Consider the following 72089-nt stretch of genomic DNA (forward strand, 5'->3'; position numbering starts at 1 on the left):
CAAATCTAAAGGGGTGAATGAGAATATGTACATATAAATATATGGATGAGCGATGGCCGAGCGACATAGGCAAGATTTAGTAGATGGTATAAAATACAGTATTTACATGTGATATGAGTAATGTAAGATATGTAAAGTGGCATTATTAAAGTGACTAGTGATCCATTTATTAAAGTGTCCAGTGATTGGGACTCAGTGTAGGCAGCAGCCACTCAATGTTAGTGATTGCTGTTTAACAGTCTGATGGCCTTGAGATAAAAGCTGTTTTTCAGTCTCTCGGTTCCAGCTTTGATGCACCTGTACTGACCTCGCCTTCTGGATGGTAGCGGGGTGAACAGGCAGTGGCTCGGGTGGTTGCTGTCCTTGATGATCTTTTTGGCCTTCCTGTAACATCGGGTGGTGTAGGAGTCCTGGAGAGCAGGTAGTTTGCCCCCGGTGATGCGTTGTGCAGACCGCACCCTCACACACACACACACACACACACACACACACACACACACACACACACACACACACACACACACACACACACACACACACACACACACACACACACACACACACACACACACACACACACACACACACACACTCACAGCCAATGCTGCTGTCCCATGTTATAGACATTGAACCACTGGTCACTTCCCATTTCACGCTGTGTATTTAAATACTGTATTCCCGATATTGTATACACGCCGCATATTTATTGATATACTGGGTTCTTGACATAGCTTACTCTTAAATATCTAGTGCTGTACATATCATTCCTAGTAGATCTACTGCTGTACATATCATTCCTAGTAGATCTAGTGCTGTACGTATCATTCCTAGTAGATCTAGCGCTGTACATATCATTCCTAGTAGATCTAGTGCTGTACATATCATTCCTAGTAGATCTAGTGCTGTATATGTCATTCCTTGTAGATCTAGTGCTGTATTTATCATTCCTAGTAGATCTAGTGCTGTACGTATCATTCCTAGTAGATCTAGTGCTGTAGATATAATTCCTAGTATATCTAGTGCTGTACATATCATTCCTAGTAGATCTAGTGCTGTACGTATCATTCCTAGTAGATCTAGTGCTGTACGTATCATTCCTAGTAGATCTAGTGCTGTACATATCATTCCTAGTAGATCTAGTGCTGTACATATCATTCCTAGTAGATCTAGTGCTGTACGTATCATTCTTAGTAGATCTAGTGCTGTACGTATCATTCCTAGTAGATCTAGTGCTGTACATATCATTCCTAGTAGATCTAGTGCTGTACGTATCATTCCTAGTAGATCTAGTGCTGTACGTATCATTCCTAGTAGAACTAGTGCTGTACGTATCATTCCTAGTAGATCTAGTGCTGTACATATCATTCCTAGTAGATCTAGTGCTGTATTTATCATTCCTAGTAGATCTAGTGCTGTACGTATCATTCCTAGTAGATCTAGTGCTGTACATTTCATTCCTAGTAGATCTAGTGCTGTACGTATCATTCCTAGTAGATCTAGTGCTGTATTTATCATTCCTTGTAGATCTAGTGCTGTACATATCATTCCTAGTAGATCTAGTGCTGTACATATCATTCCTAGTAGATCTAGTGTAAATTCATCCAGTGTAGATATGTATAGATGGCATTTTCAGCCTGGTCACCCATGATACAAGTGAAGTCAGTATTCGATGTCCATCCATGTCTGAGTACATTGGGAAATGACCTGGAAACCGGCCACTGGAGTTAATACCTAACCTTAACCCTTACCTTAACCATACGGAGTTAATACCTAACCTTCACCCTTACTTTAACCATACGGAGTTAATACCTAACCTTAACCCTTACCTTAACCATACGGAGTTAATACCTAACCTTCACCCTTACTTTAACCATACGGAGTTAATACCTAACCTTAACCTTTACCTTAACCATACAGAGTTAATACCTAACCTTCACCCTTACCTTAACCTTATGGAGTTAATACCTAACCTTCACCCTTACCTTAACCTTACGGAGTTAATACCTAACCTTCACCCTTACCTTAACCATACGGAGTTAATACCTAACCTTCACCCTTACCTTAACCTTACGGAGTTAATGCCTAACCTTCACCCTTACCTTAACCATACAGAGTTAATACCTAACCTTCACCCTTACCTTAACCATACAGAGTTAATACCTAACCTTAAGATTTCAGATGCCTTAACTTAACCTTAAACACTTAGAAGTTGGACATTTGGAGCAGCGTTTGAGAAACATGGATGAACGTCTAATTCTGACATGAGACTGTGAGAGCTAGTTGGGGTTTTGATACTAATACAGTGCTGTTTGGGTTGTTAAATCTAGACGTTCCGCTAGCGGAACACCTGCTCCAATATCCAATGATGGGCGTGGCGCGAAATACAAACTCCTCGAAAATCCGAAAACTTCCATTTTTCAAACATATGACTATTTTACACCATTTTAAAGACAAGACTCTCCTTTATCACTGTCCGATTTCAAAAAGGCTTTACAACGAAAGCAAAACATTAGATTATGTCAGGAGAGTACCCAGCCAGAAATAATCAGACACCCATTTTTCAAGCTAGCATATAATGTCACAAACAACAAAAACACAGCTAAATGCAGCACTAACCTTTGATGATCTTCATCAGATGACAATCCTAGGACATTATGTTATACAATACATGCATGTTTTGTTCAATCAAGTTCATATTTATATCAAAAAACAGCTTTTTACATTAGCATGTGACGTTCAGAACTAGCATTCCCACCGAACACTTCCGGTGAATTTACTAAATTACTCACGATAAACGTTCACAAAAAACATAACAATTATTTTAAGAATTATAGATACAGAACTCCTTTATGCAATCGCTGTGTCCGATTTTAAAATAGCTTTTCGGTGAAAGCACATTTTGCAATATTCTGAGTAGATAGCCCGGCCATCATGACTAGCTATTTTGACACCCACCAAGTTTGGCACTCACCAAACTCAGATTTACTATAAGAAAAATTGGATTACCTTTGCTGTTCTTCGTCAGAATGCACTCCCAGGACTTCTACTTCATCACCCAATGTTGTTTTGGTTCCAAATAATCCATAGTTATATCCAAATAGCGGCATTTTGTTGTGCGTTCAAGACACTATCCGAAGGGTAACGAAGGGTGACGCGCCCGGCGCGTATCGTGACAAAAAATGTCAAAATATTCCATTACCGTACTTCGAAGCATGTCAAACGCTGTTTAAAATCAATTTTTATGCTTTTTTTCTCCTAAAATAGCGATAATATTCCGACCGGGAAACCCTGTTTTCGTTCAAAGACTGAAAATGTAAACATGGAGTCGTCTTGTGCACGCGCACGCCCGTCTCATTGTTCTCAGATTGACCACTATCCAAATGCGCTACTGTTTTTCAGCCAGAGACTGCAAAGTCATCATTCAATGTTCTGGCGCCTTCTGAGAGCCTATGGGAGCCTTATAAAGTGTCACGTTACAGCAGAGATCCCCTGTTTTGGATAGAGATGACAAAGAAGGCCAAGAAATGGTCAGACAGGGTACTTCCTGTACAGAATCTTCTCAGGTTTTGGCATGCCATTTGAGTTCTGTTATACTCACAGACACCATTCAAACAGTTTTAGAAACTTTGGAGTGTTTTCTATCCAAAGCTACTAATTATATGCATATTCTAGTTTCTGGGCAGGAGTAATAACCAGATTAAATCGGGTACGTTTTTTATCCGGCCATGAAAATACTGCCCCCTATCCATAACAAGTTAATTGTATTCGTCCCACAGTTTTTATAACACCTGTTAAACTGTGTATGTGACCAATAAACTTTAACTTGATTTGACACACAGAAACACATTTACACACACCACACACACCCAGCCAAGTTCCGATCGCCTATTAAAATAAGTGTAAATATTCATACAGTGCCATCAACTTCATCTCTCCTTTACTAAATTCTTCACATTCACTACATGTCTCAGTCTCACACTCCTTTCTGTTTACTGTATTTTCTCTCCCCATGACCATCACTTTCTATTTGCCCTCCCTCCCTCCCTCCCTCCCTCCCTCCCTCCCTCCCTCCCTCCCTCCCTCCCTCCCTCCCTCCCTCCCTCCCTCCCTCCCTCCTCCCTCCCTCCCTCCTCCCTCCCTCCCTCCCTATGATTATACTGTCACACTGTGCTGCCACTATGCTGATCCATGTGTTTGTGTGTATGCATGTGCTCACGTGTGTGCGTGCACGTTTGTGTGTTCAACTCGTGTGTGTGTGTGTGTGTGACTGCCCACCGCCCCCTAACCCTCTCTCCTCTCCTCTCCCAGGTGTGTGACTGCCAACCGCCCCCTAACCCTCTCCTCTCCTCTCCTCTCCTCTCCTCTCCTCTCCTCTCCTCTCCTCTCCTCTCCTCTCCTCTCCTCTCCTCTCCTCTCCTCTCCTCTCCTCTCCTCTCCTCTCCTCCTCCTCTCCTCTCCCAGGTATGTGACTGCCAGCAGCCGTTTGCCAGGCGGGAGGAGGGTGAGCAGATGCCCCTACCCTGCTTGGCCGGGCGCCGGGGGGCGGAGGTTACCCGCAGCCTGCTGGAGATGGAGGCCACCTTCGGACGCAGCCTGCAGATCCTCCAACACGTTCGCAAGGGCATCCTAAAGAGTACCTCCTGGCATGATGACTACAGCAGGTCCTGTCTGTCCTGTCTGTGCTGTCTGGGGCGGCAAGTAGCCTGGCTGGTAGGAGCGTTGCGCCAGTAACCGTCTGTCTGCCTGCCTGTCTCTTTGTTTAAACACCTCCTGGCATGATGGCTACAACAGGTACCGCTGTCTGTCTGTACTGTGATGTTCTGTCTGTCTGCCTGCCTGTCTCTCTCTATCTGTCTGTACTGTGATGTTCTGTCTGTCTGCCTGCCTGTCTCTCTCTCTCTATCTGTCTGATGTTCTGTCTGTCTGCCTGCCTGTCTCTGTCTGTACTGTCTGATGTTCTGTCTGTCTGCCTGTCTCTCTCTCTCTCTCTACCTGTCTGCACCGTCTGTCTGTTAGACCACCTCCTGGTACAACGGCTACAACAGGTCCGTCTGTTTGGATTGGGTAGACGTAATGCTGCTGCCATGTTTGTGCTAATACTGTAGTTTCTATCTATAGAAGCCTTTCTACTTCTGCCTACTGTTGTGTTCTTCCTAGTTGTGACTGTCTGTCAATGATAGTCTGTAGACATCCGGTGACATGTCTGGTCTCATTCTACTTTGCCGTCTGGTATAGGCCTATACTTAGTTGCGTCTGTCTGTAGTAAACAGATGTATTCACACCACTGCCACACCACACACTAATTCCAAGCTTAGCCTAATACTTACATTATGTCAGTGGCTTGATGGTGTAGGAGTTGGGATCAATGCTACTTTAGATGCTGGACTCTGTCCTCACCTCTCTGACACACAGCATTACAGTTTTTTCCAACTGCTTACACATGTTTTCAAAACTGTCTCCTTTTTTCTAAACTCTACACACAATTCCCAAAACTGCACACACAAAATGCAAAATGACTCACATCTCCTTCATAATGTAACACTGCATTCAAAATGCCATAAACACATGTCAGAATGAAGCATTTACATCAAATGGCAAACACTGCTTTCATAATAGTACATTTTTGGATATAGCATGTAAACACTGTTGTTCTAAATCTAAAGCTCTTTGGTCTTTCATAGGCTTATATCTACATTTCAATACAATGTTCTACAGTGAAAGTAATCTGCTGAGAGGGGTAACAAGTACACTGTAAACACCAATGCAATGTAGAAACAGAAAATATTTATTAGGCCAAACATTACTGTTGTATACAGTAGCATACAACAAAACCATAAACATATGTAAACCAAAAGTATATTCTTTAAAATACAGTAAAGAACACAATTGTGTGTGTGTGGGGTCCCAGGGGGGCAGTCCAGGAATTGGTAGGGGGGGGGCAGTCACCAGTGCTAAGCTACGCTTCATCTCTTCTCCGGGCTGGGTCTGGCCACAATACTTCGTCCACATCACAAGATACTTCCCTCGCTGTTTGGCAAGAGAAAACGTATCTCCTAGCATGGCTTATCCAACCTTGGACAGAGGCAACCTCTATGTCCCCACATGCGTCCTCCATTGCCTGGAGAAGCGGCATGCGGGCATAGGGTTGGCGATCATACACTTTCCAGCGCCAGGCTGAGAAGAATTCCTCTATGGGATTTAGAAAAGGTGAATATGGGGGTAGGTACAAAACTACAAATTGTGGATGGGTGGCAAACCAGTTTTGGACCAGAACAGCCCGGTGAAAACTAACATTGTCCCATAAAACCACAAATCTAGCAGGCTCCTGATCTGGATCAGGGACAAGCATTGTGTAAATTGCATCCAGAAAAGTGAGCATATGGCCGGGGTTGTACGGACCCAGTGTGGCATTGTGATGGAGGACCCCGTTTTGAGTGATGGCAGCACACAGGTATATTACCCCCACGCTGTCCAGGGACATTGGTAATTGCCCTCTGTCCTATTACATTTCTTCCGCGGCGCCTGGTTTTGGTGAGGTTGAAGCCAACCTTATCCACATAAATAAATTCATGGCGAATTACATGGGCATCCAGCTCCAATACTCTCTGTAACAGACAAAAGGATATACAGATGAGTAAATATGGTATGTCTGAAGTACTGGAAGTAGTGTTGCATACATATCTCTACAAAGTCATGTCGCATATTCTTGACTGTCAGAGTTTCTCTCAAATGGCACCTTGTAAAGTTGTTTCATCGTCACTCGGTGCCGTTGGAGGATGCGTTGTATGGTCGACAGGCTTACAGCATTGATGTTGTTAAATATGGTGTCATTATTCAAGATATGCTCTCTTATCTATCGAATCCTAATGGCATTGTTGGCCAAAACCATATTTATAATTGCAGTCTCTTGTACATCTGTAAACAAGCGTCCTCGTCCTCCATGATGTCTTTGCCTTTCCACTCTGTACAGCATTCAAACACAGTATGTGTTCAGCATAGGAACTGTAAACAATGTACAATTTTTTTTTAGTACAGCATGATAACCAACCTCATTCATTCAATGCAGTGCAGTAAATGGATGGCTAGAGTTACAAATGTTTATGCAATACTATGCAATCTTACATATTTTACAGTACATTACTGTGCTAAAATAGTCATTAGATAGTTGCATACCTGTTCTCATTTCTGAAGGTTCGAATTATGGACGCCACTGTAAATCGACTCAAGTTGGGCTGGACTCTCAGTCCAGCCTCTCTCATGGTCAAACCGTGGTTGATCACATGATCAACAAGTGTTGCCCTAATCTCATCAGAGATGGCTCTCCTTCCTTCTCTTCTTTGCCCTCGTCCTCTTCTTCCTCTTCCTCTTCCTCCTACTCCTCCTCCTCTTCCAACTCTTCGTCTTTGAATTTGTCCTCGTTGTTGTCCCCTGCCTCTCCCTCCTACTCCTCTTGCTCTCTGTCCATTGTTGGACAGAGATTACCTGTTCAAAACAGGTAATCTGACCTTTGACCTATTTATAGGCCTATACTACAGTAAAGCAGTGATTGGTTAGTGATCAGTTAAGCAATTAGTGTTTGCACATGTGAGGAGTGTGTGTGTAACCTGGTGAATAAGTGTAGCATTTTGATTGGTTGTGTTTGGAAAAGGAAAGCAAGTCACTTCCTGTTAGATTTTGGTGTTTTAGGTAGAGAATTGTGTGTAGCGTTTTGAAAAAAGTCAAAGGCTGAGAGTCAAAGGCTGAGAAATAGCTTATGGTTTTGGATATTTGGTGTGTAGTTTTGCACTTTGAGTGAGAGGTTTCAAAAATCGTGTGACATGAAAGATTTTGTGTGTAAGCAGTTGGAAAAAACTGTAATGCATTGTTGGTATGTCTTTTAGATGAATGACCCATGCTGCAGTGACTACTTCTATCCAAATTGCACCCTATTCTCTACATAGTGCACTAACTGGACCAAATATCATGTACTATGTAGGGAATAGGATGCCATTTGGGACATAACCTATCTATCAGTGAAGAGACCTCTCTAGGTCCCTATGGGCTAGCTAGAGCTATACAGGTTTATACAGCAACGCCCCTTATTGTCATTCAGAGTTACGGTGTGTGTGTGTTCCTGTGCATGCGTATGTACGTGGATGTGTGCGTGTGTGCGCGCGTGTGTGTGTGTGTGTGTGTGTGTGTGTGTGTGTGTGTGTGTGTGTGTGTGTGTGTGTGTGTGTGTGTGTGCATGCGTGACCTAGTCCTCAAGGGACTGTTTAGCCCCCCTGCCACCCCTCCCCAAACCTGCGCCAGGGTAGCGGGGTCTTGGGAACAGGGTCTGTGTGTGTGATGTGGTTGATGAATGGGGGTCACTGGAGGTCGTAGGATTGGGATGTTGTTGCCAAGACAAACAGCTGGGCTTGTTTCAGGGCCAGGTGTTTCATAGTCACTCAGGACATTACTATTAGTCCAATTAATACTAGCCTATACGCTGTGTGTGTGTGTGTGTGTGTGTGTGTGTGTGTGTGTGTGTGTGTGTGTGTGTGTGTGTGTGTGTGTGTGTGTGTGTGTGTGTGTGTGTGTGTGTGTGTGTGTGTGTGTGCGCACGCGCGCATGCATATGACAGAGTTTTCACTTACATGTGTGAGAATCTGTTTGATCCATGTTTTGTGTGGGCCACCGTTTCACCAAATCATCAATCATGTGTGTCTGTTTAGTACTAGAACCCCTGGGCCTCATCATTCTGACTGCTACATTCCAACAGGGTAATTAATACATTTCATATATGCTATCGCAAAAAATAATAATTTGGTTGTGTTTATAAAGGCCGTGGGTGTAACGAGTGCGCTGAGAGTCAGGAAGCAAGTTCAGGGAATGAGTGTTTTAACAAATAAAAGAAACAATGAACACAAAACACAAACAACGCACCGACATGAAAACAAAGTCAATAACACCTGAAGAAAGAACCAAGGGGAGTGACAGATATAGGGAAGATAATCAAGGAGATGATGGAGTCCAGGTGAGTGTCATGAGGCGCTGGTGCGCTTGACGATGGTGACAGGTGTGCGGGATAATCAGCAGCCTGATGACCTAGAGGCCGGAGAGGGAGCATACGTGACAGTACCCCCTCCCCGACACGTGGCTCCAGCCGCAGGACGCCGTCAAAGGGGACGAACCCGGGGACCAGGAGCGGACCGGTCACCCCTGCTGATGCGCGAGAACCTGTCATGCCAGCTGAGGCACGGGAACCTGTCGAGTCAGCTGGGGCGTGGGAACCTGACCAATCGGTTGAGGCAGGGGAGCCTGGCGATCCGGCGGAGGCATGAAAACCTGAAAGCCGGCTGAGGCAGGGGAGCCCGACGGGCCGGCGTCATACTCTGACACAAAAAATTCTATAAAAAAACACTATCTGATGCTATTCTGTAACGTGTGGGCTGAGAGTCAGGAAGCAAGTAGACATCCACCGTCTATGGTCCTCTTTATGGCCTGGAGAGGGAAGGGAGGGAAAGGAGATAGAGGAAAGATGGAGGGAGAGGGGAGAGAGAGGGAGAAAGAGAGAAAGAAACAGAGAGAGAGAGAAAGAGAGAGACAGACAAACACAGAGAAAGTAAAGCAGAGGGTACCACTCTTACAAAAAAAGGTGCTCTCTAGAACCTATAAGGGAGTGTTTTAATAAATAAACTAAACAATGAACATAGGACAGTGTTTTAACAGTTGACACAATTTTCGTAACTTTCACTTGCTTGACACACTTTGACCAACCTTTTTTATTTTTAGTGCGTAATAGTCTGCGATTCAGTTTCCAAAGGCAATTATCGGGGTGATTATCAGCTGGGCACTGCACTTTCAACTGTAGGAAGAAAGGGGGGCCTTAATTTTTCTCTAAAAGGAATCTGTGTTGAAGGGTCAACCACGCCCATTGCCACGCCCATGCCACACCCTCTGCCACGCCCATCACCAAAGCCCCTTTTTGATCCAGAAAACCCCTGATTTGGGTGTGGGTGTGTATGTGGGTGTGTGGGTGGGTTCCGTGCGGATGTGAAGGATCCGGAGGAGAACCTGATCAGCACAGCGTTTGAGACAGTCATCACTGTGGTGGAGGGCTTTCAGCTGCTAGATGTCTTCAAGCACCTGTCTGCCTGCAAGGTACAGCACACACACATACTGAAGCTCTCATGTACACACACACACACACACACACACAAGCACTCAAGCGCGCATGCACACACACACACAGGTGCACACACATGCGCGCACACACACACACACCTGCATTCAAATGCCCATTCACTTCTCCAGGCCTGTGACGATACCAGCATCACATTATTTTTTCCATGTCAAAAAGGAAAACACGAAGCAGACCTACCTTTTTGGTGCTTTAAAAACCTGCTGTATGTAAAATATTGTGTGCTAAAGCTTGGAAAATAAATACATGTGACTGGATGACAACATAATGATGCTTGTTTCCAACATTAGGGCTGTTTTCCTAAAGAAGGTAAATCCGCTTTGTGTGTTGTTTCCTTGTCACGATACTGGACCTACGGCTTTTATGAATCACGAAGTAAAGCCCTATATACTTTACATAGCCATACCTTTACTTTATAAAACCTACTGTCTTTGTGTTTCCTTACGGCTGGCCAGCACAGAAGCACATTTTTCCTAAGTGGACCATGCAGCATCTCCCGTTCTATCACTGTAATACTTGGGGAATATTATTTTTCAACAGTAGCAAACCTGTGTAGACTGCCCATCCTCTGGTGCTTTTTACAGCTTAGTGTATGTGGTAGCCTGCAGCATGTAGCTCACTGTAAAGGACTTTCTCATGCTCAAACATGTACTGTCTGGGAGTCATTTTATAACAGAGATAAACACTCCAGAGTAAATACACACTCTCTCTGACTCTGCCTCTTTCTGTCTCTCTGTTTATCACTCTCGCTTTCTCGCTCTCTCTACACTTAGAAAAAAGAGTTCCAAAAGGGTTCTTTGGCTGTCCCTAAAGGAGAACCCTTTTTGGTTCCAGGAGGAACGCTTTTTTGTTTCAGGTAGAACCCTTTTGGGTTCCATGTAGGGTTCTACCTGGAACCAAAAAGGGTTTATGGGCACAGACGAAGAACCATTTTAGGTTCTAGAGAGCACCTTTTTTTCTAAGAGTGGTACCCTCTGCTTTACTTTGTCTGTCTCTCTCTTTCTCTCTCTCTCTGTTTCTTTCTCTCTTTCTCCCTCTCTCTCCCCTATCTCCTTTCCCTCCCTTCCCTCTCCAGGCCATAAAGAGGACCATAGACGATGGATGTCTATGGTCTCTTCAATAGGGAAGTCAACCTGGTCAACAAGGAGCTGAGCAGAAAGGTACGTGTTCCACACGACCGGCCAACATCCCCTCCATGCTGGACAGGCCCACTGGACTAGAGTCCTGCGTCGATGCATAGAGAGACCTATTGAGGTGAGGTGAGAGGAGGGGCAGGGGCTATACATTCAAAAAACCTTTACCCATTTGGAGGTGAAAAGTGAGGTAACATGGGAAGGTAAACCCAGAGAGAAGAGGTTCTGTTTTTTCCAATCAAATCAAATGTTATTTGTCACATGCCCCGAATACAACAGGTGAAATGCTAACTTACAAGCCCATAACCAACCATGCAGTTTTAAGAAAGATAAAGAGTTGATCAAATATTTACTGAACAAACTTCACTAAAACAAAAAAGAGTAACAATAAAAATAACAATAACGAGGCTATATAGAGGGGGACCGGTACCGAGTCAATGTGCGGGGGTACAGGTTAGTCGTGGTAATTGAGGTAATATGTACATGTAGGTAGGGGTAAAGTGACTATGCATAGATAATAAACAGCCAGTAGCAGCACCATGAAAAGAGGGGGGTCAATGCAAATAGTCTGGGTAGCCATTTGATGAACTGTTCAGCAGTCTTATGGCTTGGGGGTAAATGCTGTTAATCATGTCTTTTGTCTTGATTAGAGGTCGACCGATTATGATTTTTCAACGCCGATACCGATTATTGGAGGACCAAAAAAGCGGATACCGATTAATCGGGCGATTTTTAGATATATATACATATATATATATATATATATATATATATATATATATATACATATATATATATATATATTTGTAATAATGACAATTACAACAATACTGAATGAACACTTTTATTTTAACTTAAGATAATACATAAATAAAATCGATTTAGTCTCAAATAAATAATGAAACATGTTCAATTTGGTTTAAATAATGCAAAAACACAGTGTTGGAGAAGAAAGTAAAAGTGGAATATGTGCTGTGTAAAAAAGCTAACGTTTAAGTTCCTTGCTAAGAACATGAGAACATATGAAAGTGTAACGGCTGTCTTCTGTGGAAATGGACCAAGGTGCAGCAGGTTGCGTGTTCATCATGATAATTTATTAAATAAACGTGAACACGGGAAAAACAATAAACAAAAGAGAACGACAGACCGACAGTTTTACAGGCTAAGTACTTACATACAGCAGTGCAAAATCAACTACCCACAAAACCAAGTGACAAACATACTCCTACATATATGACTCCCAATCAGGAACAACGATCCCCAGCTGTTCCTGATCAGGAGTCACAAGACCAACACAGAACACAAGACTGCCACGTCCTGACCCCAAAACTACAACAACAGCTCCATCTGCTGGTCAGGACGTGACAGTACCCCCCCCTCAAGGTGCAGACCCCGGAATGCACCTAACAACGAAAAAACACCAACAAACAAAATCCCCAACAAAACCCATAAACAATAACCCCTAAACAATAAGGGAGGGAAGGGAGGGTGGCTACACCCTCCCTCCCCAACCCACCTATCCTGGAGGTGGCTCTGGTGCAGGACGTGGACCCTGCTCCACCCTCGGCGTCGCCCACTTCGGTGGAGCCGATAGCTGCGCCAGGCAGACGGACCCCTCGAGCCGGGCCAGGGGACAGGAGGGCCCCTCGGGCTGGGCCGGGGGACAGGAGGGCCCCTCGGGCTGGGCCGGGGGGCAGGAGGGCCCCTCGGGCTGGGCCGGGGAGCAGGAGGGCCCCTCGGGCTGGGCCGGAAGGCATGCGGGCCCCTCGGGCTGGGCCGGAAGGCATGCGGGCCCCTCGGGCTGGGCCGGAAGGCATGCGGGCCACTCGGGCTGGGCCGGAAGGCATGCGGGCCACTCGGGCTGGGCCGGAAGGCATGCGGGCCACTCGGGCTGGGCCGGAAGGCATGCGGGCCACTCGGGCTGGACCGGAAGGCATGCGGGCCACTCGGGCTGGACCGGAAGGCATGCGGGCCACTCGGGCTGGACCGGAGGGCAGGAGGACCACTCGGGCTGGACCGGAGGGCAGGAGGACCACTCGGGCTGGACCGAAGGGCAGGAGGACCCCTCGGGCTGATCCTGACAGGCCGGGCACCCTGGCAGAACCGGGCAGTCCGGCCACTCTGGCAGAACAGGGCAGTCCGGCCACTCTGGCAGAACAGGGCAGTCCGGCCACTCTGGCAGAACAGGGCAGTCCGGCCACTCTGGCAGAACAGGGCAGTCCGGCCACTCTGGCAGAACAGGGCAGTCCGGCCACTCTGGCAGAACAGGGCAGTCCGGCCACTCTGGCAGAACAGGGCAGTCCGGCCACTCCGGCAGAACAGGGCAGTCCGGCCACTCCGGCAGAACAGGGCAGTCCGGCCACTCCGGCAGTTCAGGGCAGTCCGGCCACTCCGGCAGTTCAGGGCAGTCCGGCCACTCCGGCAGTTCAGGGCAGTCCGGCCACTCCGGCAGTTCAGGGCAGTCCGGCCACTCCGGCAGTTCAGGGCAGTCCGGCCACTCCGGCAGTTCAGGGCAGTCCGGCCACTCCGGCAGTTCAGGGCAGTCCGGCCACTCCGGCAGTTCAGCGCAGTCCGGCCACTCCGGCAGTTCAGCGCAGTCCGGCCACTCCGGCAGTTCAGCGCAGTCCGACCACTCCGGCAGTTCAGAGCAGTCCGGCCACTCCGGCGACTGTTGACTGGCGGGCAGCTCCGACGACTGTTGACTGGCGGGCAGCTCCGACGACTGTTGACTGGCGGGCAGCTCCGACGACTGTTGACTGGCGGGCAGTTCCGACGACTGTTGACTGGCGGGCAGCTCCGGCGACTGTTGACTGGCGGGCAGCTCTGGTGACTGTTGACTGGCGGGCTGGGTTGACACACTAGACTCCTGATGCGTGGGGCTGGTATAGGACGTGCCAGCCTGGAGACACGCACCTCCATGCTAGTGCGTCTGGCGGGAAACACCGGACCGAAAGGGCGCACTGGCGGTCTTGAGCGCAGGGTTGGCATCACCCCTTCCGGCTCGATGCTTACTTCGCCCTGGCACATGCGCGGCGCTGGTACCTTGCCTACCGGCCTGAAAATCCCAGGCCTCACCACAGCCCCAACCCCAAAGCACGGGACCTGTCCAGTCTGCCCTACAAGGGTACGGGGAGCTGGCCTGGGGCTGTAATCTCGCCCCGCCAAATAGCCCTTGTGCCCCCCCCTAAAAAATTATTGGGGCTGCCTCCAACATTCCTCCCTCACTTGCCTCTGTCCTCTTCTCCGCTGCTTGGTCCTTTGGTGGTGGGTAGTTCTGTAACGGCTGTCTTCTGTGGAAATGGACCAAGGTGCAGCAGGTTGCGTGTTCATCATGATAATTTATTAAATAAACGTGAACACGGGAAAAACAATAAACAAAAGAGAACGACAGACCGACAGTTTTACAGGCTAAGTACTTACATACAGCAGTGCAAAATCAACTACCCACAAAACCAAGTGACAAACATACTCCTACATATATGACTCCCAATCAGGAACAACGATCCCCAGCTGTTCCTGATCAGGAGTCACAAGACCAACACAGAACACAAGACTGCCACGTCCTGACCCCAAAACTACAACAACAGCTCCATCTGCTGGTCAGGACGTGACAGTACCCCCCCCTCAAGGTGCAGACCCCGGAATGCACCTAACAACGAAAAAACACCAACAAACAAAATCCCCAACAAAACCCATAAACAATAACCCCTAAACAATAAGGGAGGGAAGGGAGGGTGGCTACACCCTCCCTCCCCAACCCACCTATCCTGGAGGTGGCTCCGGTGCAGGACGTGGACCCTGCTCCACCCTCGGCGTCGCCCACTTCGGTGGAGCCGATAGCTGCGCCAGGCAGACGGACCCCTCGAGCCGGGCCGGGGGACAGGAGGGCCCCTCGGGCTGGGCCGGGGGACAGGAGGGCCCCTCGGGCTGGGCCGGGGGGCAGGAGGGCCCCTCGGGCTGGGCCGGGGAGCAGGAGGGCCCCTCGGGCTGGGCCGGAAGGCATGCGGGCCCCTCGGGCTGGGCCGGAAGGCATGCGGGCCCCTCGGGCTGGGCCGGAAGGCATGCGGGCCCCTCGGGCTGGGCCGGAAGGCATGCGGGCCACTCGGGCTGGGCCGGAAGGCATGCGGGCCACTCGGGCTGGGCCGGAAGGCATGCGGGCCACTCGGGCTGGACCGGAAGGCATGCGGGCCACTCGGGCTGGACCGGAAGGCATGCGGGCCACTCGGGCTGGACCGGAGGGCAGGAGGACCACTCGGGCTGGACCGGAGGGCAGGAGGACCACTCGGGCTGGACCGAAGGGCAGGAGGACCCCTCGGGCTGATCCTGACAGGCCGGGCACCCTGGCAGAACCGGGCAGTCCGGCCACTCTGGCAGAACAGGGCAGTCCGGCCACTCTGGCAGAACAGGGCAGTCCGGCCACTCTGGCAGAACAGGGCAGTCCGGCCACTCTGGCAGAACAGGGCAGTCCGGCCACTCTGGCAGAACAGGGCAGTCCGGCCACTCCGGCAGAACAGGGCAGTCCGGCCACTCCGGCAGAACAGGGCAGTCCGGCCACTCCGGCAGTTCAGGGCAGTCCGGCCACTCCGGCAGTTCAGGGCAGTCCGGCCACTCCGGCAGTTCAGGGCAGTCCGGCCACTCCGGCAGTTCAGGGCAGTCCGGCCACTCCGGCAGTTCAGGGCAGTCCGGCCACTCCGGCAGTTCAGGGCAGTCCGGCCACTCCGGCAGTTCAGGGCAGTCCGGCCACTCCGGCAGTTCAGCGCAGTCCGGCCACTCCGGCAGTTCAGCGCAGTCCGGCCACTCCGGCAGTTCAGCGCAGTCCGGCCACTCCGGCGACTGTTGACTGGCGGGCAGCTGCGACGACTGTTGACTGGCGGGCAGCTCCGACGACTGTTGACTGGCGGGCAGCTCCGACGACTGTTGACTGGCGGGCAGTTCCGACGACTGTTGACTGGCGGGCAGCTCCGGCGACTGTTGACTGGCGGGCAGCTCTGGTGACTGTTGACTGGCGAGGCTGGGTTGACACACTAGACTCCTGATGCGTGGGGCTGGTATAGGACGTGCCAGCCTGGAGACACGCACCTCCATGCTAGTGCGTCTGGCGGGAAACACCGGACCGAAAGGGCGCACTGGCGGTCTTGAGCGCAGGGTTGGCATCACCCCTTCCGGCTCGATGCTTTCTTCGCCCTGGCACATGCGGGGCGCTGGTACCTTGCCTACCGGCCTGAAAATCCCAGGCCTCACCACAGCCCCAACCCCAAAGCACGGGACCTGTCCAGTCTGCCCTACAAGGGTACGGGGAGCTGGCCTGGGGCTGTAATCTCGCCCCGCCAAATAGCCCTTGTGCCCCCCCCTAAAAAATTCTTGGGGCTGCCTCCAACATTCCTCCCTCACTTGCCTCTGTCCTCTTCTCCGCTGCTTGGTCCTTTGGTGGTGGGTAGTTCTGTAACGGCTGTCTTCTGTGGAAATGGACCAAGGTGCAGCAGGTTGCGTGTTCATCATGATAATTTATTAAATAAACGTGAACACGGGAAAAACAATAAACAAAAGAGAACGACAGACCGACAGTTTTACAGGCTAAGTACTTACATACAGCAGTGCAAAATCAACTACCCACAAAACCAAGTGACAAACATACTCCTACATATATGACTCCCAATCAGGAACAACGATCCCCAGCTGTTCCTGATCAGGAGTCACAAGACCAACACAGAACACAAGACTGCCACGTCCTGACCCCAAAACTACAACAACAGCTCCATCTGCTGGTCAGGACGTGACAGTAAGCTGGTGGTTCAATATTCCCAGTTAAGAAGTTTTAGGTTGTAGTTATTATAGGAATTATGACACGTTAACTATTTCTCTCTATAACATTTGTATTTCATATACCTTTGACTATTGGATGTTCTTATAGGCACTTTAGTATTGCCAGGCTAATCTCAGGAGTTGATAGGCGTGAAGTCATAAACAGCGCTGTGATTCAAGCATTGCTAAGCGCTGCTGGCAAAACGCAGTAAAGTGCTGTTTTAGAGAACGCTTACGAGCCTGTTGCTGCCTACCACCGCTCAGTCAGACTGCTCTATCAAATATCAAATCATAGACTTAATTATAATATAATAAACACAGAAATACAAGCCTTTGGTCATTAATATGGTCAAAATCAGAAACTATCATTTCGAACAAACAAAACGTTTATTTCAGTGAAATATGGAACCATTCCGTATTTTATTGAACGGGTGACAACCCTAAGTCTAAATATCGCTGTTACATTGTACAACCTTCAATGTTATGTCATAATTTTGTAAAATTCTGGCAAATTAATTACGGTCTTCACACAGTTCGCAATGAGCCAAATGGCCCAAACTGTTGCATATACCCTGACTCTGTTTGCACTGAACGCAAGAGAAGTGACACAATTTCCCTAGTTAATATTGCCTGCTAACATGAATTTCTTTTAACTAAATATGCAGGTTTAAAAAAATCTACTTCTGTGTATTGATTTTAAAAAAGGCATTGATGTTTATGGTTAGGTACATTTGTGAAACGATTGTGCTTTATTCACGAATGCGCTTTTGTAAAATCATCACCCGTTTGGGGAAGTTGAAGTAGGCTGTGATTCAATGATAAATTAACAGACACCGCATTGATTATATGCAACGCAGGACAAGCTTGTTAATCTAGAAATATCATCAAGCATGTGTAGTTAACTAGTGATTATGTGAAGATTGATTGTTTTTTATAAGATAAGTTTAATGCTAGCTAGCAACTTAGCTTGGCTCCTTGCATCCACAAGGTCCTTTTGACGCTGCACTCGCGTAACAGGTGGTTAGCCTGCCACGCAGTTTCCTCGTGGATTGCAATGTAATCGGCCATAATCGGCGTCCAAAAAGGCAGAAAACCGATTCTTATGAAAACTTGAAATTGGCCCTAATTAATCGGCCATGTTGATTTAATTGGTCGACCTCTAGTCTTGATCACTTTGAGGGAGAGGTTGTTGTCCTGGAACCACACTGCCAGGTCTCTGACCTCCTCCCTATAGGCTGTCTCATCGTTGTCGGTGATCAGGCCTACCACCATTGTGTCTTCGGCAAACTTAATGATGGTGTTTGAGTCGTGCTTGGCCACGCAGTCATGGGTGAACAAGGTGTACAGGAGGGGACTAAGCACGCACGCTTGAGGGGCCCCCGTTTTGAGGATTGGCATGGCAGATGTGTTGTTGCCTACCCTTACCACCTGGGGGCGGCCTGTCAGGAAGTCCAGGATCTAGTTGCAGAGGGAGGTGTTTGTCCCAGGGTCCTTAGCTTAGTGATGAGCTTTGAGGGCACTTTGGTGTTGTACGCTGAGCTGTAGTCAATGAATATCTTTCTCACATAGGTGTTCATTATGTCCAGGTGGCATAGGGCAATGTGGAGTGCATTAGAGATTGCGTCATCGGACGATCTGTTGGGGCGGTATGCAAATTGGAGTGGGTCTAGGGTTTGGAGTGGGTCTAGCCACTTCATGGCTACAGATGTGAGTGCTACAGGTCGGTAGTCATTTAGGCAGGTTACTTTGGTGTTCTTGGGCATAGGGACTATGGTGGTCTGTTTGAAACAGGTAGGTATTACACACATAGTCAGGGACAGGTTGAAAATGTCAGTGAAGACAAATGCCAGTTGATCAGCGCATGCTCTGAGTACACGTCCTGGTAATCCGTCTGGCCCTGCGGCCTTGTGAATGTTGACCTGTTTAAAGGTCTTACTCACATCGGATACAGAGAGCCTGATCAAACAGTCATCCGGAACAGCTGGTGCTCTCATGAATGCTTCAGTGTTGCTTGCCTCGAAGCGCGCATAGAAGTCATTTAGCTCATCTGGTAGGCTCGTGTCACTGGGCAGCTCGCAGCTGGGCTTCCGTTTGTAGTCCGTAATATATATTTTTTTTTTCAGGCCCTGCCACATCCAATGATCATTGGAGACGGTGTAGTAGGATTTAACCTCTATGGACTAGGTGGGACGCTTGCGAAATCGTCCCACCTACTCAACAGCCAGTGTAATCCCGTGGCGCGATATTCAAATACCTCAAAAATGCAAAAACTTCAATTTTTCAAACATATGACTATTTTACACCATTTTAAAGACAAGACTCTCCTTTATCACTGTCCGATTTCAAAAAGGCTTTACAACGAAAGCAAAACATTAGATTATGTCAGGAGAGTACCCAGCCAGAAATAATCAGACACCCATTTTTCAAGCTAGCATATAATGTCACAAACAACAAAAACACAGCTAAATGCAGCACTAACCTTTGATGATCTTCATCAGATGACAATCCTAGGACATTATGTTATACAATACATGCATGTTTTGTTCAATCAAGTTCATATTTATATCAAAAACCAGCTTTTTACATTAGCATGTGACTAGCATGTGACTAGCATTCCCACCGAACACTGCCGGTGAATTTACTAAATTACTCACGATAAACGTTCACAAAATACATAACAATTATTTTAAGAATTATAGATACAGAACTCCTCTATGCACTCGATATGTCCGATTTTAAAATAGCTTTTCGGTGAAAGCACATTTTGCAATATTCTCAGTAGATAGCCCGGCATCACAGGGCTAGCTATTTAGACACCCAGCAAGTTTAGCACTCACCAAAGTCAGATTTACTATAAGAAAAATGTTATTACCTTTGCTGTTCTTCGTCAGAATGCACTCCCAGGACTTCTACTTCAATAACAAATGTTGGTTTGGTCCCAAATAATCCATTGTTATATCCAAATAGCGGCGTTTTGTTCGTGCGTTCAAGACACTATCCGAAAGGGTAAATAAGGGTGACGAGCATGGCGCATTTCGTGACAAAAAAATTCTAAATATTCCATTACCGTACTTCGAAGCATGTCAACCGCTGTTTAAAATCAATTTTTATGCCATTTTTCTCGTAAAAAAGCGATAATATTCCGACCGGGAATCTGCATTTAGGTAAAAAGAGGAAAGAAAATAAAGCACGGGGTCAACTCGTGCACGCGCCTAAGCCCATTGTCCTCTGATCGGCCACTTGCCAAACGCGATAATGTGTTTCAGCCAGAGGCTGCCTCGATATCATTCAGCTTTTTCCCGGGCTCTGAGAGCCTATGGGAGCCGTAGGAAGTGTCACGTTACAGCAAAGATCCTCAGTCTTCAATAAAAAGAGCCAAGATGAACAACAACTTGTCAGACAGGCCACTTCCTGTAAGGAATCTTCTCAGGTTTTTGCCTGCCATATGAGTTCTGTTATACTCACAGACACCATTCAAACAGTTTTAGAAACTGTAGGGTGTTTTCTATCCAAAGCCAATAATTATATGCATATTCTAGTTACTGGGCAGGAGTAGTAACCAGATTAAATCGGGTACGTTTCTTATCCGGCCGTGTCAATACTGCCCCCTAGCCCTAAATCAAATCAAATCAAATGTATTTTTATATAGCCCTTCGTACATCAGCTGATATTCTCAAAGTGCTGTACAGAAACCCAGCCTAAAACCCCAAACAGCAAGCAAAGCATGTGAAAGAAGCACGGTGGCTAGGAAAAACTCCCTAGGAAAAACTCCCTAGAAAGGCCAAAAACCTAGGAAGAAACCTAGAGAGGAACCAGGCTATGAGGGGTGGCCAGTCCTCTTCTGGCTGTGCAGGGTGGATATTATAACAGAACATGGTCAAGATGTTAAAATGTTAAAATGTTCATAAATGACCAGCATGGTCAAATAATAATAATCATAGTAGTTGTCGAGGGTGCAACAAGCACGTCCGGTGAACAGGTCAGGGTTCCATAGCCGCAGGCAGAACAGTTGAAACTGGAGCAGCAGCACGGCCAGGTGGACTGGGGACAGCAAGGAGTCATCATACCAGGTAGTCCTGAGGCATGGTCCTAGGGCTCAGGTCCTCCGAGAGAAAGACAGAAAGAGAGAAAGAGAGAATTAGAGAGAGCATATTTAAATACACACAGGACACCGGATAAGACAAGAGAAATACTCCAGATGTAACAGACTGACCCTAGCCCCCCGACACATAAACTACTGCAGCATAAATACTGGAGGCTGAGACAGGAGGGATCAGAAGACACTGTGGCCCCATCCGATGATACCCCCGGACAGGGCCAAACAGGCAGGATATAACCCCACCCACTTTGCCAAAGCACAGCCCCCACACCACTAGAGGGATGTCTCCAACCACCAACTTACCGTCCTAAGACAAGGCCGAGTATAGCCCACAACGATCTCCGCCATGGCACAACCCAAGGGGGGGGCGCCAACCCAGACAGGAAGACCACGTCAGTGACTCAACCCACTCAAGTGACGCACCCCTCCCATGGACGGCATGGAAGAACACCAGTTGGCCAGTGACTCAGCCCCTGTAAAAGGGTTAGAGGCGGAGAATCTCAGTGGAAAGAGGGGAACCGGCAAGGCAGAGACAGCAAGGGCGGTTCATTGCTCCAGCCTTTCCGTTCACCTTCACACTCCTGGGCCAGACTATACTTAATCATAGGACCTACTGAAGAGATAAGTCTTCAGTAAAGACTTAAAGGTTGAGACTGAGTCTGCGTCTCTCACATTGGTAGGCAGACCATTCCATAAAAATGGAGCTCTATAGGAGAAAGCCCTACCTCCAGCCGTTTGCTTAGAAATTCTAGGGACAATTAGGAGGCCTGCGTCTTGTGACCGTAGCGTACGTGTAGGTATGTACGGCAGGACCAAATCGGAAAGATAGGTAGGAGCAAGCCCATGTAATGCTTTGTAGGTTATCAGTAAAACCTTGAAATCAGCCCTTGCCTTAACAGGAAGCCAGTGTAGGGAGGCTAGCACTGGAGTAATATGATCAAATTTTTTGGTTCTAGTCAGGATTCTAGCAGCCGTATTTGGCACTAACTGAAGTTTATTTAGTGCTTTAACAGGTTAATAACTGGGCAGTTCGCTGCTAGGTTTCCCTTTGTAATCTGTGATAGTATGAAAGCCCTGCCACATCCATCGAGAGTCAGAGCCAGCGTAATAGGATTTGATTTTAGTCCTTTATTGACACTGCCTGTTTGATGGTTCGTAGGAGGGCATAGCGGGATTTCTTATAAGCGTCCAGGTTAGAGTCCCGCTCCTTGAAGCGGCAGCTCTTCCCTTTAGTTCAGTGCGGGTGTTGCCTGTTGGCAACACCATGGCTTCTGGTTGGGGTATGTACGTACGTTCACTGTGGGGATGACGTCATCGATGCACTAATTGATGAAGCCGGTGACTGATATGGTATACTCCTCAATGCCGTCGGATGAATCTGTGCTACCAAAACAGTCCTGTAGCTTAGCATCTGCGTCACTTCCGTATTGAGCGACTCACTGGTACTTCCTGCTTTAGTTTTTGCTTGTAAGCAGGAATCAGGAGGATATAATTATGGTCAGATTTGCCAAATGGAGGGCGAGGGAGAGCTTTGTATGCGTTTCTATGAGTGGAGTAAAGGTGGTGTAGAGATTTTTTCCCTCTGTGACATGCTGGTACAAATGAGTTAAAACAGATTTAAGTTTCCCTGCATTAGAGCAGGACGCCCATTCAGAGACCTATCATGGCAGAGGGCCGATCCATCAAGTCCAGGGCCCAGATTCATAAAGCCATCTTACCATAGGAGTCATGCTGATCTAGGATCAGGTCCTCCCGCTGTCCATGTAATTATATTCATTATGATCCGAAAGGCCAAACTGATCCTAGATGACATGGATAGGGGCCCCGACGTGGCCTTGGTGTTTGTGTGTGTGTGTGTATTAAACACAGCTGTTCCTGAATACAGTCCGGTCTGTTTCTTTGCTTACACAAAGCATATGGCTGGAACAAACACCACTCTCTGTCGACTCTGTTTAAATGTATCTTTCCGGATAAATGAAGCACAACAATTAAGAACAGGAGAGAGATTTAATTCTACACAGATATGATTATAAAAAAATATCTCTGTTTTTATCCACGTTCTTTCCATCAAGTAAGGGGTATTGAGTGTTCAAGGATATAGAAGATACAGACTATTCCTTAGCAACAGCATCTGGTAAACATTGGAGAGCTTCACTGTCTGTCCTGTGCACAGTGTTTTGGTTCAATTAAGCCCGGTTGATACTGTATGCCTTTCTTTAAGGAAAATTCCATCTTTTGGTATTTGTTTCCATTGTTGATATAGTCCCAAACTGTTTTGCATTTCAGCAAGTTTTAAAGATATATAACTTTCAAAATACAGAACTACAGGCGGTATGATGCATTTTCGGACTATATCAACAATGAACTAATGAAACAAATACCCCAAAATTGTTTTGGGGTAGAATTTTCCTTGAACTGTATGTCATGTGTTGCAATGTTGCTTCTTTTTTAAACTCTTGCTGAATGACCTTGTATTTGGTTTCAGCAGCAACCAAATGAATTGCCCCTGGTGGGATCGTAGGCTCACTTGATTGGACGTGTCTTGACTTCTCCCTCTGTGTTAGCCTACGCATTGTTCTACTGTCTCGATTGAGAAATCCAAAGTTCCTCTGCAGTGTTTTTCCATGTCTTCCCCACTGTGTTGTGTTAGGTGATGTAGTGGTCTGTTTTATTGACACCGTTTCATATTGAAACCTCCATTCCCCCCATGTTACATGAACCCCTCTCTCCTCTCTCCCCCTCTTGGTGGTACACTACAGCATACCCACTTCATATGCCTCAGAGCGGCAGAGGAGAGGAGGTGCATCTGGCGGACAGACAGCTGGTCCAGAACCTGGATGAGATGGTCAGGAGTCAGTCTGGGCGGACAGACAGCTGGTCCAGAACCTGGATGAGATGGTCAGGAGTCAGTCTGGACAGACAGACAGCTGGTCCAGAACCTGGATGAGATGGTCAGGAGTCAGTTTGGACGGACAGACAGCTGGTCCAGAACCTGGATGAGATGGTCAGGAGTCAGTCTGGACGGACAGACAGCTGGTCCAGAACCTGGATGAGATGGTCAGGAGTCAGTCTGGACGGACAGACAGCTGGTCCAGAACCTGGATGAGATGGTCAGGAGTCAGTCTGGACGGACAGACAGCTGGTCCAGAACCTGGATGAGATGGTCAGGAGTCAGTCTGGACGGACAGACAGTTGGTCCAGACCCTGGATGAGATGGTCAGGAGTCAGTCTGGACGGACAGACAGCTGGTCCAGAACCTGGATGAGATGGTCAGGAGTCAGTCTGGACGGACAAACAGCTGGTCCAGAACCTGGATGAGATGGTCAGGAGTCAGTCTGGACGGACAGACAGCTGGTCCAGAACCTGGATGAGATGGTCAGGAGTCAGTCTGGACGGACAGACAGTTGGTCCAGACCCTGGATGAGATGGTCAGGAGTCAGTCTGGACGGACAGACAGCTGGTCCAGAACCTGGATGAGATGGTCAGGAGTCAGTTTGGACGGACAGACAGCTGGTCCAGACCCTGGATGAGATGGTCAGGAGTCAGTCTGGACGGACAGACAGCTGGTCCAGAACCTGGATGAGATGGTCAGGAGTCAGTTTGGACGGACAGACAGCTGGTCCAGACCCTGGATGAGATGGTCAGGAGTCAGTCTGGACGGACAGACAGCTGGTCCAGAACCTGGATCAGATGGTCAGGAGTCAGTTTGGACGGACAGACAGCTGGTCCAGAACCTGGATGAGATGGTCAGGAGTCAGTCTGGACGGACAGACAGCTGGTCCAGACCCTGGATGAGATGGTCAGGAGTCAGTCTGGACGGACAGATAGCTGGTCCAGAACAAGTATGATGAGATGGTCAGGAGTCAGTCTGGACGGACAGACAGCTGGTCCAGACCCTGGATGAGATGGTCAGGAGTCAGTCTGGACGGACAGACAGCTGGTCCAGACCCTGGATGAGATGGTCAGGAGTCAGTCTGGACGGACAGACAGTTGGTCCAGACCCTGGATGAGATGGTCAGGAGTCAGTCTGGACGGACAGACAGTTGGTCCAGACCCTGGATGAGATGGTCAGGAGTCAGTTTGGACGGACAGACAGCTGGTCCAGACCCTGGATGAGATGGTCAGGAGTCAGTCTGGACGGACAGACAGAGTCATGGCACCCTGCAAGGAGAAACAGCTTAAAGACTCTGACAGGTGGTTTATACCGGAAGAGAGCACACACACCAGAGATGGAAGAGACCGTATACGCTAGATCTTAGTTTCCACAGACGGACGGACACACTCCTGTTAAAGGACACCGACATTGTCACAACACGTACACACACAACAGACATAAAGCCACACGTACACACACTACAGACATGAAGCCACACGTACACACACTACAGACATGAAGCCACACGTACACACACTACAGACATGAAGCCACACGTACACACACTACAGACATGAAGCCACACGTACACACACTACAGACATAAAGCCACACGTACACACACTACAGACATAAAGCCACACGTACACACACTACAGACATGAAGCCACACGTACACACACTACAGACATGAAGCCACACGTACACACACTACAGACATAAAGCCACACGTACACACACTACAGACATGAAGCCACACGTACACACACTACAGACATAAAATCACACGTACACACACTACAGACATGAAGCCACACGTACACACATGGGATACACAGATCATGCTCTGTCACTCACAATCCCACTCGCACTAACACCTACTGTACTGCACTGTGGCTACAGCTTTATTTTTTTATGTGGTGGAAGACTGGCAGACTGTAAACACTCCCGGCAATCTTGCGGGCAGACAGGTGCTGGTAGACATCTCACAGCTGAAGCCCTCCACCACGGTGATGACTGTCTCAAATGCTGTGCTGATCAGGTTCTGCTTCATCACCTCCAGATCCTTCGCACCCGTACAGAACACACACACACACACACACACACACACACACACACACACACACACACACACACACACACACACACGGAACACACACACGGAACACACACACACACACAGTGCCTGGCTGGGTGGCTGCAGTTCAATTCAAGCCGTGATGCATGTGTTTTGAGACATTACTGTTGTATCATGTAGTGTGTGTGTGTGTGTGTGTGTGTGTGTGTGTGTGTGTGTGTGTGTGTGTGTGTGTGTGTGTGTGTGTGTGTGTGTGTGTGTGTGTGTGTGTGTGTGTGTGTGTGTGTGTGTGTGAGAGAACATGCTGTAGATGTTCAATGAGATCCACTACTGGGAGCATCTGCTGTTTGAGATCCCGCACTACAGTACGTATCTGACGTGTACCAGAGGAGAAAGGAGCTCCGCAGCATGACAGAGTGTACTGCTGGTGGTATGAGACTACAACAGCTACACACACAGGGATTGACATTAAAGTCATGTCTGAAAGGTTACTTGCCCATCGGGTAAGTCAGGAGTATTTTTTTGGTTCCCTGAAGATTGTTATCACGTGGCCAAAAATGTAAATTAGCTATTTACACACAGAAGTACCTACCAGAAAGATCACTACTGGAATTCTTTGTATTTTGGTTGTTATCAGTAAAAAAAATATAAAAGTTCGCTCATCTTTCCCGACTGCGATACAGTGCCTTAAGAAATATTCATACCCCTTTACTTATTCCACATTTTGTTGTGTTACAGACTGAATTCAACATGGATTAAATATATACAAATTCTCTGCAAGTGAAAAAGTTTTTAGAAATCTTTGCAAATTTATTGAAAATTAAATACAGAAATCTTATTCACAAGAGTATTCACACCCCTGAGTCAATACATGTTAGAATCACCTTTGGCAGCGATTACAGCTGTGAGTCTAAGCTCTTTGCACAACTTGATTGTACAATATTTGCCCATTATTCTTTTCAAAATTCTTCAAGCTCTGTCAAATTGGTTGTTGATCATTTCTAGACAACCATCTTCTTACCATAGATTTTAAAGTAGATTTAAGTCAAAACTGTAACTCGGCCATTCAGGAACATTCACTGTCTTCTTGGTAAGCAACTCCAGTGTAGATTTGGACTTGTGTTTTAGGTTATTGTCCAGCTGAAAGGTGAATTCATCTCCCAGTGTCTGGTGGAAAGCAGACTGAACCAGGTTTTCCTCTGGGATTTTGCCTGTGGATAGGTCCATTCTATTTATTTTTTATCCTGAAAAGTGGTGATGCAGCCACCACTATGCTTGAAATATGGAGAGTGTTATTCAGTAATGTGTCGTATTGGATTTGCCACAAACATAACCCATTGTATTCAGGTCAAAACATTTGCAGTATTACTTTAGTGCCTTGTTGCAAACAGGGTGTTTGTTTTGGAATATTTGTATTCTGTTCAGGCTTCCTTCTTTTCACTTTGTCATTTAGGTTAGTATTGTGGAGTAACTACAATGCTGTTGATCCATCCTCAGTTCTATCACAGCCATTAAACTCTAACTGTTTTAAAGTCACCATTGCCATCATGGTAAAACGCTTTCCTTCCTCTCTGTCAACTGAGTTAAGAAGGACGTCTCTATCTTTGTAGTGACTGGGTGTGTTGATACATCATCCAAAGTGTAATTAATAACTTCACCATGCTCAAAATGGAGACACTCAAGTTTTTTGATCCTGTATCTCTTGATACATTCAAATAATCATGGCCTCTAAACCTTCCAGCTGCATACTGGACCCTATTCCAACTAAACTACTGAAGGAGCTACGTCCTGTACTTGACCCTCCTATGTTGAACATAATACATGGCTCCTTATCCTCCCTATGTGTACCAAACTCATTAAAAGTAGCAGTAATAAAGCCTCTCTGTTCTGCCTGCGACTATTGAACCCTGCCCTGTTCACTGGACGTGCTACCTTGTCCCGGTTCTGCTGTTTTCGACTCTCTTTCTTTCTCTTTACCGCACCTGCTGTCTCGACCTCTGAATGCTCGGCTATGAAAAGCAAACTGACATTTACTCCTGAGGTGCTGACCTGTTGCACTCTCTACAACCACTGTGATTATTATTTGACCAATCTGGCCATCTATGAACATCTTGAAGAACAATCTGGCCTTAAATGCTGTGTACTCTTGTAATCTCCACCGGCACAGACGGAAGAAGACTGGCCACCACTCAGAGCCCGGTTCCTCTAGATTTCTTCCTAGGTGACCTGCCTTTCTATGGAGTTTTTCTTAGACACCGTGCTTCTAAATCTACATTGCTTGCTGTTTGGGGTTTTAGGACTGGGTTTCTGTTTAAACACTTTGTGACATCTGCTGATGTAAAAAGGGCTTTAAAAATACATTTTATTGATTGATTGAAGACATTTCAGCTTTTCATTTTTAATTAATAAAAAAAATAAGTTAAACATATTTCCACTTTGACAAGGTATGACTCCAAACACCCAGAAAAGGCTACTTTCCTTGATGTTATCCTCACAAATAAGCCTGATAGGTATCAGTCTGGTGTTTTCTGTAATGACCTTAGTGATCACTGTTTTACAGCTTGTGTTCGTAATGGCTGCTCAGTTAAATGACCTTTCCTATTTAGTCATAGACGCTTGCCAAAAAATGTTTATGACCTGGCTTCTGTAAATTGGTATAGAATCAGCTTGATCCCCACTGTCTAAGATGCTTGGACCTTCTTTTTAATATTTTCAGTGGTATTGATAACAAACCAGCCCCCATAAAGAAAATGAGAATTAAAAACAGGTTTAGCCCCTGGTTCGACCATTTTTAAGACTGATCGACAACACTGTTTGTGATAACTGCAGTTGTATCTAATCTTCAATTGTATCTTTAACTTGTAACACTTTGTCTTTTGTGTGTATTCTGTATTTTTCTGTAATGGTTTATGGACACGCTACTATTTCCCTGTTTTGCCTTCTTGCCAGGTCGCCCAAAAGAGGTTTTATAACCTCAATGGGTTTTACCTGGTTAAATAAAGGTTAAATAAAAAAAAAATGAAATGTTCTGGCAGAGTTACTCCACCTCAAGTATTCTATTTGGCGAAAAGCTTGGCACACGCATACTCAGGCTGACTGGCTCTTGTTCAGTCAAATGAGAAACAAGTGCACTCATGCTATCCAGAAGGCTAATTAATGTTAGTTACTTTAAGGAGCAGTTCTCTTTCTGTGGGTCTAACCCCAAGAAGTTCTGGAAAACGGTGAAGACCTGGAGAATTAACCCTAATCCTCACAGCTGCCCATGTCCCTTAACGTTGATGATGTGGTTGTTACTGACAAGAAGCACATGGCTGAGCACTTTAATCACCACTTCATTAAGTCAGGATTCCTATTTGACTCAGCCATGCCTCCTTGCCTGTCCAACATTTCCTCATCTCCCAGCCCTTCTAATGCAACTATCCCCGATGCTCCTCTCTCTTTTCCCCCTGCCCCATGGTCACTGAGTCTGAGTTGCTAAAGGAGCTCCTTAAACTGGACCCCAAAAAAACATCTGGGTCAGATGGTTTAGATCCTTTCTTCTTTAAGGTTGCTGCCCCTATCATCACCAAACCTATCTATGACCTTTTAACCTGTCTCTCCTCTCTGGGGAGGTTCCCAGTGCTTGGAAGACAGCCACGGTGGTCCTTTATTGAAAGGGGGAGATCAAGCTGATCCTAACTGTTATAGGCCTATTTCTATTTTGCCCTGTTTAGCAAAAGTGTTGGAAAAACTTGTCAATAATCAACTGACTGGCTTTCTTGATGTCTATAGTATTCTCTGGTATGTAGTCTGGTTTCCGCTCAGATTATAGATGTGTTGCTGCAATCTTAAAGGTCCTAAATGATGTCACCATTCTAAGCAATATTGTGCTGCTATTTTTATTGACTTGGCCAAAGCTTTTGATAGGGTAGACCAATCCATTCTTGTGGGCTGGCTAAGGAGTATTGGTGTCTCTGAGGCTCTTTGGCCTGGTTTGCTAAATACCTCTCTCAAAGAGTGCAGTGTATAAAGTCAGAATCTCTGCTTTGTCAGCCACTTCCTGTCACCAAGGGAGTACCCCAATGCTCGATCATAGGCCCCACGCTCTTCTAAATTTACATCAACAACATAGCTCAGGCAGTAGGAAGCTCTTTCATCCATTTATATGCAGATGATACAGTTTTAAACTCAGCTGGCCCCTCCCCGGATATTGTGTTAAACACTCTACAACAAAGCCCCCGTGTGGCACAGTTGGTAGAGCATGGTGTTTGCAACGCCAGGGTTGTGGGTTCGATTCCCACGGGGGACCAGTATGGGGGGAAAAAATTATGAAATGTATGCATTCACTACTGTAAGTTGCTCTGGATAAGAGTGTCTGCTAAATGACTAAAATGTAAAGCCTTCTTAGTGTCCAACAAGCTTTCTCTGTTCTGAACACCTCCAAAACAAAGATAATGTGGTTTGGTAAGAAGAATGCCCCTCCTCCCACAGGTGTGATTACTACCTCTGAGGGTTTAGAACTTGAGGTTGTCACCTCATACAAGTACTTGGGATTATGGCTAGATGATACACTGTCCTTCACTCAGCACATATCCAAGCTGCAGGCTAAGCTTAAATCTAGACTTGGTTTCCTCTATCGTAATCGCTCCTCTTTCACCCCAGCAGCCAAACTAACCCTGATTCAGATGACCATCCTACCGATGCTAGATTACAGAGATGTAATTTATAGATCGGCAGGTCAGGGTGCTCTCAAGTGGCTAGATGTTCTTTACCATTCGGCCACCAGATTTGCCACCAATACTCCTTATAGGACACATCACTGCACTCTATACTCCTCTGTAAACTGGTCATCTGTATACCTAACGCAAGACCCACTGGTTGATGCTTATTTATAAAACCCTCTTAGGCCTCACTCCCCCCTTTCTGAGATACCCTCTTCCTCCACATACAACATCCGTTCTGCCAGTCACATTCTGTTAAAGGTCCCCAAAGCACACACATCCCTGGGTCGCTACTCTTTTCAGTTCGCTGCAGCTAGCAACTTCGCGTGATGTGCTGTCTCTACCTTCTTGCCCTTTGTGCTGTCTGTGCCCAAATATTGTTTGTACCATGATTTGTGCTGCTACCATTTGTTGCTACCGTGTTGTTGTCATGTGTTGCTGCCATGCCGTGTTATTGTCTTGGGTCTCTCTTTATGTAGTGTTGTGATGTCTCTTGTCGTGATGTGTGTTTTGTCCAACAGTTTTTATTTTAATCCCAGCCACCGTTCCCGCAGGAGGCCTTTAGCCTTTTGGTAGGCCGTCATTGTAAATAAGAATTTGTTCTTAACAGACTTGCCTAGTTAAATAAATGTTAAATAAATACAAATGATGGGGTATTTTGTGTAGATCAGTGACAAAAAATCAAAACGTGATCCATTTTAAATGCAGACTGTAAGACAACAAAATGTGGAAAAGTCATCCAGTGTGAATACTTTCTGAAGGTACTGTCTATGCCATAAATTGTCTTTCACTTAAACCAGTGGTTCCCAAACTGTAGGGCTAGGGGGCTAATCAACGTAAGAAACTCAGTTTAGCTTCTTTTTTTATAGTGAAGTCAATTGGGTGCTGTTTTGAAATTGGGTAGCATATCAGCAGTTTTCCTCTTGCCATTGCAGACCATACAGAGCAATTTTATGTCAGAAATATCCAATTCATTACTAGCCCATGTCAGCTAATGTTTTTCTAGCTAGGTATTTTACCCCATTGATTTTGTTGTAATGTTTGAGTCACTCAGATACCACATGAACACACATAAGACATGGCAAAATGTGTAGAATTGCAGGAAACATCTACCTCTTTCTTTTATTGGAAGGGTTAAGGTGTTGCCCAAATTTGTATTTCAATGTTCTACCCATTTTTATTACAAAATAATTGTTTAATTCACTGGATGTCAAGGCACCACAGATTGGTAGAAAACCATTACAGAAGGCATTGGGTGGTGTAGCTTTAACAAATTTTCAGACATACTATTGGGCTGCAAATTTCAGAGGCCTTTTGTACTGGCTACAGTTTGATCGTACTGGCCCGAGACCACTCTGGGTTCAGATGGAGTCTGAATCATGTAAACCTGCTGCACTTTCCTCTGTGTTGTGCTCATCTCTCCCAATGTCCCGAGGCAAAAAGTGTGTCAACCCAATTGTGAAACAGTCTCTCAAAATGTAAAATCAGTTCCGTTTAGCCTTTAGTCTGAGGCTTTTCTCTGTCAGGTCCAAACAATCAGAACATTTTATTTCCTCCGTCTGTAAATTATGGGGCTTTTGCCATCTGGCACTCACTAGGCATCTCTTCACTAGCCCAATTATTCTTTGATGATACGTTCACCTCTTTTGCTCAGCTACAGGAAAAGTTCAACCTCCCCCAAACCCACTTCTTCTGCTATCTCCAGACTAGGAACTTTGTTGGAACTAACACATCTGAATTTCCCCATAGGCCTGCAAGTACAGCTATAGAGAGCATTTGTTTGTTAAACAAGCTTCCTAAGGTTGCAATTTCAGATTTACAGTGCATTCGAAAATATTCAGACCACTTGACTTTATACTAAAAATTAAAAACAGATACCTTATTTACATAAGTATTCAGACCCTTTGCTATGATTCCATTGATCATCCTCGAAATGCTTCTACAACTTTATTGGTGTCCACCTGTGGTAAATTCAATTGATTGGACATGATTTGGAAAGGCACACACCTGTCTATATAAGGTCCCACAGTTAGTTGACAGTGCATGTCAGAGCCATGAGGTCAAAGGAATTGTCCGTAGAGCTCCGAGACAGGATAGTGTCGAGGCACAGATCTGGGGAACGGTGCCAAAAAATGTCTGCAGCATTAAAGGTCCTCAAGAACACAGTGTCCTCCATCATTCTTAAATGGAAGAAGTTCGGAACCACCAAGACTCTTCATAGAGCTGGCCGCCCGGACTAACTGAGCAATGGGGGGAGAAGGGCTTTGGTCAGGGAGGTGACCAAGAACCCGATGGTCACTCTGACAGAGCTCCAGAGTTCCTCTGTGGTGATGGGAGAACCTTCCAGAAGGACAACCATCTCTGCAGCACTCCACCAATCAGGCCTTTATGGTAGAGTGGCCGGACGGAAGCCACTCCTCAATAGAAGGCACATGACAGCCCGCTTGGAGTTTGCCAAATAGCACCTAAAGGACTCCGACCATGGGAAACAAGATTCTCTGGTCTGATGAAACCAAGTTTAAACTTTTTTGGCCTGATTTCCAAGCATCACGTCTGGAGGAAACCTGGCACCATCCCTACGGTGAAGCATGGTGGTGGCAGCATCATGCTGTGGGGATGATTTTCAGCGGCAGGGACTGGGAGACTAGTCAGGATTGAGGGAAGATAAATGGAGCAAAGTAAGCGAGATCCTTGATGAAAACCTGCTCTAGAGTGCTCAGGGCCTCAGACTGGGGCGAAGGTTCAACTTCCAACAGGACAACAACCCGAAGCACACAGCCAAGACAATGCAGGAGTGGCTTTGGGACAAGATGTCCTTGAGTGGTCCAGCCAGAGCCTGGACTTGGAACCCGAAATCGAACATCCTCTGGAGAGACCTGAAAAATAGCTTTGCAGCGGCGCTCCCCATCCAACCTGACAGAGCTTGAGAGGGTCTTCAGAGAAAAATGAGAGAAACTCCCCAAAATACAGGTTTGCCAAGCTTGTAGTGTCATGACCAAGAAGACTCGAGGCTGTAATCGCTGCCAAAGATGCTTCAACAAAGTACTGAGTAAAGGGTCTGAATACTTATGTAAATGTGATATTTCTGGTTTTTATTTGAAACAAACCCATAATAGAGAAACCCATAATGTCAATCACTGCACACACATGCAGACATACACACACGCACATTCCATCCTCACTCAGTATGAAGCAAATTAGACTGTAAGCCTGTGTGCACACTGCCTGGGACCCTGTAAAGCTCAGCACACAACACTACTTCAGATTGAAGCCCACTCTGCAGAGCCTAGAGTGGAAGTCAATTAGCATGCGGCAGGCCATGTGTAGCACAATGCTCATAACTTATAGTGAGAAAAGTCCTAGCCATAGGTCGTGTGTTCATACTGTATCAACAAACTAATGCCTGGTTAGCTGTGTTTGTTTGTGTAATTCCCTGTAAAGTACTGTCCCAGGGTATTTCTGTTAAATAATATAGTGCAGGAAATAAATTGAAGAAAAGACCACCAGTATTTTATGCATTTTCGTATACTAATGTGTTTATGAAACATAGCTGCCTCTATAAACACTCATGTTTGGTCCATCTGTGTGTGTGTATCTGTGTTTGTGTTTGTCTGCGTCCGTCCCTCCGTGTGTGTGTCCAGGATTACCGCGACGCTGTCTGCTGATGAGCTGGGTCTGTTCCGGGAGCATATCTGTTTCCTGGACAAGAAAATACCGCCGGGTCTCTCCAAGATGCTCTGGTTCTCTGAAGGGGCATCCAACGTCCTCATCAACGACTGCAGGCTGCACACCAGCAAGGTCAGAACACAAACACACACACACACACACACTCTGAGTGACATCAGTCGCTACAGAGTTTGTCTGGTTAAATAGGTAGTTAGAGCCAGTCCTAGAGACCATACAGTGTGTAAAACAGCCAGTTGAGCTATTCATCAAGAACTTAATTAGTTGAATCAAGCTTTTTCATGTTCGGCTGTAACAAAAACGTGCATACTTTGATGCTCTCCAGGACCAGGGTTGGTAGCCATTGGGTTAGGACACTTCACTGCACTCATAGACAGTAAGCTGAAGTACGGTAGTGGTTAGAGAAAAGATAAGTATTATACAGTAAGTCAGTATTATGCATTAATTCAGTATTATGAAGATCAGTATTATACAGTAAGTCAGTATTATGCATTAATTCAGTATTATGAAGATCAGTATTATACAGTAAGTCAGTATTATGCAGTAATTCAGTATTATGAAGATCAGTATTATACTGTAAGTCAGTATAACATAAATAAGTATTATACAGTAAGTCAGTATTACGTAAATCAATATTATACAGTAAGGCACTGTTACGTAACTCTGTATTTTACAGTAACTCTGTATTTTACAGTACTGTGCTCTACTCCTGGGCCAGGGTTTAGATATGGAGCTGTAAACCCTGTAGATACAGTACAGCAACAGGATGTGGCTTTCTTAGTTCCCTGCTTTTACAAACCACCTCCATCTCTCTCTCTCTCTCCCACACACACACACACACACACACCACACACACACACACACACACACACACACACACACACACACACACACACACACACACACACACACACTCACACACACACACACACACAACAGACTGCTGTATACCGTTGTTGTCATCATTCTGCGGTCAGCATTTTCTAGACCCATAAAAATTGGATCTGTGAAACGAATTCAGCTGCCAGCAAAAAATGCACACACACACACAGCCTGGTGCAAGCCGTGATGCATGTGTTTTGAGACATTAATGTTGTATCCAGTGTAAAGTGGGCTATGTGTCTGTGTGTGCGTACGTGCGTGCGTTTCTCCATAGGGAAAAGGAAGGTAGGAGAGATGTATACAAAAAGACAGAGAGGTGGAGAGGAAGGGGGGGGTTAGAGTACTGTATGAATTCGGCAGGGTAGCCTAGTGGGGCGGCAGCGTAGCCTAGTGGTTAGAGCGTTGGACTAGCAAACCGAAAGGTTGCAACATCAAATCCCCGAGCTGACAAGGTACAAATCTGGCGTTCTGCACCTGAACAAGGCAGTTAACCCACTGTTCCTAGGCCATCATTGAAAATAAGAATTTGTTCTATAACCCTTCACATAACCCTTCTGCATTTCATTTTTATTCCATTCCAGTGCCATATAAGCTAACGTTAGAAAGCAGGGGGGAGGTTATGTGATACAAGGGTACGGTAAGAGACACAGGAGAGTTTCAGCGCATAGCCTGGTTCCAGATCTGGAAGTGCTATAATTGCCTGCGTGACAATGACTATAGGAGTTGGCAAGACAGCACAAGCTGATCTAGGGCTGTGATGCTACACTGCTAGCTAACAGTATAATCATGAATGACGTGTTGTGCTAGGGGGTTCCCAAAACTCTTTCACTCGGGCAACGCTTTCATCATTGGGCAACGCATCTATTTCTATGGCGGAGAGAACATTTTGTACGTTTAAAGCTTATTTCCTGCAATTCTATCCATTTTACAATGGAGTGGAGAGAACATTTTGCAGTTTTAAAGCTAATTCCCTACAATTCTACACATTTTGTCATGTCTATTGTGTGTTCATGGGATATCTGTGTGACTCAAACTTTACCACAAAATCAGTGGGCTACAAAACTTTAGCTGACATGGGTTAGTTGCTCTGGGCATTTCTGACACATTCCAAATAGCTTTCTAATATCTACAATGAAGAGGAAAACTGCAGATGCTCTACCCAATTTCAGAATTGCACCTTGTGTATTCTTCTGTTACAGCTTTCAAGAGTCAGTTGAATGAGTTCCTTAGTTGAATGAGTTCCTTAAAAAAAAAAAAAAAATATATATATATATATATATATATATATATATATATATATATATATATATATATATATATATATATATGAATGTATTTTTCCAAATGGCAACTATGAGCACCCCTGGCGATGGGAGCGCCCCATAGTTTGGAAACCCCGGTGCTACAGTAGGCTTTGACGACATTGCGTTGGATGCTACGATGGTTCACTACGCTGCTACACTATAAGTAATGTCTTCCAGAGGGTTGTTATAGGGGCTCAGGCATCAGACAGGTTGAGCAGCAGCATACATAATGAACACTAACGCTCATTGGCAGGGATTCATGCCACCGCACCGCGCCCTTCTCCCCCTCTCTCCCCTTTCCCCCTCTGCCCTCTCCCCTCTCCCCCTTTCCCCTGTCTCTCCTCCCGTCTCCACTCTCTCAGGAGGTTTAAGATCAGGTTTGTGTCAAGCCCAAAGTCAAAGGTCATTGTCTATGAGTGCTGTTTTCCGTGAAGTAGCGAAGGAGAGAGAGAAAATCTGCTAAAAAGATTGAACTGACTCAGAGCAGCCCCTCGCTCTACTCCTCTCTCTCTCTCTCCCCCCCCCCCCCCCCCCCCCCCCCAACTACTCTTCTCTCGCTCACTGAGGCTTATTCTGTGCGGCAGGCCTTATCCCCATGAAAGCCGTACATTTCGGAGATCGGAGTTGGGATCTGGAATTCTGAGTGAGAGCTGGATTACTCTCTGTGAATTAGGTCTGGCTGCCAGAGCAATATGAGAGAAGAGGTAGTCATCTCTGCAGCTTCCCTTCTCTTCTCTCTTCGGTGTACAGGGACCTGGAATTGGAGGGGGACCAGCAGTCCCACCACCAGGCCCACCACCAGGCCCACCACCAGGCCCACCACCAGGCCCACCACCAGGCCGAGCTCCTGAGGCTCAGCTCAGCACATCAGAACATCGTGGCCATCATGCCCCAGGTCTATAAGACCTTCCTCACAGACGGGCCTGAGGGGTGTGTGTTGTGGTGGGGGATGGGTGTGTATGGGAGAGTACCTGTTCCCTGCTAGTTTCTGCTTACTTCCTTTTTTTGGGCTAATTTGTCCTCATAAAATAGTGGCTAGCAAGATAATTCCATGAGATGATTTCATTACAGAAAATGAAAACTGTCCATCCAGAAAATATCTTCATTAGAACTTCACCTGTGGAAGAAATTACAAATAGATCTATTAGGTGGTTGAGCGAGTAGATGATGGACTGATGATAGTGAATGGGCAGTGCTATCTACACAAGTGTGTGTGTGTGTGTGTGTGTGTGTGTGTGTGTGTGTGTGTGTGTGTGTGTGTGTGTGTGTGTGTGTGTGTGTGTGTGTGTGTGTGTGTGTGTGTGTGTGTGTGTGTCTCTCAGATCCCCCAACCCCCTCTTCTGTTCAGGGTGCATGTGGTGCTGGGCCAGGAGGCCCCCGGAGCCAACTCACAGGTACGTACTCAAACAGACAGAAAAGCACACACACTTAATCACATGCATGCACGTAGACACATGCACACATACACACACCGTTTTTAACACATGTGCATAAGCAGTGCAGATTGAAATAGACTTCAAGGCAGTTTCTAAAGAGATATTGATATTTCGGTCACGTTCACACTCAGTCTCACGAGGGATTCTGGCAATATTACTCCTACACGTACTAACACACAACCAAACAAAAGTCGGATGTTTGAAAGCCGAACAATGTCATCCGTTCTCAGTGTCTGATGACATATGACATTGTAGCATTTCCACGGTCGCAGCGAGAGACACAGTCAGACAGGTCGACACCTCCACACTATTTAGAATACAATGAACGAGAACATTCTTTGTCCTTGTCTCACCAACACAGGGCATTAAGCAGCAAGCTTACCTTACATATGGAGAGCATTATATATCTCCCTCGATTTATTTCTTTCTTTCTCCCCCGCTCTCTCTCTCCCTCACTCTCTCCCCACTTTATAAATCTGCCATGACATATGATTTAGGCTTAATGTATGTAACATATCTGCATCTAGTGATAGGCTAGGAGGGTATGTTTCAGAATGCTTTAACATGTTGCCGTTCTCTGTACAAGAGGTTCCGTTTATGTTATTAAAACGTACACGATTAAAGTCATATTTCATCAAATCTTTATCCAGTAATCATGAGGGGAATGTAAAGTTCAGATGGGCTTTTGGATAATGATTGGAGGAGAGCTCTCTGCAAGTTCTTTAGGTCTTTGACTAGAGAGGCAGAACACGTTGGTTAGTGTAAGTGGGTCGTGTTTCTGTCTGTCTGTCTGTCTGTCTGTCTGTCTGTCTGTCTGTCTGTCTGTCTGTCTGTCTGTCTGTCTGTCTGTCTGTCTGTCTGTCTGTCTGTCTGTCTGTCTGTCTGTCTGTCTGTCTGTCTGTCTGTCTGTCTGTCTGTCTGTCTGTCTGTCTGTCTGTCTGTCTGTGTGCGCATCAACAAGTAGCATTCTCCCCGACCCTTCAGAAGCTACCTCAGATTGTGAACAACATTTCTCAGCTGATCAGCACCATCTCTGTGTTCAAATGCTCTCAGAGGAAACCTGTACAATGCATCATAGGTTAGACCCCTCTCATCCCTCTCCTGATTCTTGCCCTATTCTTCAGTTCATTCCTCTTCTTTATCTTCGCTTCTGACCCCTCACCTTTTCTCACCTCATCATCTTTGATTTTTCACTCCTCTTCATATAGATCCCCTGGATTTCATTTAATCTCTTCATCCTTACCCCATCCCCCCTTCCCTCCTCCTCTTCATTTGCACTCCATCCTCACCCCCCTGTCCAGTATCACCCCTCCTCATCCCTCGTTACCATACCTCCTCCTCACCTTCATCCCCTGCTCCTTCACCCTCACCTTATTCTCTCACTCCATCCTAACCCCGTTCCTCTTATACCATTTCTCTCCATCCTCTCTTCTCATCAATCCATTTTAATCAGCTCTCCGTGTCAGCTGTCTCCTGGGTTGATTGACAGCGGGTCTTCCACAGGGAGTAACAAGTCTCCCTCTGACTCTGGCTTTAATCAAACAGTCAGGAGATGGTAGACTGGAGTAGACCAGAGGTGGCTCTCCGTGTGTGTGTACATGTGCGTTTGTGTGTCTGTGTGTCTGTCTCCAGCCATATCTCCATTGAGGGGGACTACTACAACTGTTAGGTTCTGAACCCTAATCAGCATGGTCTAGTTGATCCCCAGTGACACCCGCCAGGCTGTTAAATGTGTTCACTCATGAAAAGTGCCTGTTACAATGTGTCAAAAGGGTGTCAACTCACTGTATTTCACTATGTGTGGAAGCATGTGCTCTCATGTAGTCAAGTGTACAGCACTCTATGTACCATATGGTGAGCTTGAGGTAGAAGGTGCTTTTATCCACTGATCTCAGATCAGGTTGACACACTCCACATTTTAACCATAATAATTTGGATTTGTTTATCCTGGTTTGTCTCATGTAGATACAATTCTATTTCACAAGAGAGGATGGAATGAATGTAAAGTTTAAACCAAAATATCTGACCTGGTATCAGTTGTTAGAATAGGGGCTTTTACCTCTTCTCTCACTTACTCCATAAGGTGATTCCTTTACACATCCCCCTCCCCCTCTCTCTCTCGTCAACCTCAGAAAGATGAGGACATTTCCAACATAGCTGATCCTGTATCAGATGTTAGGAACTTTGACCTATTTTATATGGTGATCCTCTCCATCTTTGACCCCAGAACAAGATGAGGAGATTGGCAAGATCCAGGCAGCAGGAGCAGCAGGGATGACAGCTAACACAGGCTTACCTGAAGCCCTGGGACAAACACAGAGAGATCCAGGGGATCAACGAGGACCCCTTCATTAGAAGATACCAGCGCCTCAACCCCCCTGTGTCCTCCTTCGACGCCAACTTCTCCGGTCTGGCAACAAGGATAGGGATAGGAGGGGGGAGGGGTGGTAGCTTGGTTGCCAGATTGGTTTCTGCTTTTGGCTTCAACCCATATTAGTCCAAAATTATACTTGGCCAATATTTGTGTTCTGCGTTCAAAACTGTATAAAAGTACAGTAAAATACAATACAGATTTGAACAAAGGTCAGGATGAATTCAAAGAAAGAAACATGTCTGATTGTTCTATCGACAAAGCTCAATAACAAAGTGCTGAGCCAGACCAGCGTGTAGTGTACACACATGGAGTGTTGACTCTCCAACGATCTACATAGCACTGTCCCAGACAAATCCATAAGACTATATTGCACACTCTCACTGACTGTCTCACTGTTTAGTCTGCAGGCTTAGATATGTTTACCATGCACATCCATATGACAGGATCTATATGTTCAACGCTGAGGTCACATAGGACAGTTGGGTTTGGGTTGGAGGTGGACCTTCAGAAGATAATGTCAGATCCCTCCCATCCATGAACAGTTTGCTATCCTGGAGAAGTATGATGTCACCGTGGACCAGGCTGTGAGTAGCACACACACACCACACGAACGCACACACATATGTGCACACACACATATGTGCACACACACACACCCAACCCCCACACACACCTCTAAGCCCCCTTCTCTCCCCCAGGTGCAGGAGATGTTGGAGAGCCTGATTGGGTAGTAGGTGGGGTTCCAACAGGTGGTCATAGACAGTGACATCATGCTGAAGAATCACAAGGACAAGTTCAAGAGGAGCCTCGTCTTCTCAGCAGAGGAGTTCAGGAAGAGAGATGCACACTGCCTTCCAGGACAACAGCTCAGGTCACCTGCTAGCACACACAGCCATACACAGATAACTTATAGCCACACTTATAGCCATAAATACAGAAGATCACTTACAGATGCACATGAGGGTTGGCATGAATTACATTTGAATTCTTCAGAAGATTTCACTACATTTCCAGCTCAAGAATAGAGAAATCCATATTGAAAATTCTTGACTTGGAATTGTCATTAACTTCCTGAATTGACTGGATTGAGACAAGAGTTGGCCCCAACCCTGCTATACACATGCACCCAGTGTCACGTCCTGACCATAGAGAGCCCTCGGGGTTCTCTATGGTGTAATAGGTCAGAGTGTGACTAGGGGGGGTTTCTAGTTATTATAGTTCTATTGGTGTGTGGGTATGGTTCCCAATTGGAGGCAGCTGAATATTGTTGCCTCTAATTGGGGATCATACTTTTCGTGTGCCTTTTCCCACCTGCGTTGTGGGATATTGTTTTGTGTGAGTGCCTTTTTGCGCTACATATTGCACGTTCGTTAATTATTTGTTGTTTTGAAGTTTCACGAGCAATAAATATGTGGAACTCTACTCACGCTGCGCCTTGGTCCGATTATTTATATAACGATCGTGACACCCAGGTTTGAATCTCAGAGACTGTAAGGTATCATAACAGTAGCACCATAGGGATGCTTATGGAGCGATTTCAATGCCAACAGAAATTCTATTTGAATTTTATAATTTGGAATTTGTGTTAGTATATTGAATTACAATTTTATAATTGAGAATTTGTGTTAGGATATTGAATTCAATATTTGTTCATTCGTAATGCACAAATTGAATCATTACATTCCTCATTTGAACTTGTATTTCATGATTTGAAACTGAATTTAATGAATATTGCGTTTTAAAATGTAATTCAATATTTATATATTCAGTTTCAATGTGATAGATATTGCATTCGTTTTCTGGGTATCACATTGACAAACTATCATTTCAAGTTTACCAAAGTTCCATGTATTCATTTTCTCAGATGCATTCAAATTCAGATTCAAAACTACTCTCAACAACATCGTGGTACTTTGCCAGCCAGGAAGTGTAGAAGTGCAATGATAAACCTAACTCCCTTCCAGCCAATCGCAAAGTAAAACCACCTGACCGCATTAATGGCTGTTACGTTGACTAACTTTGCTGGCAGAATAAGCAAGAGTCATCAGTGAGCATTCATATTAACTGACTGTCTTTGATATTACACCAGATCAAGCACAATGTGGCGTGATGCTGCTGTACCACCACTGTCAACGGTAAGTTTTAACTCTGTCATACTTTGACCACTCACAACGCTAAATAGTGGAATGTACTATGGTGGTAACTTTAGCTAACTAGCTAGAATAGGTTACAAAAATATGTTGCTAACTTAGCTGCTTGTCAACTGCAATGTAAACTCTTGGGATAAATACAACTAAGAGAAACTGTAACACATTGGTTGTTTCGTTTTATTTAATCAGAGCAACCAGACCGGCACAAAACAGGCTTCTTATGAAGGTAGCTAGCTATGCTAGCAACAGTTTACCCCATACCATGGCCTGTTTAGCCAGATCCAGATGTTTTAACATGTAGCCATGGTTTACCCCCCAGTCTCATACAGTAACATACACTATGCAATGCATTCGGAAAATATTCAGACCCCTTGACTTTTTCCACATTTTGTTACGTTACAGCCTTATTCTAAAATAGTTTTTTTTTAATCCTCATCAATCTACACACAATACCCCATAATGACAAAGCTAAAACAGGTTTTTAGAAATGGTTGCTAAGGATTTACATAAGTATTCAGACCCTTTGCTATGAGACTCGAAATTGAGTTCAAGTGTTCCTGTTTCCATTGATCATCCTTGAGATGCTTCTAAAACTTAATTGGTGTCCACCTGTGGTAAATGCAATTGACTGGACATGATTTGGAAAGGCACACACCTGTCTATATAAGGTCCCACAGTTGACAGTGCGTATCCGAGCAAAAACCAGCCATGAGGTCGAAGGAATTGTCCATAGAGCTCCGAGACAGGATTGTGTCGAGGCACAGATCTGGGGAAGTGTACCAAAAAATGTCTGTAGCACTGAAGGTCCCCAAGGTCTCCATCATTCTAAAATTGAAGAAGTTTGGAACCACCAAGACTGTTCCTAGAACTGGCCGCCGGGCCAAACTGCGCAATTTGGGGAGAAGGGCCTTGGTCAGGGAGGTGAACAAGAACCCGATGGTCACTCTGATAGAGTTCCAGAATTCCTGTGTGGAGATGGGAGAACCTTCCAGAAGGACAACCATAAGCATCTCGGCATCACTCCAACAATCAGGCCTTTATGTTAGAGTAAAACATGACAGCCAGCTTGGAGTTTGCCAAAAGGCACGTAAAGGACTCTCAGACCATGAGAAACAAGATGCTCTGGTCTGATGAAACCAAGATTGAACTCTTTGGCCTGAATGGCAATTATCACGTCTGGAGGAAACCTGGCACCATTCTTATGATGAAGCATGGTGGTGGCAGCATCATGCTGTGGGGATGTTTTTTAGTGGCAGGGACTGGGAGACAAGTCCGGATCGAGGAAAGATGAACGGAGCAAGGTACAGAGAGATCCTTGATGAAAACCTGCTCCAGAGTGCTCAGGACCTCAGACTGGGGCGACGGTTCACCTTCCAACAGGACAACGACCCTAAACACACAGCCAAGACAATGCAGGAGTGGCTTTGGGACAAGTCTCTTAATGTCCTTGAGTAGCCCAGACAGAGCCCTGACTTGAACCCGATCGAACAACTGGAGAGACCTGAAAATAGCTGTGCAGTGACACTCTGCCAAGCTTGTAGCGTCATACCCAAGAAGACTCAAGGCTGAAAACGATTTAATCCATTTTAGAATAAGGCTGTAACTAGGGTTGTTGCGGTGACCGTAATAATGCCACACCAGCGGTCACGAGTCAAATTCCACGTGATTAGGCTTTTTCAAGCTCTGATGCTGCTGATGGTGATTTATAGCCTACCAAACTTGCTAACTGCCTGTTACTCAGCACTCTATTGTCCCTCTAATCACTCTGTCGTCAATGCAAATGTATTTGAAAATCGAATTAAACACTTCATGAGAGCCCATGAGCTCATGTTCCGCAACATTTCAATAGGCTATGCAATTGCATGAGAAAACAGAGTGATGGCCTATATTAAAAAGAGGAGGATCCTATCAGCTTTTTATAGGCTATGCATACTATATTTATTTCTCAACTTTCCTATTATTAAGCACATTGCTTATATTTATAACAGGAGTATAGCCTACCTGGCTAGCATGTAAAATAATCCATTTGCTATTTAAGTGAATAGATGACATGTATTTTTCCCACTGCTCCTGTTTCCATACAGGTGCATGATAATGGTCCATTCTAAATCAAAACTAATTTTACACATATATATTATTTAGTATTTGTAAAGACAAGAGTAAATCAAGAATAGTCTGATGGGGGACAATATTAGCCTATCAAATCAAATTGTATTCGTCACATGCACCGAATACAACAGGTGTAGGTAGACCTTACAGTGAAATCCTTACTTACAGGCCCTTAACCAACAATGCTTTAACCTCTGTGCGGGCTCGACATCCAGCGGACATCCAGCGAAAAATCATATCTCCATTAGCATAACGAAATTTAATATATATATTTTTTCAAATATAGGACTATGTTATATCGTTTTATAGATACACCTCTCCTGAATCGAACCACGTTGTCCGATTTCAAAAAGGCTTTACAGCAAAAGCAAAACATTAGATTATGTTAGAGGAGTATATCGTAAAAGTAGCCACATAGCCATTTTCCGACCAACCACATGCATCACAAATAACCAAAAAACAGCTAAATGCAGCACTAACCTTTGACAATCTTCATCAGATGACACATCTAGGACATCATGTTACACAATACATGCATTCTTTTGTTCGATAAAGTTCATATTTATATATAAAAACAGCATTTTACATCGGCCCGTGACGTTGACTAACTATTTTCCCTCCAATGCATCCGGTGAACCAGCGCTACAATTTACTAAATTACTATTCGAAAACATTTTTAAAATGTAATATTGTCATTCTAAGATTTATAGATGAATATCTCTTGAAAGCACCTGTAATGCCAGATTTAAAAATAACTTTACTGGGTAATCACACTTTGCGATAAAAGGGGATACGATACTCAGAAAAATAGGCTACCGTTACAGGTCAGCGCCATCTTGGAACAATCGCATATCAAATCTACTCTTGTATACTATTGTCAATAATCCCTTACCTTTGATTATCTTCATCAGAAAGCACTGGAATCAGAAAGCACTGGAATCCCAGGTCCACAACAAATGTATTTTCGTTCGAAAAAGTTAATCATTTATGTCCCAATAGCTTGTTCTTGTTAGCGCGTTCTGAAGGCTGCTCCAAAAGTAATGTCGGCCGCGGGACTCCTCTTTCAATAAAATGCATTTTTTTTATTTAGGTTCGTTCAAACATGTCAAACGTTGTATAACATAAATCTTTAGGGCCTTTCCAACCAGAGCTCCAATAAGATTCAAGGGGGACGATTGCATTGTCTTTCTAAACGTTTCGAAAGGGGAGGGTAGCCAGGGGCGCCGGCGTCATAATGGTGATGGCCCTCCTCATGTGACCACTTTCCACAGCCTCTCATTCTGTCAGTTTTCACAGTAGGAGACTCAAACCACTTTGTAAAGACTGAGGACATCTAGTGGAAGCAATAGGAAGTGCTCAATGAACCATTGCTCACGGTGTGATTTATAGGCAAAGTGATGAAGTTCAGTCCGCAATTCAGAATTCCACATCCTGTTACGATCGGTCTCGGGGTTTTGACTGCCATATGAGACACCATTCAAACAGTTTTAGAAACTTTAGGGGGTTTTCTATCCACAAGTATTAATTATATGCATATCCTAGCTTCTGAGTTTGAGTAGGAGGCCGTTTAAAATGGGCACGAATTTTTTTCAAAATGTAGCGCCCCCTATCCTAGGCGACCGTCAAGAGGTTTTAAGAAGTTTTAAGAAAAAAAAGAAATGTACAAAAAAATCAGAATAAATAGTAAAAAATAGATTAATAGAAAATAAAAGTAACAGCTAATTTAACAGCAGCAGTAAAATAACAATAGCGATGTCATGTCCTGACCCTTGTAAGAGGTCATTTTTCCATAGTAGAATGGTCAGGGTGTGACAGGGGGGTGTTTTGGGTGTGTTTTGGGGTTTCTGTTTCATTGTGGGGTTTCTAGATTTCTATTTCTATGTTTTCCTTTTCTATGCGTTGGCCAGGTATGGTTTCCAATCAGAGGCAGCTGTCTATCATTGTCTCTGATTGGAAGCCATACTTAGGTAGCCTGTTTTCCATGTGTGGGTGTGGGTTGTTAATTTTTGAGTAGTGTTTGTTGCCTGCTCTGTGTTACGGTTGTTGTTTTGTTATTTCTAGTGTTTAGTGTATAGCATTCAGTTTCACGGTAAATAAAGATGTGGAACTACGAACACGCTGCGTTTTGGTCCGATCCTTCAGACAGCCGTGACAAGCGAGGCTATATACAGAGGGTACTGGTACAGAATCAATGTGCGGGGACACCAGTTAATTGAGGTAATTGAGGTTACATGTAGGTAGAGTTAAAGTGACTATGCATACAGTAGACAATAAACAGAGATTAGCAGCAGCGTAAAAGAGGGGTCTGGGTAGCCCTTTGATTAGCTGTTCAGGAGTCTTATGACTTGGGGGTAGAAGCTGTTAAGCCTTTTGGATCTAGACTTGGGACTCCGTTACCACTTGCCATGCGGTAGCAGAGAGAACAGTCCATGACTTGGGTGGCTGGAGTCTTTGACAATTTTTAGGGCCTTCCTCTGACACTGCCTGGTATAGAAGTCCTAGATGGCAGGAAGCTTGGCCCCGGTGATGTACTGGGCCGTACGCACTACCCTCTGTAGTGCCTTGCGGTCGGAGGCTGAGCAGTTGCCATACCAGCCAGTGATGCAACCAGTCAGTATGCTCTCGATGGTGCAGCTGTAGAACCTTTGAATTATATATTATCACTTTTTCGAATCATAGTCGCGCTCCTCATGTAGCCTAGCCCATAGGCCTACATGTTTTAATAAGGTTTGTATCACAACTACAGTGGCCGAATAACTTCTTAAAATTATGCACATTAATCGGCTTTACAAGGGGTGTAGAGCCTAACTGGCATACATAAGCAGCGTGTGAGTTCCAAGTTTGTGGAAGATCATTTTCACCATAAAAATGCACCTTTATAATAAAAACATTACATGCATAATTGCATTTGCGGTTGCTTTTGATAATGGTGTTTTCCGTTAATGGAATATTTTCACTTATATCCTACTACCGTGTGTGCATTCCAGCGCTTATAATGTGAAGAAATAGCCTAATAGTTATGAACATTTTAAGCTAAACGTTCTGATCTGTTGTGCCAGCCACACTGCGTAAAAAAAGTAACTTTGATGCTAGTGGTTGTATTAATTTGGGATCTATCACATCCCACAACTGTCCCAGACTATGTTTGGAATATTTATTTCTCACACAGAACAGAATAGATCGACCTTTGTATGATAGGGGATAATAGATTGACATAAGCTAGTGCTTTTGCTGTTCACTAGGCCTACTCATCTTGTTGGCTGACGAAAAGGCCACTGGCCGCAAACAACATGGATTGTCTTTGGGTCCATTACGGCCACACAAAGGGGATGCCGTCGTGAGATTCTAGGCATTATCAAGTGCATTGTGAATGGGAGACTGATGTAGTGTGTACGTCCTGCGCAAAAAAACGAATCAGAGCTCATGCCTTTCAAGCGACTTTTTTCAAATCATCATTAGAGTCGCATCATGCAGCCTCACAATGTATTAAAAATCAAAACATATAGCCCAATGTTTGTAGAACAACTAAAGTAAAATGAATAACTCTAAATTAAGCCTATAAGAATACCTATTTATTTGTTAACCATTCAAATCAAATACATTTTTTAGAGTCACAAAAAAGCTAATGTTATTAAGGGTGTAGCGAAATGCTTGTGTTTCTAGCTCCAACAGTGTAGTAATATCTAACAAGTAATTTCTAACAATTTCACAACAATACACAAATCTAAAGGAATGGAATATATAAATATTTGGATGAGCAATGTCAGAGCGGCATAGACTAAAATACAGTAGAATAGAATACAGTATATACATGAGATGAGTAATGCAAAATATGTAAACATTATTAAAGTGACTAGTGTTCCGTTATTAAAGTGGCCAGTGATTTCAAGTCTATGTATATAGGCAGCAGCCTCTAAGGTGCTAGTGATTGCTATTTGACAGACTGAGGCCTTGAGATAGAAGCTGTTTTTCTATCTCTCTGTCCCAGCTTTGATGCACCTGTACTGACCTCGCCTTCTGGATGATAGCGAGGTGAACAGGCAGTGGCTCGGGTGGTTGTTCTTCTTGATGATCTTTTTGGCCTTCCTGTGACATCAGGTGCTGTAGGTGTCCTGGAGGGCAGGTAGTTTGCCGCCGGTGATGTGTTGGGCACACCACACCACCCTCTGGAGAACCCTGCAGTTGCGGGCGGTGCAGTTGCCATACCAGGTGGTGAATGTTTTAGGTGCCAAACCAAATTTCTTCAGCCTCCTGAGGTTGAAGAGGTGCTATTGTGCCTTCTTCACCACACTGTCTGTATGGGTGGACCATTTCAGTTTGTCAGTGATGTGTACGCCGAGGAACTTGAAGCTTTCCAGCATCTCCACTGCGGTCCTGTTGATGTGGATAGGGGGGGTGCTCCCTCTGATGTTTCCTGAATTCCATGATCAGCTCCTTTGTTCAGGGATGCAAACTTGTCACCTTTCGGGGAAATTCGCCGTTTTGAATCCAAAATAGTTGACCTACGTGATTCGTGTAGATCTGATTCGTGTAGTTTGGGAGGTGAGGGGGGCTTTGGATCACTACTGGCTGTAGTAAGCAAATGAGTGATTCGCGTTTGGACCAATACTGGCTGTATTCAAGATCCAAGATCGTTCACATAGCAACACAATGGAGCGCAGCACGCGACTGAAGAGAGAAGAGACAACCAACTTGCTTACAGCATCAGTGTGCACTCTGGTAAGACAACGGAGAGTGGAAAGGTACCTATCCAGTTACAGCAGCACGTCCCCTGAACGATAACGAAGAGGTAACGTTAGGTGAGAAGCCTGATCGCGTGCTTCATGAGCTGTAACTGAAAAACAACTGTTAAGAATCTTGCTATAGTAGCTGGATCAAATTCTCTGTTAGCTAGCCAGAGAAATGTTGAGCAACATTAGCCAATTTATCTGATCAAATTATTGAGTTTATGAAAATTAGATGGCTAATAAAGTCAGACAGCTAACGTTAGCTAGCTAACGTGACAACATCAGATGAGCTAACATTAGTAACCTAACCAACTCGCTATAGTATTAACTGGTATACGACTCCTTGCCGTTCCTCAAGTTATAATGCATTAGTTGCTTACTGGACCCTGGCAATCTGTGTGAAATGTTAACTAGCTAACAAACTAACCACTATCTGTTAACTAATGTTTTCCCTCTACAGTATGTGGTTAATTTTCAGAATGAGAGATGTAGTTGTAAATGAGGTGTTGTTTGTTAAACAAGTGGATTCAAGGATCAAGTGTACTGGAGCTGGAGCTGGGCCTGGCTTAAGCTGGATGCCACTATGGAGGTGAATGGAACACCACACACTTTCCCTCTTTCTCACTTTTTCAATACAGTGGATAAAAGGGGTATGCCAGGTGTACACTCTGCCTAAAAGAGATCAATTATGCCAACAAACGGTATCATGCTCTGCTGGCACATTGTAGAACAGATGTCCACAGGCAGAAAGTGTACAATGTAATAATGTGTAGCCCAAAGATATTGTTTTGTTGTGTTGAACAGTAACACTTTTGTGTGAGTGAGCAGGGATTTATAAAATGTTTTACTCAGTGAACATTATTTTTGCACAGATGTAGCCTTGTGCACTTGATCGATGTCTACTGTAGTGGCCACTATAATAGAGCAAAAATAGAATGCCTGTTTGTTTCATTCTATTTCTACTTTAAGATGTTTTTTTCCCCCAAGTGCAATATTTAGATGTGTGTGGTCACAAGTGTTCTATTACAAAGTCTGTCATGGCTAACTGCAATATTAGTGGATTGTTTTTTCTCAAGAGTGTCATTTGCAGTAAAGTCTAGGAAACAAATAACATTAGATTGCTTTCTTTACATTTTGTAGCTGTGAGTTAGGGTCAAATTAACCACTTTTTATTTTACACACAGAGACTGATCATGTAGATCATATTCTTTGTTGTTTAATTACTTAAAACCTGCATTAGCAGGGATGTTTTGCATGTGTTGTTTAATTACTTAAAACCTGCATTAGCAGGGATGTTTTGCATGTTTCAGTGCAATATAAAAAAAAGTGTCACCTTTTTGGCCCCTCACCAGTTTGCATCCCTGTTTGTTTTGTGGACGTTGAGTCAGAGGTTATTACTCCCAGGGCTCTCAACTCCTCCCTGTAGGCTGTCTCGTCATTGTTGGTAATCAGGCCTACTACTGTTGTGTCGTCTGCAAACTTGATGATTGAGTTGTAGGCGTGTGTGGCCATGCAGTCATGGGTGAACAGGGAGTACAGGAGGGGGCTAAGCATGCACCCTTGTGGGGCCTCTGTGTTGAGGGTCAGTGGAGTGGAGGTGATGGGGGCGGCCTGTCAGGAAGTCTAGGACCCAGTTGCACAGGGTGGGGTTCAGACCCAGGGCCCCGAGCTTAATGATGAGCTTGGAGGGTACTATGATGTTGAATGCTGAGCTATAGTCAATGAACAGCATTCTTACATAGGTGTTCCTCTTGTCCAGATGGGATAGGGCAGTGTGCAGTGCGATGGCGATTACATCGTCTGTGGATCTATTGGGGCGGTAAGCAAATTTAAGTGGGTCTAGGGTGTCAGGTAAGGTAAGGTAGAGGAGATATGATCCTTGACTAGTCTCTGAAAGCACTTCATGATGATAGAAGTGAGTTCTACGGGGCGGTAGTCATTTAATTCAGTTACCTTTGCTTTATTGTGTACAGGAACAATGGTGGACATCTTGAAGCATGTGGGTGCAGCAGACTGGGATAGGTCGAGATTGAATATGTCCGTAAACACTCCAGCCAGCTGGTCTGCGCATGCTCTGAGGACGCGGCTAGGGTTGCCATCTGGGCCGGCAGCCTTGCGAGGGTTAACACCCTTAAATGTCTTACTCACGTCGGCCACGGAGAAGGAGAGCCTACAGAAAAAGGTGTTTAGCTTATCCAGAAGCAAGAAGTCTATGTCCGCGATGTGGCTGGTTTTCCCTTTGTAGTCTGTGATTGTCTGCAGACCCTGCCACATACATCTCGTGTCTGAGCCGCTGAATATGCTACTCCACTTTGTCTCTGTACTGACGTTTTGCCTGTTTGATAGCCTTAATGAGGGAATAACTACAGTGTTTGTATTTGGCCATATTCCCAGTCACCTTGCCATGGTTAAATGTGGTGGTTCATGCTTTCAGTTTTGTGCAAATGCTGCCATCTATCCAAGGTTTTTGGTTTGGGTAGGTTCTAATAGTCACAGTGGGTACAACATCTCCTATACATTTCCTGATAAACTCAATCACCATATCTGTGTGTTCGTTGATGTTGTTCTCATAGGCTACCAGGAATATATCCCAGTCCGCGTGATCAAAGCAATCTTGAAGCATGGATTCCGATTGGCCAGACCAGCGTTGAATAGTCCTTAGCACGGGCGCTTCCAGTTTGAGTTTTTGCCTATAGGAAGGGAGAATCAAAATGGAGTCGTGATCAGATTTGCCGAAGGGAGGGCGGGGGAGGGCCTTGTAAGCATTTCGAAAAGCTGAGTAGCAGTGGTCCAATGATTTCTCAGAGCGGGTGCTACAGTCAATGTGTTGGTAGAACTTTGGTAGCATTTTCCTCAGATTAGCTTTTTTTCCACAGATTAGCTACAATAAATGCGGCTTTAGGATATCTGGTTTCCAGTTTGCATAGAGTCCAGTGAAGTTCTTTGAGGGCCGTAGGTGTGAGGGCCCTCCATGCTTCACGGTGGGAACCACACATGCAGAGATCATCCATTCACCTACTCTACGTCTCAAAAAGATGTATAACAGAACACACACACAGTCTCAGTTTTTTATCGTGCAACTCTAAGAAATAGTACAGATGAAAAATGATCATGCCTACTGCACATCTTACTGTAGAAAGTATTGTTGAAAAAAGTCTAAGTTGGAACTGTTGCTGTTAAAATACAATAACTATTTGTTTATTCATAACTGGAATATACTGATTGATCAAATCACACATGTTGAAGTTTTTAACAAGCATGTCTATTCTGGACTCTGGTTTTGACAGTGCAACATTGAGGTCATGCTCAGCATTGAGTCTGTTTCTGTACTACTTTTTTAAGTATACCTGACTCGCATAGGTACAGTATGTGGTGCCAAACTGGTTCAGAACATCTACTGCTTTCTCAGTCAGGCAGGAGTCCGCTTCTTGATGTAGATAAACAACCCAGAACTGTGTGAGTGGGTTTGCCTCTAAAAGCATCTTGCTTCAGTTTATTCCTGTTCAGAATAAAAATTATTACTTGTATTTTAACAGCAACAGTTGCAAACAATAATTTCTACAGTAAAATGTACAGTAGGCCTGATCATTTTCCATCTTCATCTGTATAACTGTTACTTACGGTTGCTACTGTAGCTTGCTTTGGCTAACGTTAGCTATTAGATGTGTACAAGGCCAGGGGATTGTTTGAAAGAGAAACTCGCAGCTACTAGTATGAGAGATAGTACTCCCTTATTTCTGCTTACCATCATCTGTTATAAAATGACAACAATGCCTTGCTAGCTGACTTACTTTTCCACTGTCGGCGCAATGTTTCCTGAAGCATTCTTCCCTGTTCTGAAAGAACTCCCTGGGTTTACCCTCATGCTGTGGATGTTTGGACAGGATGTGTTGTTTTATTAATTTGTTCATTTTGAGAGACTCATTACTAAGCACTTCCCCGCACAAAACACAGTGTGGGCATTCCTCATTATTTCTCAAAGTGTGTATGAAACCAAGAGAGAGAAACTCATTGCTGTATTTGCGTTTCATGACGATTGAGCTCAGTCAGAACTTGTGGCTAGCTTGAGTCCATTTGATGACAGTGGTGAGTGATGGCGAGTGGGAATGACAAGTCAGTGGCTGACAGCCCATCATCTGCTGCTGAACCACAGCGCTGCAGCAAGTGGGTCGCGGAGTGATCTTCAAGAAAACTGCAGGGAAAAAATCTGGTAAACTGCTAAGCACACGAGCATCTCCCACTTGCGCAGCTGACAAACTGAGCAGAGATCACTGCTAAGCAGAGAGTGCACTGAACAGTGAGCGCATTTGCACTTGGACAAGTCAATTCCAGTAATCAATTATATAATTATACATTTACTCTGACAAGTTGCAACCCACCATGGGTTGTGACACATACTTTAAGAAAGGATGGTCTATACATCTGACCAAAATGTAATCATTAAATGATATAGATGTTGGAGGATGTCCAAAAATGTCACTACTTTTGCCCACTTTAAACTGAGTTGGAGTCTGTGCTGGCTTCTTTCTTTGTCTGCCAAACAAACTCTAGGAGGCAGGGCACTGCCTAGTTGCCAACAAACATTGTACATATGATACTGTATGAGACTGGGGTAAACCATGGCTACATGTTAAAACATCTGGATCTGGCTAAACAGGCCATGGTATTGGGTAAACTGTTGCTAGCATAGCTAGCTACCTTCATAAGAAGCCTGTTTTGGGCTGTTGTGGTTGGTCTGATAAAAAATTAAACATCAATCAATGTGTCACACTTTGTCTTAGTTTTAGTTATCCCAAGTTTTCATTGCATTTAAAAAAAAACTATTCTAACTAACTAACCACCTACTGTATCCTGCATTCCACTAATTAGCGTCGCGAGTAATCAAAGCATGACGGACAGTTAAACTTACCGTTGACAGTGGTGGTACAGTGGCATCGCACGACATTGTGCTTGATCATGTGTAGCCTAATATCAAATAAGAGTCCTTTCTTAAGAGTTGGTTAAAATTACTGCTTAGTGCTCAATACTGTCTCTTGCTTCTTCTGCCAGCAAAAACAGTCGATGCAATGGCCATTAATGAGGTCAGGTGGTAGCCTTAGTTACTTTGGAATTGTCTGGAAGGGAGTGAGATTTATCCTTGTTCTTCTACTTTTCCTGGCTGGCAAAGTACCCGGATGATGTTTTAGAGCCGTTTAGAATCTGAATTTAGAAATTGATTTTTAAAACTGAATGCAATATTCATTTAATCATGAAATACAAGTTCAATTTAGGATTAATTTTGTGCATTCCGAATTAATTTTGTGCATTACAAATCCAAAATATTGAATAAAAATTCAATGTCCTAACACAAATTCAAAATGATAAAATCTGAATTAAATATCAAAAAACAAATTATAAAATTACATTTAAATTGACACTGAAATCGCTCCATTGATGCTGTGTGTGTGTGTGTGTGTGTGTGTGTGTGTGTGTGTGTGTGTGTGTGTGTGTGTGTGTGTGTGTGTGTGTGTGTGTGTGTGTGTGTGTGTGAAGCTGGGTTGTCTTGGTTGACTGATCCTCCCAGCTGGTCCATGACACCCCCCCCCCCCCCCCCCCCCCCCCCCCCCCCCCATCCAGACATGTTCTCTGTTCATTTCTGTAAGAAGTGTTGAGAAGCTGAATGTGCCGAGCTGTCTGTTTATACTACTTGCACACAGCTTGGACGTCCATGCATATCCCACAAGACATGCCACTAGAGGTCTCTTTACAATCCCCAAGTCCAGAACAGGCTATGGGAGGTGCACAGTACTGTATAGAACCATGACTATATGAAACTCAATTCCACATCAGGTAACTGATGCAAGCAGTAGAATCAGATTTTAAAAAGCAGTGTAAAAATACACCTTATGGAACAGCAGGGACTGTGAAGAGACACACACAAAGGTACAGACACACGCACACGCACCCAAGCTCTAGCAGACTCACTCTACACACACGTACATTGTAATGTTGTTGTATGGTGGTATTATACATTTTGTATTGTAGATAACTAGTGGTGTATTAATGTTATATGATGGGGCGGCAAGTAGACTAATGATTAGAGCATTGGGCCAGTAACCGGAAGGTTGCTAGATCAAATCCCTGAGCTGACAAGGTAAAATCTGTTGTTCTGCCCCTGAACAAGGCAGTTAACCCACTGTTTGTAGCAGAGGTGTGGACTCTCGAGTCACATGACTTGGACTCAAGTCACAAATATGATGACTTGCAACTCGACTTTGACTTTAACACCAATGACTTGAGCCTTATGACTCGACCTGACTTGATACCCTCCCCAAGCCCAAATATAAAAAATTATCCTATTAAAAAATGTGTGCTGCGCATCAACTCTTCATTTAACAGATTACAGTTTGAATCTGACAGCAGCCAATCAAATTGTGGATGTATTTCAAGGCCTACCTTCAAACTCAGAGCCTCTTTGCTTGACATGATGGGAAAATCAAAAGAAATCAGCCAGTAGTGGAGAAGGTGGAAAGTTTTAAGTTCCTCGGCGTACACATCACGGACAAACTGAAATGGTCCACCCACTCAGACAGCGTGGTGAAGAAGGCGCAACAGCGCCTCTTCAACCTCAGGAGGCTGAATACATTTTACCTTGTCACCTAAAACACTCACTAACTCTTACAGATGCACAATCGAGAGCATCCTGTTGGGCTGTATCACCACCTGGTACGGCAACTGTACCGCTCTCAACCGCAAGGCTCTCCAGAGGAGTAGTGCGGTCTGCACAACGCATCACCGGGGGCAAACTACCTGCCCTCCAGGACACCAACATCATCCGATGTCACAGGAAGGCCAAAAAGATCATCAAGGACAACAACCACCCGAGCCACTGCCTGTTCACCCTGCTATCATCCAGAAGGGGAGGTCTGTCGAGGTGCATCAAAGCTTGGAAAGACCATCAAGGCCATCAGACTGTTAAACAGCCATCACTAACATAGAGTGGCTGCTGCCAACATAGAGACTCAAATCTCTGGCCACTTTAATAAATTGACTTAATAAAGGTATCACCAGTCACTTTAAAAAACACCACTTTAATGTTTACATATCCTACACATTACTCATCTCATATGTATAATACTGTATTCTATACCATCTACTGCATCTTGCCTATGCCGCACGGCCATCGCTCATCCATATATTTATATGTACATATTCTTATTCATCCCTTTATATTTGTGTGTGTATAAGGTAGTTGTTGTGAAATTGTAAGATTACTTGTTAGATATTACTGCATTGTCAGAACTAGAAGCACAAGCATTTTGCTACACTCGCATTAACATCTGCTAACCATGTGTATTTGATCAATAAGATTTGATTTGCAAGTTCTCTTATGCCTCCTAAAATCACATTCCTATCTTAACAAAAATACTTTCATTCGTCCATTCCTTTTTAATGACATCACAAAAAAAACAATATGACATTAGTTTTCTATAGATCCAACTGACCATTCCCCACATTCTTATTATAGAATTATTGTTCCAGTATCCACTTTTGCCTGTGTTATAGTTTTGAATGTTAAAGCCTGTTAACAAAGACTATCCTCTGATGGACTTTACTGGAGGGGGAGAAAGAGCCCCCTTCACCTGTAATTTACAACAAGGTGTGAAATGTCAACCCGGCCCAGTTCCCTCCTCGCCTCTTCTGTGGGTGAGAGAAGGTCTGGTTATTGTCAACCATTGCCGAGCTGATCTGACCCATTGTGATCCTCACAGGACAGTCAAGACATCACTATGGCCTGTACACAGTCAAAGCTTTCCTTAGTTTTGGGTCAGTCACAGTGTTCAGGTATTCTGCCACCGTGTACTCTCTGTTTAAGGCCAAATAGGATTCTAGTTTGCTCAGTTTTTTTGTTAATTCTTTCCAATGTGCCAAGTAATTATCTTTTTGTTCTCTCGAGTCTAATTGTGTTGTTGTCCTGGGGCTCTGTGGGGTCTGTTTGTGTTTGTGAACAGAGCCCCAGGACCAGCTTGCTTAGTGGGCTCTTCTCCAGGTTCATATCTCTGTAGGTGATGGCTTTGTTATGGAAGGTTTGGGAATCGCTTCCTTTTAGGTGGTTGTAGAATTTAACGGCTCTTTTCTGGATTTTGATAAAAAGGCAGGTATCTCCCTCTCTCTTTCTCACTCCCTCTCTATTTTTCCTTCTCATTCACTCTCTGTAGTGTATAGATGTGTGGATCAGAGAAGTATCAGAACCAGTTGTTTATGGGGATCATCTCCCATTCTGACCTTGCCATCATTCATCCTTCCTTTTATTTATTATGTTATTTCCGGTTTCCATAAGAAATATGTTTGAAATCGTTGCTACTCCACACACACACACACACACACACACACACACACACACACACACACACACACACACACACACACACACACACACGCGTGCGCCCACAATTCTATGACTCAATACAAAGACACAGCGTACCAGACTGTACCAAAGAGGACAAACCACTGTCCTACTTTTCCTTTACCTCCCTCTCATACCTTTGCTCCACTCCCTGGATCCTCTCCTCTCCTCTCTCACTATAGTCCATGTGAACACAGAGAGACGTGATGTCTAGTTGTTTTTGTCATGACAAAGTTACATTTCCTTCCCATCTCTCCTTCTGGCTCTCACACTACTTTCTCTCATCACATCTGAATCCAAACTTTTACACTTTCAACACATCTAAGAATGTGTGAACCACTCCCCTCGTCCTTACTGTGGGAAAGTTGTGCATGTTACATTGTGCACCTTAGCACAGTCAAATTCATCACTTCAAGTTCCACAAAGTCACCTCACTTTGTGTATTCACAATTCTATTCCATTTTTCTTCTTCTTTTATCCCCACAATTCTATTTTACGGTTCTATTCCAGAACTCATTGAAGGTTGTTTCTCTCACCTCAGCCTTCCCTTCCCTTCTGCTCAGAACTAGTTGAGAAGAGAATGGGGTGAATGTTTGGAAGGTGAAAACAATGGTTGTGAATGTAGCACTAGGCAGGTTACTGTGGCCAGGAGGGAGCCTTTGTCCTCTGGGACATTAGTATTCAGGTCCAGACCACCACCACCACACACACACACACACACACACACACACACACACACACACACACACACACACACACACACACACACACACACACACACACAAGCTACAATAATATCCCAGTCATTTGGGTTAGCCACATCACATTAATTCTTTGTGTGAAGGGCACATCACAGTCAAAGATAAAAGGAGTTAACTGGTCTGATGGTTTTGTATAGAGACGATATCAATATCTCATCAAAAATACTTATCTCTGTCTGTGAATAGTATAGAAATAAAGACCATCAACCTTCCATAAGCCAGGTGTACATTACACGATTTTGGTGTAGCTGTCCCAGACAAGTTTTTGAGATAGGAGACAAAATCCCCATGTCGTTGCCTTCTTGGCGGACGTCACCTACGCTCGTTTAATGTGAGCGGGTCAGAGACGCAATCTGAGGGCTACCGATCCTGTCTTTGAGCACTCCCAGAAGTCCTGATACTTTCAAACGTTCAATTTTGCTCTTGTAGTGTGAAATGTGCAACGACAAGTTTGGAGAACGGTGATCAGCAATAGCCAATGAGTGTTTGCCATAGAAGAAGCCAATGATGATGATGTACTGCATCACCCAGAATGTGTGGACTCTCAAGCAGGAGCGATGATAGGATGTTAGGATTGTAAATGTAAATGTAAATTTGGAAAGTCGTGTACGCCCGGCAATAGCCTTAGAAAGCACTAGGCAAGTCAAGCCTGATCCCAGACCTGTCCTGTTTGGCGTGACAATGACCATAGGAGTCAGCAAGACAGAATAAACAGACCTGGGACCAGTAGAAAAAAAGGAGGAAGGGAAGCGCTGCTAAGGTACACAATAGTAGATTTTGGTAGACAGAAGGTGCTCTTTGGTAAAATGGGTAAATTGGTCATCAAAAAGAGAGGACCACCAAGGCACTCTTCATATAATTAATTAAAACGCCTTTATTTGTATGGCATGTTCAATGGAAACAAATATGAAAAACTCTGACGCGTTTCGGCTGCATGGCCTTTGTCAGGGAGACCAGGGACCAGCCCAATGCCACACGTACAGTATAGAGATCTCTCCAGTCCATCCAGGATCCTGTTATGGAATAAAGCTGTTATTCCTTCATTACATCTCCAGTCACTCTACTGCAGTACCATTGTGGCTGTAACAATAGGAGCAGGAAGGAAGCTCAGTGAAGGGTCTAATTGAAAGCAGATAAGAGGCTGTGGTACAATGGTGGTGGTGGTGGGTCTGTCTGTCTGAAGCTGAACGTCCCGCCTGTAAGAGCCTGGGAGTATAGAAGCTTAGAAGTGAGGCTGGGGGGACCCCGTCGAAGGGCAGTGTGTGTGGTGGTGAGCGACTTAGCAGGGGCCCAGTCTGGGAAGTGGAAGAGAAGGGGGGGTTTTGTGTGTGTAGATCAAATATCTCCTAAATCAAAGCTGTCGAGTGACAGAGCGGGGCGGGGGGGCTGTGGGAGTTCGAGGGCTTTGTGGGGATCTGGCAGGGTCCGACTGGGGGACCTGGGACCCCAGCCAAACCCTCTTTCTCATCTCTCTCTCTCTCTCTCTCTCTCTCTCTCTCACAGGGCAACAAAGGTGTTCACACCTCTCTCTCTTCCTCTCAATTCCATTTCAATTTAAGGGGTTTTATTGGCATGGGAAACACGTTGACATTGCCAAGCAAGGGAAATAGATAATAAACAAAAGTGAAATAAACAAAAGAATAGACATTTCAAATGTCATATATCTATATACAGTGTTGTAATGATGTGCAAATATGTCACGTATGCTCCCTCTCCGACCTCTAGGTCATCAGGCTGCTGATTATCCCGCACACCTGTCACCATTGTCAAGCGCACCAGCGCCTCATGACACTCACCTGGACTCCATCATCTCCTTGATTATCTTCCCTATATCTGTCACTCCCCTTGGTTCTTTCTTCAGGTGTTATTGACTCTGTTTTATATCTGTGCATTGATTGTGTTTCGTGTTCATTGTTTTGTTTATTTGTTAGAACACTCACTCCCTGTACTTGCTTCCCAACTTTTTATTTATTTTTATTTCACCTTTATTTAACCAGGTTGGCCAGTTGAGAACAAGTTCTCATTTACAACTGCGACCTGGCCAAGATAAAGCAATGCAGTGTGACAAAAACAACACAGAGTTACACATAAACAAACGTACAGTCAATAACACAATAGAAAAATTTATGTACAGTACAGTGTGTGCAAATGTAGAAGATTAGGGAGGTAAGGCAATAAATAGGCCATAGAGGTGAAATAATTACATTTTAGCATTAACACTGGAGTGATAGATGTGCAGATGATGATGAGAAAGTAGAGATACTGGGGTGCAAAAGAGCAAGAGGATGAATAACAATATAAGGGTGAGGTAGTTGGGTGTGCTATTTACAGATTTGCTCTGTACAGGTACAGCTGCTCTGACAGCTGGTGCTTAAAGTTAGAGAGGGAGATAAGACTCCAGTTTCAGTGATTTTTGCAATTCGTTCCAGTCATTGGCAGCAGATAACTGGAAGGAAAGGCTACCAAAGGAAGTGTTGGCTTTGGGGATGACCAGTGAAATATACCTGCTGGAGCGCGTGCGACTCAGCGCACTCATTACAAAATAGTTAAAGTACATAAGGGAAAATAAATAATCATAAATATAGGTTGTATTTACAATGGTGTTTGTTCTTCACTAGTTGCCCTTGTGGCAACAGGTCACAAGTATTGCTGCTGTGATGGCACACTATGGTATTTCACCCAATAGATATGTGAGTTTATAAAAATATATATTTTTTAATTATTTGTGGGTATGTGTAATCCGAGGGAAATATGTGTCGTTAATATGGTCATACATTTGGCAGGAGGTTAGGAAGTGCAGCTCAGTTTCCACCTCATTTTGTAGGCAGTGTGCACATACCGTAATTTCCGGACTATAAGCCGCAACTGTTTTCCCACGCTTTGAACCTCGCGGCTTAAACAATGACGCGGCTAATATATGGATTTTTCCCGCTTTCATTTTTTTTTCTCCAAAAAAACACATTCTGTGACGTGCTCAGTTTTTTGGCGGCATGAAGCTTTCATTAGACCAATGAAATTGCCGAACGGGTTAAGGTCAAACAACCTTTTTGTTTACTGTTTAGATTAAATCGAGCGCTCTCAAACTTCCCATCATTCTGATTACGGTAGTCATTTTGTCACCCTCATCATGGCAAAGACACGGAGAAATGCATATGATGCAGCTTTCAAGTCGAAGGCGATTGATCTGGCTGTTGGAAAAGGAAATAGAGCTGCTGCACAGGAGCTTGGTCTTAATGAGTCGATGATAAGACGTTGGAAACAGCAGCGTGAGGAATTGACTCAGTGCAAAAAGACAACTAAAGCTTACTGCTAATTTTTTATTTTTTGTTACAAGCCGTGTTTCGTTAAAGCCTATTTATTTTTGTTACAAGCCGTGTTTCGTTAAAGCCTATTTATTTTTGTTACAAGCCGTGTTTCGTTAAAGCCTATTTATTTTTGTTACAAGCCGTGTTTCGTTAAAGCCTGTGTAAAGTTCATTTGTTTCAATGTACCGGTAGGCATCTGCGGCATAGACATGTGCGGCTTATTTATGTTCAAAATAATACTTTTTTTTTTAAATTCAGTTGTTGCGGCTTATATTCAGGTGCGCTCAATAGTCTGGAAATTACGGTAGTCTGTCTTCTCTTGAGAGCCAGGTGTGCCTTCGGCGGCCTTTCTCAATAGCAAGGCCATGCTCACTGAGTCTGTACATGGTCAAACATTTCCTTAATTTTGGGTCAGTCACAGTGGTCAGGTGTTCTGCCACTTACTCTCTGTTTAGGGCCAAATAGCATTCTAGTTTGCTGTTTTTTTGTAAATTCTTTCCCATGTGTCAAGTAATTATCTTTTTGTTTTCTCATGATTTGGTTGGGTCTAATTGTGTTGCTGTCCTGGGCCTCTGTAGGGTCTGTTTGTGTTTGTGAACAGAGCCCCAGGACTATTGTGGGGGCTATTATCCAGGTTAACTTCTCTGTAGGTGATGGCTTTGATGTGGAAGGTTTTGGAATCGCTTCCTTTTCTGGATTTTGATAATTAGCGAGTATCGGCCAAATTCTGCTCTGCATGATTTATTTGGTGTTTTATATTGTACACAGATATTTTTGCAGAATTCTGCATGCAGTTTCTCAATTTGGTGCTTGTCCCATTTTGTGAGTTCTTGGTTGGTGAGAGGACCCCAGACCTCACAACCATAAACGGCATTGGGTTCTATGACTGTATTTTTAGCCACACCCTAATTGGTACTCTCTCTCTCGCCTTCTCTCACTCCATCTCTCTATCTTCCTCAACCCCCCATCCTGCTCTTTATTTCCCCTCCCTCCCTCTGTGGTCCAGCTGTGAAACAACATGAATGGCGCAGAGGGAGAAACACTTCTTCTCTACTTCCTTTACCCCACACTGTTGAGTTAAACAGCCCAGATTACCATCGCTGATACAATCACACTGTTTCTCCTCTGTGAGTAGTGTGAAATCTGCTCATGGTTACTACGCATTACATAGTCACTTTCACTGCTATTGAATTAACATCTGCGTGTACCGCGTATACCTGCAGGTCCGTTTGTCAGTGTGGTGATGTGTGAGTCAGCCCGGAGAAGGCAGCAGCGCTGAGAGGCCAGCTGGACACACTGAAGGAGGTGGAGAAGGGAACCATCCGCCACGGCCTGGGCATCTTCCTCTAAAGATATACAGACCCTGGAGAAGATACTGTTACTGTAGCATACTTAACCCTAACCCTCCAAGAACAAGCTGCTCAGTGATGGTCATCTGATGGTGTGTGTGTTGTAGCATCTGGTCTACCTGCAATATATAGCCTAGTGAAGTAGTTCATGCTTTATAAGTCTTGTTGTAATGTGAATGGGTCTCTAATGCAGCAGGTGTGGGAGATCACCCAGTAGTGGGTTAGTTAGTAGGTTCGAGTTAGTTAACTGGTGATGTGTGTGTTGTTTGTGTAGGAATCTCGACTGCCTGCAGCAGGTGTGGGAGATCACCCAGCGTTGGGATGCCAACTGGATTGAGTGGAAGGCGGGTCTGTTTGTCACCCTGCAGACAGAGAGCATGGAGAACCCCTCCCAGGCCATATTCAAGAATACACAAACTCAGCAGAGAACTCAAGGTCAGTCTAACGCACCTACACTTGTCATTTTATTCTGCTCTATATTCGATTAGTCTTTGCTTAGCCCTAAACTGCTGTCCTATGTAGCATGATACAAATTTCTTGCTTAGTTCCAAGTACTGTGTCTTTACAATATTTTGTAGAATATATATTTTTTTGTGCTTATAATCATCATTTTAATTTCTTGAAGCAGTTTATAATGCAGTCACAATGCAGTAAAGCTCCACATCTGCTGCTGTTGTTGCTGTTGTTGTTGCTGCTGTTGTTGTTGCTGCTGTTGTTGCTGTTGTTGTTGCTGTTGTTGTTGTTGCTGTTGTTGTTACTGTTGTTGTTGTTGCTGTTGTTGTTGCTGTTGTTGTTGCTGCTGTTGCTGCTGTTGTTGTTACTGTTGTTGTTGCTGCTGTTGTTGTTGCTGCTGTTGTTGTTGCTGCTGTTTCTGCTGTTGTTGTTGCTGTTGCTGCTGTTGTTGTTGCTGCTGTTGCTGCTGTTGTTGCTGCTGTTGCAGCTGTTGTTGTTGCTGTTGTTGTTGCTGCTGTTGTTGCTGTTGTTGTTGCTGCTGTTGTTGCTGTTGTTGTTGCTGCTGTTGTTGCTGTTGTATGTCTGCAAGATAATCACTGGGAGATAGTAGACTTCTCTAAGAACAGCATTGACCAGTTCAAGAGGACCATCCCTCCTATGTTTGACCTGAGGAACCCAGCCATGAGAGACTGGTAATGGAATCAATGGCATAGCCCTGACCTCCAGTACTAGTGTAGAAATCCTCCTGACAAAATACATGTATTCATACTTGAACAGTACTACAGTAGTATGTTCAGTACATAGCCTTCACCTCCAATACGTTACAGATCCCCTCTTTGACTAATAGTGAGGAGAAAAGCATCTGCTTAATGACTAAAATGTAAATGTAATGTAGACAGTCATTTAGTCGAGTGTCCTCCTCCCAAGGTCCTGTCTCTCTGTACAATCATTTCCAAACTCAGCAGGGTTTTCTACAATATCTCTATCCAGTATGTATATACCTCCCTGTGGATTTCTAAGCCTTCAGCTTTTCCTCAGTTCTAACCCAACCTTTTTTCCCCAACCCTACCCCAACCCTTCCCCAGTTCCGTCCTCACACTGTGCAGAGCCGAGGGGGCTGGCGCCAGTCCCCACCTGGAGGAATGTGGGCTCCCAAAAAAATGTTTCACTCACAGCGGTGCTCCTAACTCCTCCTCAGCTACCCTCTGATTGGCTGTGGCGTTCCCAAAAAAACATTCCTAACTTCCTATCCATCCAACTCGATCCGGAATGTTTTGACAAGGAACCTAAAGAGGAGAGAGGGCGAGAGAGATTTCCATGATAACATTGTGGCTAATCAGCAGTGATGTAACCTTCTGAATGATCCCTCCTGACTGGGCTGCGCTCAGGGGAATAGATGAAAATAAACAGAGGTTTACGTCTGATGAAGGGAGGGGAAAAAAGCTAAAGATTTCTTTTAAATGTGGTAAAACAGATAAGTCAGAAAGAAGAAAACACATTTTCATTGCACTCTGCGAGGTCCCAGTGTGCACAGCGGCGCAGCGAGACTCCGTGGGGGCGGAGGGAGAGAGAAGAAGATGGTGTGGTTGGGTTGTGTGTCTCGTCTGTAGTTAAGGAAGGGAGGGCGTCTTGTGGTTAAAGTCAAGTATGGCTAAGGCACCGTGGTGCCGTTTGTCTCTAAGGGGTATCCTAGTGAGAGGAATCCAAGCTGTGATTAAATGGCAGAATATAGCCAGAGGCTGACTTCTGGCACAGATTCCTTATCTATCCTCCTCCTCCCTCACTTCACCTCCTCCTCCTCTTCCATCAATACTCCTCCTTCAATTGATAAAAAAAGGATGATCTTTGTAAATTATATCATAAATAGGACTGGTTGAGTGATGTCACACATGCAGCTAACAAAAAATATATAGAAATGTCTGCTCTACCCAAAATTACAACCAACTAATTGCAGCATTACCGCAAAAATGGAAGAGGCAAGTGGAAGGTGGAAAAAGTAAGCAACTTGTCTATCGGCCCTGCATTAAAGACCACAATTGGTTATTAAACACCAAAATTGTTTAAAGAATATTGTGATGATTAAAAAAGTATACCTGTTTCATTTAAGGACCAAAGAATTGACAGCTTTGCCATATACAGTGCATTTGGAAAGTATTCAGACCCGTTGACATTTTTCACATTTTGTTACGTTATAGCCTTATTCTAAAATTGATAAAATAAAAATCCCCAGCAATCTACACAGAATACCACAGGGACGCAAACTAGTCACCTTTCAGCGAAATTCGCCATTTTGAATCCAAAATAGGTGACCTTCGTGATTCGTGTAGATCCGATGAGAAAAGTTTGGGTGAAGGTGGTGGGGCTTTGGATCACTACTGGCTGAATGCGAATGAGTGATGTGCGTTTGGAGCAATACTGGCTGTATCCAAGGCTCAGTCACATAACAACAGAATGCAGCACCCGACTGAAGAGACATCAGCGAATGCTCTGGAAAGACAGCGGGAGAGTGGAAAGGCAGTTTGCGAGTCCCCTGAACGATAACGAAGAGGTAGGTGAGAAGCCTGACGAGTGAGAAGGTGATGAAGCGTACATCATGAGCTGTAACCGAAAAACAACTGGCATTTGGAAAGTTTCTGGTGAGAGAGAAAGTGTGGTGGAACAAGTATTGTTAGCATTGTTAAGTATCTTGCTAGCTGGATCGAATTCTGTTGAGCAACATTAGCCAACTTAACTGATCAAATAATTGAGTTTATGGTGTGAAAATTAGCTGGCTAATAAAGTCAGACAGCTAACGTTAGCTAGCTAACGTGACAACATCAGATGAGCTAACATTAGTAACCTAACCAACTCGCTATAGTATTAACTGGTATACGACTCCTTGCCGTTCCTCAAGTTATAATGCATTAGTTGCTTACTGGACCCTGGCAATCTGTGTGAAATGTTAACTAGCTAACAAACTAACCACTATCTGTTAACTAATGTTTTCCCTCTACAGTATGTGGTTAATTTTCAGAATGAGAGATGTAGTTGTAAATGAGGTGTTGTTTGTTAAACAAGTGGATTCAAGGATCAAGTGTACTGGAGCTGGAGCTGGGCCTGGCTTAAGCTGGATGCCACTATGGAGGTGAATGGAACACCACACACTTTCCCTCTTTCTCACTTTTTCAATACAGTGGATAAAAGGGGTATGCCAGGTGTACACTCTGTCTAAAAGAGATCAATTATGCCAACAAACGGTATCATGCTCTGCTGGCACATTGTAGAACAGATGTCCACAGGCAGAAAGTGTACAATGTAATAATGTGTAGCCCGAAGATATTGCTTTTGTTGTGTTGAACTTGACAGTAACACTTGTGTGTGAGTGAGGAGGGATTTATAAAATGTTTTACTCAGTGAACGTTATTTTTGCACAGATGTAGCCTTGTGCACTTGATCGATGTCTACTGTAGTGGCCACTATAATAGAGCAAAAATAGAATGTCTGTTTGTTTCATTTTATTTCTACTTTAAGATGTTTTCCCAAGTGCAATATTTAGATCTGTGCGGTTACAAGCATTAAATTATGAAGGCTGTCATAGCTAACTGCAATATTAGTGTATTGTTTTTTTCTCAAAAGGGTAATTAGCAGTAAAGTCTAGGCAACAAATAACATTGGATTGCTTTCATTACATTTTGTAGCTGTGAGTTAGGTTCACATGAACCACTTTTTATTTTACACACAGAGACTGATCATGCAGATCATATTCTTTGTTGTTTAATTACTTAAAACCTGCATTTCCCCCTAGCAGGGATGTTTTGCATGTTTCAGTGTAACAACAAAACAATTGTCACCTTTTTGGGCCCTCACCAGTTTGCATCCCTGATACCTTGGTCAGGGAGGTGACCAAGAACATCATGGTCACTCTGACAGAGCTCTAGAGTTCCTCTGTGGAGATGGGAGAACCTTTCAGAAGGACAACCATCTCTGCAGGACTCCACCAAACAGGCCTTTATGGCAGAGTAGCTAAACGGAAACAAGATTCTCTGGTCTGATGAAGCCAAGATTGAACGTTTTGGCCTGAATGCCAAGCGTCACGTCTGGAGGAAACCTGACACACTCTTGGCATTCTGTTGACTGACCTTCATGTGTTAAGTAATGGACTGTCATTTCTCTTTGCTTATTTGAGCTGTTCTTGCCATAACATGGACTTGGTCTTTTACCAAATAGGGCTATCATCTGTGTACCACCCCTACCTTGTCACAACACCACTGATTGGCTCAAACACGTTAATAAGAAGGAAAGAAATTCCACAAATTCACTTTTGACAAGGCACACCTGTTAATTGAAATGCATTCCAGGTGACTACCTCATGAAACTGGTTGATAGAATGCCAAGAGTGTGCAAAGCTGTCATCAAGTCAAACGGTGGCTACTTTGAAGAATCTCAAATATAAAATATATTTTGATTTGTTTAACACTTTTTGGTTACTACATGATTCCATATGTGTTATTTCATAGTTTTGATATCTTCACTATTAGTCTACAATGTAGAAAATAGTTAAAATAATGGAGAAAAAAACCCTTGAATGAGTAGGTGTGTCCAAACTTTTGACTGGTGCTGTATATTTCCCCCCCAAAATATATGGGGATTGAAAATGATGCAAACAATTACATTGATGAAAGCTACAATCTGTCTGAAAAATTAAAGCTGATACTCCTTTAATCTCTGTGTCAGGTGCAATCTTGTCAATCATTATGACAGTCAGTGCTTATGACTCTCAGAGGTTACAGGACTGCATCCATAGTGTCCATTTACATGGTACCAAACCCTCTTTATGACTGTAAGCCTCGCTTCACACAGATAAGTGATAATACAATAGATTGAATATAAATACCATATAACTACTTAAAGAAGTTTACCCAAAATCCAGAAACTACCAAGTCATTCCATACATTGAAACTAGTTCAATCGAGTTTGCCCTCTCCCCTTCTCTCTCCCTATAGAGCTGTGCTGAAACAGCTTCAAAAATGGGTCACGTGACTCATGACGTTGCTGGATGGAAGTCTTGCACTGCTCCGTTGCCAGTGAATTCATGATTCAGAAATCTGCGAAAACACACTGACAAGATATCAGGAACCGCTAGCAAAGAACTCTCCATAGAACAGGTTAGAGCAGGCCTGGGCAAAGGCCGGCCCGTCCCCCGGCTCGCGGAATCATGCTCAGATCACATAAAGAATTTGCGATTCGTAACGTTTTGAAAAATATATTTGTTATTCAAATTAAAAGCCCAATGAACACTCGCTTTTGTGGAATGATTTAACTCCCACCACTTGTGGGACATTTATTTTGAAGGCACGTATAATTAACTGCACGAGGACAAGACAGTGACTGACAGGCTGACACACACGTCACAGTTACAAATAGTAGCTAGCTAGAAATTGCGCATAAATTAGTTTTTCAAAGATTTCAAAGAGAAGGAAAGTAGACAATGAATGTAGGGTGTTCCAGCAAGAGTAGACATCGAAATATTTCTTTATTGAGGTATCAGGGAAAGCTGTGTGCTAAGTGTGCAAAGAGAGCATCGCTGTCTTGAAAGACTACAACTTGTCCCGATACTTCCAGACGAAGCATGCAGAGACATATAGGAATATGAGTAGAGGGCAAGTGCATAGAAAGAGTTGCTTTCTCAGTTGCAAAAGCAGCAAGGACTTTTCACAAAAATGCATTCAGCAAACAACGGAATTGCGAGAGCTAGCTATGTACTGTCCCACAAAATTGCTAAAAATAGCAAGCCATTTGATGAGAGGGAATTCATTAAAGAATGTTTAATTGACTCTGCAGCAATACTTTGCCCCGACAAGAAAGAGCTGTTTGAAAATGTTTCCCTGTCAAGATGAACAGTGACACGGCATGTTGAGGACAACATTGTCACGCCCTGATCTGTTTCACCTGTCCCTGTGATTGTCTCCACCCCCTCCAGGTGTCGCTTATTTTCCCCAGTGTATTTATCCCTGTGTTTCCTGTCTCTCTGTGCCAGTTCGTCGTGTATGTTTCCAAGTCAACCAGCGGTTTACCTGTTCTCCTGCTTTTTTCATTTCTCCTTTTTCTAGTCCTCCCGTTTTGACCCTTGCCTATTTCTGGACTTTGTATCCGCCTGCCTGACCATTCTGCCTGCCTTGACCATGAGCCTGTCTGCCACTCTGTACCTCCTGGACTCTGATCTGGTTTTGACCTTTTGCCTGACCACGACCTCTTGCCTACTCCTTTTGGATTAATAAACATTGTAAGACTCCAACCACCTGCCTCTTGTGTCTGCATCTGGGTCTCGCCTTGTGTCATGATAATCACAGAGAATATGGAACAACAGTTGAAAGACAAGGTAAAGGATTTCACCTATTTCTCCTTGGCCCTGGATGAGAGCAGTGATGCACGTGACACGGCGCAGTTGTTGATATTCATAACCCCAGACTTTGAAATTACAGAGGAACTTGCTTCATTGCAGTCAATGAAGAGCACAACCACAGGGAAATATTTATTGGAGGAGGTTAATAAGTGTGTGGCAAAGCTGGGACTGAGTTTTGAAAAGTTATCCAGTGTGACCATTGATGGGTGCCCAAACTTGACAGGATTTTTTTTTTGAAAAGGATACAAGATCAAGTAGCTAAGCTGAACCCAGAGGTGCTCTGTAAATGTGTTCTGAAAATGAGCCATGTTGTGGATACAGTCACTAAAGTGGTAAACTTCATAAGAACTACATCTTTTAACCATATGCAGTTTGTCTCACTGTTGGACGAAACAGTCGAGTAATGCAGATCTCCCCTACCTCTCAAACATGAGATGGCTGAGTTTGGGGAAGGTGCTTAAATGAGTGTGGGACCTGAAGTCGGAGATTGCTGAGTTTTTGCAAATGATAGGAAAATATGTGGATTTCCCTGAACTGCAAGATAAAGAATGGTTGGCTGATTTTTGCCTTCACCGTGGACATCATGGCCCTCATGAATGAACTGAATTCAAAACTACAAGGGAAGGGTCTTTTTGCACATCAGATGTATAGCCTTGTCAAAGCCTTCAAGGGAAAATGACTCCGCCTGACCCACCAAGTAGAAGCCAACAATCTCACCCACCTTCCGGCGCCAACAAAGATGGCCGCCTCGCTTCGCGTTCCTAGGAAACTATGCAGTATTTTGCTTTTTTATGTGTTATTTCTTACATTGTTACCCCAGGTAATCTTAGGTTTTACTACATACAGTCGGGAGGAACTATTGGATATAAGAGCAACGTCAACTCACCAACATTACGACCAGAAATACGACTTTCCCGAAGCGGATTCTCTGTTTGGCCTAACACCCAGGACAATGGATCGGATCCCAGCAGGCGACCAAAAACAACGACTCCGTAGAAGAAGGGGCAGACGGAGTGGTCTTCTGGTCAGGCTCCGTAGACGGGCACATCGCGCACCGCTCCCGAGCATACTACTCGCCAATGTCCAGTCTCTTGACAACAAGGTAGACGAAATCCGAGCATGGGTAGCATTCCAGAGAGACATCCGAGACTGTAACGTTCTTTTTTTCACGAAGACATGGCTCACTCGAGACACGCTATCTGAGTCGGTACAGCCACCTGGTTTCTTCACGCATCGCACCGACAGAAACATGCATCTCTCTGGTAAGAAGAAGGGTGGGGGTGTATGCCTTATGATTAACGAGACGTGGTGTGATCATAACAACATACAGGAACTCAAGTCATTTTGTTCACCTGACTTAGAATTCCTCACAATCAAATGCCGACCGCATTATCTACCAAGAGAATTCTCTTCAATTATAATCACAGTCGTGTATATCAGACCCATCGACGGCCCTGAAAGAACTTCATTGGACTCTATGTAAACTGGAAACCACATATCCTGAGGCTGCATTTATTGTAGCCGGGGATTTTAACAAGGCTAATCTGAAAACAAGGCTCCCCAAATTCTATCAGCATATCGGATGTGCTACTAGGGCTGGCAAAACCCTAGACCACTGTTATTCTAACTTCCGCGACGCATATAAGGCCCTCCCCCACCCTCCCTTTGGAAAAGCTGACCACGACTCCATTTTGTTGCTCCTAGCCTATAGACAGAAACTAAAACAGGAAGCCCCCGCCCTCAGGTCTGTTCAACGCTGGTCCGACCAATCGGATTCCACGCTTCAAGATTGCTTCGATGACGTGGACTGGGATATGTTGCGCATTGCTGCGAACAACAACATTGACGAATACGCTGACTCGGTGTGCGAGTTCATTAACAAGTGCATTGGTGATATTGTACCAACAGCGTCTATAAAACATTTCCCAACCAGAAA

This window comes from Salmo salar, chromosome 18 (genome assembly GCF_965601325.2).
Source record: "Salmo salar chromosome 18, fSalSal1, whole genome shotgun sequence".
Lineage (NCBI taxonomy): Eukaryota > Metazoa > Chordata > Actinopteri > Salmoniformes > Salmonidae > Salmo > Salmo salar.